The following is a 71,906-nucleotide window of genomic DNA, read 5'->3' on the forward strand; positions in this document are numbered from 1 at the left end:
CCTCTGAGCCACAACCGCCCTATAAAGCATAGATTGGAAGCAGAGGGAAAGCCCAGCTCTTATTGTTGTATCTCTTCAACAAATTGATAATGAAGGACTGTTTCACATGATCACAGTAAAGCATGTGTCCGGTGTTGGATACGCATCCATCAACCTACAGATGCTTTTTCATTTCCCCAGTATCTCCAGGCAAAGGAAACACTCTTGTGCTTTTATTGTGTAGGAAAAACCACCAAAGAGGAAGTGATAATGTGAGTAACTGTTGCAGTCATGACTGAGATCTATTTCAGGATCAAATTACCAGATATTACTGCTGTCTGCCAGTTTTGGCGATGGGCCATAATCACTGAGAGAAGTAACATGTTCCTCTAGCTAATGCTGTAAAATATGCTGTGTGATTGTAATTTCATGTAACGTTATTCTCCAGCGCTGCGTTTTGGCTTTGTTATGTGGACAGAAAAATGTGCCGGTTACGTTCGGGAGACAGCTGATGAATATTATTGGCATTAAAACTGTACAGCATGGAAGCTCAGATCAGACAGATTAACTTCACATTTTCCAGCCCTGGTGGAAAACATTTATTTTTACTGCAAACAGCGTTATGATAAGACACTGGCTTACATTTCCATGTTATCTGTCAGTGGCCAAGATCATGCCTGCACTAGATGTTCTTCATTAACTTATGGATGTTAGTCCAGATGAGCCAACCCTCCCAAGATGTAGGCCTAACAAAATGCATGATTACAGTTCAGTAATATTATATAATACAGGAGTATTCGCCCTTCCAACTGAGCCAATCGCGCCTCAGAGATCAAGATGTATTTAACAACCTTATCTGGCAACCTGTGCTTTAGCTGGCGACGGCTGGACGGATGCACACACTGTTTTAACATAAAAAAAACCCCAACACGTTACTTTTCGTGAAATCACAAATTGCTGTTTTTACACGTCGGTTCATTAAGACAGCTTTGGAGTGTATGCTAAGCTAGGCTAACCACGTTCCTCACATTTCGCACTTAACGCACAGACATGAAATTTATATAAATATTTTCATCTCTCTCTCAGAAAGAAAGCAAAAAAAAAACAAAAAACGCACAAAACGTCTCTAAATGCTGAACTGCTCTTTTAACACAAAGTAAATCATGTTTAACATTAGCTGGAGTCTCTGACATCAGCAGGCTCTTGGTGTCCTCCCCGGTGATGCCCGGTGATGCTTGTTTTGGGGGCTTTTGCTTTCCCTCTGGTCTTCAGCAGATGACACAGATGATTGAGATGTTGTGAGTGAGGCGAGAAACATGCACTGTCCCAAACTCCGGGGAGAATTTAGAGTCACGACAATGAAACAATATCTTCAGTAATATTTTCTGACTGCTCTGTGTTTGAGAGGTTTGACTAATATGCGAGTGAGAAACTGTCCGGGCTGCTGAGCTTCGTGCCTTTTAAAACCTTCAGCTCCCTCTCAGACAAAACGTGTTGCAACTAGCAGGCTAAACCGCCTACAAACACGATTCAAAAACTTGGGGGAGGATTTGAATGCAGCCTCTTTCTCTACTTCAACTTTCAGTTTGAAGCTTTTCTTGCTTTCTTTTTTTTTTTTTAAACATGCTATGTTGCAGAACAGGAATGTCCTTTTCTGTGTGTGTAAAACCACAAATATTTAGTGTTAGATGCCATGCAGTACGTCACTGCTGCCTGCAAACAATGAAGGCACTAACACACACGCAGCATGTTTGACTGACAGCTTCCTTTGAGGTTGTCACTTGAGGTTGTGTGTGTGTGTGTGTGTGTGTGTGTGTGTGTGTGTGTGTGTGTGTGTGTGTGTGTGTGTGTGTGTGTGTGTGTGAGCTATGGTTTATTGCTGTTAATCTCTGCAAACTTTAACTGGCACACTTGAAATCAATGGCTGTGTGCAGACTTTCAGTGGGTGTCTTCACACTGCCGACAGCAGGGGAGTAGTCTCTGGGTGTCAAACCTCAATTCTACTTTTATTTTACTATTATTTGACTCGGGTTCCACCAGCTATTCATAAATCCGTCACTAAGTGTGTGTGTGTGTGTTTGTGTGGTTCTTTGTAACTATTGGTGTTGTGATGGTCCTTCGTCACAATGAGCTAGTTTCAAACTAGTAATGTACAAAATTCGGTTTGACATTTTTGGTTCTGCGCTTAATCGCGTTCTTTCCGAGAGTTAGATGAGAGGATCGACACCAGCCTGCAGCCGGTCAGCTAAGCTTAAGAAACTTCTAGCCTGGCTCTGATAGACTCATCTGAAGTGATACCCAGCGCTCCTCATCTGTGATTCTGGATATTTTGGGCAACCTGATTTATCTTGTGTTGGTGGAGGCAACTCAACATCTAGTTCTGAATCGGGTGTGTGTACTGCCACATGTGGTCTGGTTGAACAGCCATGGTTTCTGTCATGGTATGATGAAATAGGGAGAACCGGTTCCAAGTTGGAACCGTTACCAAATTTCCAAGAACGCTAACATTTCGATTCTGCTTATCAGTTCAAAGCTTTTTTGCATATTTCTGCTGTGAGCATTTTACAGTCTATAACAGAGCTGAAGAAGTCCCTTGGATGAGGGACGAAACGTCTGCCAGTATCTTCAACCAAGTCCAGTTGCTCTTGACTTTAACCTTCGTTGGATACAGTCTATAAACGATGCCTCATTTGTTACGTCAACAAAGCATGAAGAAGATAATCCTTCTGTTTCCAGTCTTGAACCATGGCGGGCCGCAGCAAACGCTCCAAAGTTTGGCTTAGCAAAATGCACCAGCTGCATTAAGGAGGTTTGGTGCGAGGGTGGAAGCAGCTCCAATATGACGAGTTTCCTTCAACACGGCGTGAATCTGAAGGAACGCTTCACCGCGTTCACCGTGTCACGCTCTCCCAGCTACACTGACAGTAGCAACGTCTCAGGTAGAAAACACAGGTGAGCTGACGTTCACCTTTTATACTGAAGGGGAATGAATGATATCTACAGATGATTCAATATAGATTTTTCCTTAGAGACGAGTCCCTAGAGACGCCCCTCTACTACAGAGACTCCTTTCAGCCGTGAAGGGGAAGAGGAGCGAGGAGGAAGAGGGTGAAGATCACCGAGCGCTGACAAGATCTGCGGTGAAGGAACCAGAACCGAGATTCGGTAAGTAGAATCGGAACTGATCGATACCCAACCCTGCTGTGCAGCCAGCAACAGGCTACGGCGAGTCAATCAGAGCCGTTGGCTAACGAGTAGTGATTCTTTCATTAATGGCCCCCCTCAAACAGACACAACCAGCTGGATCCTGCAGAGCAAAAGGAACGTGGATGATCCGGTGGTACTCGAGCACTGGCCTTGATGCGTGTACACTCGTTACACATGGGAAAAAAAGGTAACAATGGAGAAAAGGGAGATCTGGATGGAACTGCCATGTTTTAAAAGGCCATTGTTGTGACTTCTGCATCTGTTTCCCTCGTTGGCTTGGCTCTCATTGGCCGTTTACTCCCACACACTGCAGGACACATGGTGATTGCATCAAACATGGAGGCCGGCTGGTTCTGATCAACCAAGCTCAAAGTTTATTACGTTTTATTTTAAGGATTACCCAAAAATCCCTTTTAATTTAACTTCAGTTATATCTTCTGTAAATTATAAGTGTTTCTTTGCACTGCCTGATAACTATGGGGAATAGTGTGTCCTTAAATTGTAATTTTTTACTTACAAACTTACAGAAGAAACCTCAGTTCTACTTATTATTTGGTTTTGGTTCCACCAGCTATTTGTATATCGTGTGTAATTCTTTGTAACTTCTGTAGTTATGATGTCCTACGTCACAATGAGCTAGTTTCAAACTAGTAATTTACTAAATTGGGTTTGAAATTTTTGATGAGGTGCCTAATCGTGTTCTTTTCGAAAGTCAGATGAGAAGATCAAACTGTGATTCTGGATATTGGGGAACCAACTAACAAACTCACAGAAGCCATATTTTTAAATATTTAGTCTGATGATCTGAAAATGATCTGATCTGCCTTGAAAACCCAGTTTGTGCAAAACATACTGTATACTGTGGTATACTCGCATAATGTAAAATATTACAGCTCTCCTCCAGTGGATGGTTATTTACAGGTGAGTGTCGAGGGCTGGGAAGCCAGTGAGTTGTGGTTTCCCACCAATAGACCTGCTTTTTCTTACAATCCAAAACTAAACTGCACATTTATTATAGGAAACCTTTAAAACGTCATGCAGCTACTGAAACAAAACGGCATGACTGAGATCAGTATAAACTCACCCTGTATGACAGCAAGGCAACACTTATTTTCATTATTGATTAATCTACCAGGTATTTTCCTGACAAAACACCATTTCAGAATAAGAGACACACTTTAAAGTCTATAATATAATATCAACAGGATGGTGAGTGTAAAACAAACATACAAGAGCCCAAACTCTTCAATCAATCACAGGCACCACTACAGATTTCTATGGGGAGATAAGGAGATCTGAAATGCATTAAAGCGTGCAACTCACTACTGAGCAACACAGACACACAATGAAGATGATTGGAAATCTCATTGAATTAACTGTTACCGTGCATTACACTCCTGTCGCCGTTAGCTTTCATTTAGATGTCATCCACGTACACAGCGTCACATCTACACAAGCATAGCATCCATTTAAACGGGCATCGGTGCACGATTCCTCCCTGTGGAGATCAAACTGTTGTCCCAGGCCTAAACACATCGACCGAGCTCCTCTCCCGCCTCCATTAGCCGTCTGATCGACACTTTCAACTTAGTAATTATTATTTTTATAAATGATATGAGGCCGCGTACAGCGCAGTCTGCCGTGTGGCGGCACACGGGCTGTAAACGCTGCGGATTGTGGTTTCGTACTTACACAGTTCGGCTCAGTCCGAGTCCAGTGTGGCAGCTGTCAGGACCCAGCGCAAAGTTACACGCAAGAAGAGCGTTCAACCGCTTCCGGTTCTAGCTTTAAAAATAAAAGCGTTTTCCGATAACGGCGCTACTTCCGTGTGGACTTCGAAGTAAAACACCAACATGTTTCGGATTTGAAAGAAAAATGTTTAACTGCTACACGAGATGAGAAGAAGAAAGTGGTAATATGTCACACCTAAAAAGATAAAAGGATTAAGCTATAGCTAATATGAACATATTTAACACCTAACACAATAAAGGTTGATCATACTAAAAGACAAAAAACAAAGAAACAAAAACAGTGGGTCAGTCTCAACAACAGCACACACACAACACACACACACACACACACACACACACACACACACACACACACACACACACCAAGCCAAACTGTCAGACCATATAACAAACATGGTACAATAGCAACAAGATACATTTTTGGCAGATATGTGCAAAAAACAATATTGCTGGGACAGAAAGAAACAATAGATGTTTAGCTGATCTAAACAATAATGAACCAGTGTCAAAGTTTAAAAAGTGTAAAAATTACAATCTGCCTTTTCACAATCAATTCTGAGCAGCGCTCTGTGGAGACTGCAGGAATTTGATGGTACTGCCTAGAAATAGTCTGGTGCAAAATCATCCACAGATTAAACAAATGGGATATAATGTGTTAACTAGTGATTTTTAGAGGAGCTGGTGAGCTGATTTTGCTGCCTTTTGACAGAGCCTGTCGTTTCCCCCTGTTTCCAGTTTTTATGCTTAGCTAAGCTAACCAGCTGCTGGCTGTAGTTTTATATCTAACAGAGAAAAATGAGAGTAGCGTTGATGTTCTCATCTAATTCTCCACCAGAAAGCAAATCAATGTATTTTACTAAATTAAAGTGTGAAAATCTAAATATTTGACTCACAAATTTTCAGACAATTTTGCTTGTGACCACTTAAAACAAACAATGTCTTCTTCTGACACATCATCGCCAGTTCCATGTTGTTTTTCCATGGGTTAGGGGGCAACGTTTGCCTCAACCGCTTTTATTTTACAAGCAGAATACATGTCCTCACGGCCTTACTGTTTAAAACTCGCAGATTTTTAACCAATCCACTACAAGGCGTTTTTAACCTCTTAATCTCTTTACAAAGGATGATGGTAAATGCAGTCTCTACCTGTGCTTCCTTCCAAAAGGATGTCAGCAGCAGGTCAATTGAAGGGAAAGCGTTCAATTAACTTCAAAATATAACATGACAGGAAATATTCTCACCGACATTGTACTTTTGAGGCCTAGAGTATGTTGATTTTAAAAAACAGTGTGTTGTTGTAAATCTGCATACATGGTGACACTTTTTTCTTATTGGAGGGAACAGTTTATCTAAAAATCTGCAAAGCAAGCATACCCTCAGAGAAGGAAGCAGCATCTGATACCGCATTTCAAAACTAGGGGACTTCCCACGAGCTGTAACTCAACTTATGTGTTTCTGATGAAAGATTTTAAAAAAACCCCAACAAACAGAGCAGAAAAAACTGACTGACAGGTAAAAACAGGTCAGGCTATGTTCACAGGCTGCACCTTGTGATCAGGTTCTGTGAATTCTCAGTCTTTTCTCCTCCAGTTCTGTTCAGGCTGTTCGGTTGAGAGCCTTCTCAGACACACTGTGACAGACATGCTGAGATAAAGTTCTGAATCAATTTTGTTTTGAATTAAAGCTAAACTAACATGTCGATAAGAAAAAACATTTAAAACCCATTTCCCAGGTTCCAACTAAAGAATATTTATATTTATATATTTATCGTGCAGAGGATGAAACCAAGCCCCTTTCAAACCAAGTATTTATTGTTTGAATTCTCAAATCCATGAATCTAAAATGGCATTTACAGTTTGTTGTCCTTCCTTTGTCAAATCTTCGGTACATAGGACACCTCACAGGTGTTTTATACAGGAAAAAGCTGTGTTGATTGCACAAGCTTAAACATTTCACATTTATGTGATAATTTCTCAGCATTATTTTTCTGTTATCGCTGTATACAATGCACACAATAATCAAATGCTCATCTTTAATTCCAACACACATAGACCTTTGTCTGTCTGTGAGTCCTAATATAATGTTTGCATCACTGTACAGGTGTTCTGTCATGTCCACATTTGTGAAATCACTATTTAAGAAAGTCAAACATCCCTTCCTCTAGAATGTAATAACAACAAGTCAAGGGTAAGTGGAAAGGAGGTGAGAAGGGAGGGGGAGAAGAAAAAGTAAACACAACAGAAAAACAGAAGGCAAAGGGAGATGAGAGCTAAAACAAGAAAAAAAGGGAAGACATGAAGGAAGCAGAGATAGTTTATGTGTAAATTCTGACATCTGGTGGTGACAGATAAAAAAAACAGCACAGGAAACCCTAAAACTGTTCTCACTAGAGTCTTCTGCTCACAATATTCTCAATCTAGTTCCCAATAAAGAATAATCAGTATGAAGTCAGATGTAAGGGGACATGCCCGGTGAGTTACGTGGAATGGAAAATGTAAGCAAAGAGCAGAAAATGTAGAAATGTGAATGGTGGGAAAGCTGTTGTCCAACGTTGTTACTGCCTCATTATGGACAATGGAAAGTGCCATCAGACAACAGTGCAGCAGTTCAGGAGATGTTCCAAGAACATTAAAGGTATCCCTGCCTTAGGCCTAGTCCACACGTACACAAGTATGTTTATAAACTGAGTTTTTCCTCCTTTGTTTAAAAATGATTTAACCCTAACCCTAAAGCAATATTGGCCAATCAGAAACCTGAACACAACTTTTTCCGGTAGGCTTCCAGCAATGGTGTATTGAGGAAGGGTGAATGAAATGTGTGGACTGACAGCGAAGTGGAGTTATTCTTCAATATCATACTCGAATATAAAGTTAGGAAAACAAAAACATTAGAACAAGCACTGTTTTGGCCACGTCCGCCAAAATGTCGGCCCATGTAAAAAAAAAAAAAAAAGGAGATAACGACACGTACTGTTGTTTCACATGACACGATAATGAGGTCTGACAAGGGGGAATATTACAGTAGATCAGGGCCCTTACTCAAATTTATGTCTTCATGACTATAGTGGTTTTCCACTAAAGGTACCTTGGAGTCAGTATCTCAGAATTCTGTACATATTGGACAATTTGCTCCTCATAATTTATGTTCAGTGCCAATGTTCAGTGCCATTGCAGATGGATGTAGTGACATGGAAATGTGTAGTGAGTTCAACTTTCATTTAGGACACCAGAGTTCACATTGTGCTACAGACCTGAAACTGTATTCACTATCCGTCCCTAAACTTAATCGAAGTTTCTTAACCTTAACCGGGCGTTCTAGTTGTTTAACCCCAAACATACTTTAACCACAATTTATTTGCCATTGTCACAATCTTGCCCTATAACATAGTTGCCATGTGCAGATATTGAAGGAAGCAAAATATTAATAATTTGGGGTTTTGCAGAATGGTCTTGTTCAGCAGTAGTCTGAAGGCATGATCACGTTAGTCTTCCCTTCAACTATATCAGCCCACACTCAGTTGGAAAAACCTTCCACTTCACTATGTAAAATACATATTACTTCTTACATTGTCACTAAATGTTGAATGTAAATCTGCCTTTAAAGAGACTGGGCTGTTTTTGCAGTAGCCTAGCCCTTATAGACTGTTGCACAATGATTGCCTAATTAACCGCCATGACATCTACATAAAATAGTGTTTAGGTCCATAGGACTGCCCCTCTTGTATTTGTTCTAGTAGTCCTTCCTTCTATATGGGAGAATGCAAATATGCAAATATACACGGTGTCACGACAGCCAGTAACATTCTCAAGGTTCTTTTGTATGCAGATGATGTTATTTTGTTCCTCACCAGCCACATCAAACGATTAAGGAGCCCTGAAGGATCATCTTGTTTTTATTTTGGGTCCCCCCCCCACTCTCTGATCCAAGTGAGTTGATTGGGGTGGTAAGTCTTTTGGCTTCCCTCTTCTCTGTCTTTGCCAGAGTTCATCATACAGCTGCTGTCTGCTGAATGTCAGAGGCCTAATTGTTTTTAAAGAAGGCACTGCCAGCACCAATGCCAGCCCCTGTGCCAGTCTATTCTTCAAAACTGTATGATCCCTGAACACTGCAGGTGCCACCAAGAAGCTCTGCCAGGCTCTCAACAACCAACGCCTGCTCAGGGTGCTTTTGCGTTCTTGCGAAACACTCAGATCTGTTCTTTATTGTCAGAATATTGAACCCTTCGTGTTACAGTAACATCAGTGTATGGGCTGGCGGGAAGGCTGGTGCTGGCACAGGGACCGCAGCATGCCACGCAGGGATTTCAGTCAGGCTCAGAGCTCCGCAGTAACAGGTTTTTGAGGTTTGAAGAAGGAAGGCTTGATGCCAGGATGACCTGACTGCCCTGAAGAAACAGACAACCATCGTGTCAACAAGCACTGGGATCATTTCAGGCCCTGTGGCAAATCATTTCCCCATCTCTCCTCAAAAACAGGGAGATGGAGACAAATTTGTCCACAAAAACAGTAAAAAGTCTTTTTTCGTTTTGTAATGAATGTGTTACAACACAGAGTTGGACAATTTGAGGATCAATACTTTTACGACATGAGAAAACTACTTTGGCTGAAAATGTGTGTTGTGATGTGGCTGTAGATCCTTTCAGTAATTTAATTTTCCTTTGTACTGATGCATCTTAGCTTCATTTTGAACAGTTAGAGCTATTGTGCACACGAAAGAGGGAAATCAGGATGCTGAGGGGTCTGCAGCTAAAAAACTACATAACTTTCTACTTTGTATTTGGGATTTATGTTGTACTAGTGTTTGTGGTAGGAAAGAGGTTTGACTGTTAATATGTTATTAATCTATAATACAGCAACAATGTCATTTTCAGCCCAGATTAAGGCAATGGGAGAAGGGTTGGATCTATCACACGTGAACACTTGAGGGAGTGTCACACTGACTCAAACTTAACCAAAGACGTCAGGCAAACATGGTCAGACAGATCCAGAGAGTTCGATCCAGCCAGCTAGAGTGTACAAGGTACCTGCAATTACTGCCACAGTACAGTGACACATATAGGCCATTAGTATGTTTATGAATAGATCTACTTATCCATCCATCCATCCATCCATCCATTATCTATTATCCCAGTTTACATTTGGCGAGAGGCGGGGTACACCCTAGACAGGTCACCAGTTCATCACAGGGCTGACACATAGAGACAGATGACCATTAATGCTCACATGGGCAATTTAGAGTAACCAACTGACCTATTAACCTGCACGTCTTTGGACTGTGGGAGGCAGCCAGAGTGCACAGACACGCCGACAACATGCAAACTCCACACAGAGAGGTCCCAGCCAGCCTGCGGGTTCGGTTATAGATCTGGATTATTGAGATTAGATGTATAGATTAGATTACGTATCATGTAAATTCCATTTCTACAGTTTCTCAACTTGTAATATAACAGTATGTGAGCATTAAGTATGTGAGATACAAGACTGTGTGTTTCTGGACTGTTCATACTACATAATATGTATAGAAATAGTAGCATGAGAAATTTAAGATGCAAAATCATGCAGAATCTCTTAGTATTCATAGACAGAGAGAGAGAGAGGTCAGAAGTGGATCAATTGATCATGAAGCCAGATGTAACTCTGTATTTAATTCTCAGGTTTTATAGCATTTTGTATGACAGCATGACCCTGAGTTTCTCTCTGCGCTCTGACTGACTTCTGGCTGAATATGCACATTAGTTTTATTTGAATACACCTCAGAGACACAGTGAAATTTGTGTGTTTAGCTTCAGTAATTAAAGTTATGTACAGTAAAATGGAACATGCAAGTAGGTGTATTTATATTTAAATATAATTTAAAATATATTTAAGTTTTACAAGAAGAGACAAGATAGGGCTAATCATACTTATATGCAACCATGTTTCCTGGAAATTATACTTATTTGCAACAACAAACACATTTTGTTAGTCACATAATAATAAAGTTACCTTGTACCTTGTAAAATGTTTCATTTAGCAATACAATATCTGCTTGTAAAGATAACATGGTTGAACTTTGCACTTGGCCGTGGTTAGGGAAAGAGCTTTGGTTAAGTATTTTAAAAAGTCCACAATGTCTTGAGGAATGAGACAGAACCCGTTTACCCTGTTTTTAAGCCAAAACCGCGTGTTTTTTCTAAATTTAACCAAGGTGATGTTGTTACCTCAACCTAACTTTACACAGGACTCAAGATTCACTTTGTTTCCCTCCAAAATGTAACTACCAAAAAACGTATAGTAGACTGTGTGTGCACCTGCAATTCAAAAAGTGTAATGTGAGACAGGTGCTGTGATCCTTAAGAGCTCCACCTTTTGTGTGACTCAAGGCAGACAAACAAGGAAACAGCCCAGGGCTTGTTAAACCTCCTTCCTGACAAGAAAGACAGAAATCCACAACAACATTCCCCTTCGGACCAACATCAGACATCCACCGACAAAGGAGAGCTTCAGGTGGGAGTGCTGGGACTGGAATACTACCACTACTACTACCAGCAGCTGACTCCACACACGGAATAAGAGTTTAAAAAAATCCCAGCTAGAACTGAAAGTAACTTTGAAGGAAGTTTCTCGGAGGAAGGAGTAGCACCATCTCCTGTCTGCCTTTCTGTGTTTTCAGCGTCACTCAGAGGACAATGGCTACTACCTCAGAGGAGGATTTCTGCTGTCCGGCCTGCCATGACATCTTTAAAGATCCTGTCCTCCTGTCATGTAGCCACAGCTTCTGTAAAGCCTGTCTGCAGAGCTGGTGGAGAGGGAAACATATCCAACAGTGTCCAGTTTGTCGGACAGAATCTCAGTGGAGTAATCCACCTCGCAACTTGGCGTTAAAGAATGTGTGCGAGTCGTTTTTGCGACAGAGAGGTCAAGGAGCCTCATTGGGGTCTGTGGCGCTCTGTCGTCTGCACTCTGAGAAACTCAAACTGTTTTGTCTGGACCATCAGCAGCCAGTGTGTGTCGTCTGTCGAGATGCGAAAATACACACTGACCACAGCTTCAGACCCATCGAGGAGGCCGCACAGGATCAAAGAGAGCAGCTCCAGAAATCCCTGAAACCCTTCCAGGACAAGTTAAAGGTGTTTGAAGAAGTTAAAGTGAACTTTAATCAAACAGCAGAACACATCAGGGTCCAGGCCCGACACACAGAGAGGCAGATTAAGGAAGCTTTTCTGAAGCTTCACAAGTTTCTACAAGAGGAAGAGGAGGCCAGGATGGCTGCACTGTGGGAGGAAGAGGAGCAGAAGAGACAGATGATGGAGGAGAAGTTTGAAGCTCTGAGCAGAAATATAGCAGCTCTTTCGGACACAGTCAGAGCCACAGGGAAGGATCTGAAATCTGACGACATATCATTCCTGAAGAACTACAAGGCTGCAGTTAAAAGAGTCCAGCAGTGCCCCCTACTCGATGATCCACAGCTGCCCTCAGGAGCTCTGATAGACGTGGCCAAACACCTGGGCAACCTGACCTTCAACATCTGGAATAAGATGAAGGACGTAGTCTCTTACAGTCCTGTGATTCTGGATCCAAACACTGCCAATCCAGAACTCATTCTGTCTGAAGATCTGACCAGTGTCAAACATGGAAAGAGACAGCAGCTTCCCGAAAACCCAGAGAGGTTTGAGTACTGGGATTCTGTCCTGGGCTCAGGATTTACCTCAGGGACTCACAGCTGGGATGTTGAGGTTGGAGACAACAAAGACTGGGAGCTGGGGGTGTTAACAGAGTCCATTTGTAGGCAGGGATTTGTGGGCTCTACAGTGTGGAGTGTAGACTTCAGTGATGTTGGATACAGAGCGTACTCCCCAACAGATAAATACACTGACCTCCCAGTCAGACAGAAGCTCCAGAGGATCAGAGTTCATCTGGACTGGGACAAAGGAGAGCTGTCCTTTTCTGATCCTGATTCTAACACTCACTTACACACCTTCACACACACTTTTACAGAGAAATTGTGCCCGTACCTTTGCACCAGGAATACATTCCCTCTGAAGATATCGCCGGTAAAGGTCTCTGTAACCGTGGGAAGTTCAGAGATCAGTTAGAGGACAATACGATGATAGCGTCTCACTGTGTCAGTCTGGTGTGTGTTTCTTGTTTCAGTCTGTTTTCCCTGTTAGTTTGTAGTCTACTCTGTGCCTTTAGTGCTGTTCAGTCTGTTTCCTGTTTAGTTTGGTTTTGATCTGTGCCTGCCTTAGTTCCTGTTATGATCCCTGTGTTATAGTCGGTCGGTGTTTGTCTGTTTACATGGGGTTCTGTTTGTATGGGATAGATCCTTGTCTGGTATTTTGTAACATGTGTTCTGTCTGTTCCCCCAGTAATCCCTCTGCATGCCTGACTCTCAGTTTTCCCCTGCTGTCCCTCTGCCTGTCTCGTTAGTCCTGATCCCTGTCACCTGTGTTGCTCCTGCCTGCTCCTTAGTCCCTAGTGTTAAATGTTTGCTGTTTCTGTTCAGTCTCTGTCCGGTCATTGTCCTGTGTAGTGTGATGTATGTTCTGTCTGTTGTTGGAACTACCGGTACAATCATTTTGGATTTACTAGTCTAGGCAACCTCTAAGCTTTATTACTTGTTTTGTTTGGATTAAAATCCCTGAACTTGACGTCGATTATCTAGTGTCTTGTGTTTGGGCTCTCTCCTGTTTGCGCTCATCTGAATCCTGACAGATAGTGACTGCGTATCATTTCATGTTCACTTCTACAGTTTCTTAACTTTTAATTGAACATTATGCATTATGTGTGTGAGGATACATATGAGAAAGAACATTAGAAACAGGATTCCTGGCTGTTCATACTATGTAATATGTATAGAAATGGGTTACATGAGAAATTGAAAATGAAAATCTAGCATGCAACATTCATAGAACATGTGCAGAACATGCAAACTTCACACTGAAAAGTCCCTGCTGGCCGGCAGTAAACACAGACTAACATCTGAAGTCTGGAATAAAATCTCCCCACAGTGCTTTGTGTCTTCTTGTTTCCATTGAAATGAACTGGTCAGGAGACATGTGTATACAATGGACAGGAAAGATGGACTAGCAGCAGCTCACACAGACAAAGTGGAATTCAAACTCAATTGCCCAATTTTTAAGTAGATCCAGCTAAAACATGTTTTTGTTCCTTGATATAACTGAGATGGACAAAATATTAGAAACACTTGTCAGTATTGCCTGTGCCTTAATCTTGTTACAGTACAGGTGCACCATATACTTGGACTGGTTGTTGTTTGATCTCCCTTGTTTGATGTTGTTGCATATTGATAATGTGAAGCCTGATAAAGGTTGGAACATTGATTTTTCAACAACCCTCCCTACCTAACTACCTTCTTTTTTTATCATGTCCATTTTATGGTGTATAAAGTTTTAGATTTTCAGCAAAGAAATAACGCAGAATTTACACTGTAACTCAGTTAAAGGTTTTATTTATTAATTTGTTTAAAAATAACCAAGGCATGTTTGGTTTGTATACAATGCAATGCTTTTTAAAATTAGTCAATTCATGACGATTAAGAACAAAAATCGGGTGTTAGTAAATCTACATCTGTCAATAACTCGTTAAGCCATAATAATCAAGCAATTATACAACATTTCCCTTTTTTGGTCCTGCATTATAACTCTAAATTTAATATCCTAATATTCTAATTTGGGCGCTTGTCCATCCTTTTCATATGATGGATATGCAAAGTCACAGAACAAACAATTGTTTTTATCAGTGTTTTATCTTCGTCTCAGAAACTCATTATCAATAATGAAAAATCAGAAAGAGCTTTATTGCCAAGTAGTATTTTACACTTACGAAGAATTTGCTGAGGTGCTTCATGTAGACAAACATACAATTTACATAAATAAATGTAAAAATATATAGATGCAAGTTATAAAAGAAAAATAGAACTAATTGTAGAGAAACAACAATGTGGCAGATATTTAAATGTGCATTACTCTGGGTTTGTGTTGTGCAAACATATTACAGGTTATTACAAGATATTGAACAATAATAACAATAACGAATATGTGCAGTTACAAGGATAAATGTAATTTATTATTCCAAAGTGAGTTTCTTTAGCTTTCGGTGAGAGTCAGGTCTCCAGTTCTACTAATTCTAAATACAATCTATTTAGGAAAATCAATTAATAATTTCTTTTCTTTCTAATGGAGAGTGTAGAAGTGAGTATGCTCCTTAAAATTTTGTTTGTACATTTATTTCCTTTAAAATCAAGTTTGTCTATATAAACTGAAGGCAAGTGACTAACGTACTGCATATCATTTATGCCGCATTTGCTGTCAGTCATTTGAAATGGAACTTTTTACGAGTTTAATGGGAGCACCTGAACGCGACATTTGTAATGAAAAGATTGATGAAGCCACCAGTGTGAAGCTGGAATTACTATTATAAACACATCCGGTCATGATTTTATAAAACAAAATAAGGCAAAAACATTACAACCTGCCAAAACAGAGCAAAACAATGTATTGACTTTATATATTAGCTCATATGTAGATGAAGGGGTCTGTATCAAACACACATTTGCAAATGCCATTTTATATATAACATGTCAATACTAGTTAAGGCCTTTAGGCTTCAGCTAGAACGCTCTCTCCGTATGTTCAATGTGTGCTTTTACTTTAAAAGGTCGACTACCTGTATCCGGTCACGTTCTGCTCTCTCCGGTTAACTTGACGTAGCGGGGGAGTCCAATGGAAGCCTTCGTCGCAACCCGGAGGAAACAATCGAGTGCGATTTAGCTTGAAAATCGGAGTCGATGTCGTTGTATCAAGCTATAAACTGAATCTTTTCTCAGCCGTGTGTGTCTGCGGTTCTCCACGTTGTGTTTCAACCCCGCTAATTTGCCGTTAACGGCGTCACTTGGGCCTTGTTTATACTGAGCAGCTTGGATCAGGGGAAGCAGGCCCGGTGTCCTGTGCGAGTTCAACGGCCGTTTGCGGGGCTGGAGTGTGTTTTGTGCGGATCTGCCCTTTAGCTCACCAAGTAAGTGGAAATACTGATAACAGACAATGTTGGTTTACCGATATAATCTGGTCTGTATTTGTATTTTTAGGTTGCGGCACGACACGATGTCAGGTTGTAGTTATTGTTAGCCGTTAGCTTCAGGCTAGCAGTTTACTGGAGTGACGGGTCCTCTGTTGATCTTTATGCCAATGCTAACGGCTAAAACTCGAGCTAACGTTAACAGTAACTTGGGTAAACGTGTTATATTTGTACGTAACAGGCATCTCGTAATTAACGATTGTCTAATCCAGTGGGGGGTTTGTTGTGTTCCCATGAATTCTTCTGCTAGCATCATCCCAGTGCTGATAGGAGTAAGTTAGCGCCATTAGCTCGGCTGGAAAGCTAATGTTAGCCTTGTTTGACAAACCAGCTGGCTGAGAAGAACGCAAGCTGTTGACTAGTAATTCGCACACCTAGCTGCGCTTCTTCTATTAAACTGACTTATAAATGAAATGAGATGAAATCAAGGAAAAAAAACAAGCCGAATTTGTTGTTTGTTTGCGAACAGAAACAGGACACTGATCTCCTGTGGAGTTTATTAAGTCCATGATTCTGCAAGTAGTTCATCAATTAAGCAGTGAACTTGACTGACACTGGCTAATGCTGTTCAGTTTGTAATCTTAAATAAAAACCCAATATATAGATCTTGAGGGGGAAATGACTGGGAGTCAAGATGTTCTTATAAACGTGTAAATTGTGTTCGGTTCTTTCTGCTTCTCTTGTTTCAGAGAATATGACCCAGATGCAACAATGACATCCAGATTCGGTAAAACCTACAGCCGCAAGGGAGGAGAGGGCATGTCCAAGTTTGACGAGGTTCTGTCCACTAAGAGAGGCACCCTTAGTACCAAATGGGGTGACACCACCTACAAGGCCAAGGTGGGCTCCAAGCGCATCGGCGCTCCCAAGAACGACTCTATCCTGGAAGTGTACAAGAGGCCCCGTCCATCAGGAGATGGCTTGGAGGATCCGTTTGGATTTGACAGCGATGAGGAATCCAAGCCGGTGTCATCTCGCAGTGGCAGCAAGTCGTCACCCGCCAAGCCAGCCTCAGCAGAGCCTCCCCAAGCTGAAAGGCCGGGCATTTCTCTGGACACGGGGAGCAGGTCCAGCCTCCAGGGAGGATCCCACGCTTTGGCGTCCGCTCGAGGGGCATCATTGCTGGTCAACGACAGGAACCAGCCCAGCGTGATGGAGGACACAGCTCGGTTCTTCAACAGCAGTGCTAGCATAGGTAATACACAGACTTTGAAACCTTTAAGCTTGGGTAGTACATCTGGACCAGGACTTATTTATTTAATCTATTAAATAAAGCTCAGGTAGATGGTGTTGGAGAAACTAGCAAACATGCGGCAAGATTTTGAAAGTGTCCAAATGTAAAAATCTCACCCCCTTCCGTTCAGCTTCACTCGAAAGCTACTTCCCCCAAAACACACTTTCATACCCAGCGAGCGCACAGCCAGGTAGGCTGCCAATTGGTTGATTGGCCCTGCTTATTACAGTCCTGCCAAAGAAACAGGATTTTGTTTTAGATTTTGTGTCAGAGCATTTGATTTATTGATCGCTGATGGCATGTAGAGAGTATTTCAACAAATATAACAAAACTGCCTGAAATAAATTGTCCACCCCAGCTCTAATTTAATTGCTAATCTGTAAAATGTCAAAACAGTGATAGATGCCCAAAAGAGGTTACCAGATTTCTTAGCAGTACTAATAATTTAATACAGACAGTAAAAAAACCCCTCAAAGATACTCAATTTATATAAAACAGTGGAAGACTAAGCAAAGTCAATAGTCCGTTTTAGAACAGCAACTTATCGATTGCTGCTTTAAGCACATAATAACCAGGATATCCTTTAGGAAACAATAACTTTTTATTTATTTATGGCATTAGAGACCGCAATATGAAATATTCTTGTTCGACTGTGTGGTCGCTGAATGGGCTGAAATTTGATTCTTTGAATGTTCCACACTTTGCTTTTGATATAATGGCCGAAGTACAAAGTTCCGTTGAATCTGTTGACTAAATGTCGACTCTGAATGGCTTCTGTCAGTTGTAAAAAAGTTTAGCCTCTCCTAACTTTTTTTCCCAGTCAAAATGGAAACACATCTAGCCAGTCTGAGTCCTGATTTTCCTTAAAAAGGGGTTGGAAACTAGCTTTGTTGGACAGATACCGTGGCTGTTTTTTCTGGCACCCTGAGGCTCATGTTAACCACACAAAGCACAAAGCAAAAATCCTGTTAAACTTGCGATGAAATGAGTTGGCTCACAGATGCTAAACTATATTCTGGTCCTTCAGATGACAAACTCCGTGACCTCTATAAAACTAAATCCTCCGGTGTGACTTTGCATTGGTGCCCTTTTGAGGCCCTTCGAAGCTAAAGGCCTCAAAACGTCTACAGTTTTCACTGAGTGATATTACAGCAGTGGGCAGTCGTCGCAGCACACTCCACAAGTCTGAAGGACTAATGTCCCGTGTTTTGCTTTGTGTACAATTATTTAAGCCTCAAGAAAAACCAAGAGATGCTTGTGGTTTCCAGGACAGTTTTATTGTTTGTTTTTTTTTTTCTCTGGCCTAAAGATCATCGCAGAAATCAGTTTTATTGTTCCTCCTCTCACAGCCGTCCGCTGTCAGTGTCGTCGCGTTCAGCTTGACTTGCCATCAGATTTCCGTGACCGCTGCTGGCCACCTGCCAGAGACGCGATCACTCCAACTGACTCTGAACATCAAGCTGTGCCTCAGTGAGCACTTGGGCTCAGAGTGACGTTTCCACTGTGTCAGGACACTGAGCCATATTGAAGAGAAGCCAGAGCGACACCGAAGTTCAGCTGCCACCAACAGCAGTGTTATCTGCTTACTCTGGCTGGCGATGTTGACTTAGTAAATATGACCTAATCCCTGACCAAATAACTCTAAAATACACCAATATTGTAGAGCTGGCTTCTTTCACATTGGTGTTTGTATTTAAGATTACTGAGTCACTTACCTGTAAATATCAGGAAATAACACATTTAAGCTATTGATGCCGTCCATATTATAATTATATATAACATATTTTAAAGGTGTGCAGTGTGACAGCAGCATATTCATTTAACCTTTATTTAATCAGCCTGGCTAAAGATATACAATATCCCCCTCTGTCAGTCTTTCATCAATCCACAAAATGTACATAGATAACTTAGAGCAATATTTTTATTGAGCAGTGAGTAGGGTCGCTACTGAAACAGCCCAGTATCGAGTAGAATCAAAACGTCTCCAGTCAAACCAGTACTTCATTCGATACTTTAGTTTTGCTTGCAACCAAACACGCAAGCAACACACCGAAAGAAAGAGAAGAGCACACCTTTTTTTTTTCCTGATGTGCCTGCACCATAAACTGTATTTATTAAAAAAAAAAAAAAAAAAAAGCATTTTAATAGCCGCTCACCTTCGGCTGCGTCTGACATGTTCGTCACTGATGCAGTTTATCACCGCAAGCTCGGCTTTCCGTTGGTTTCATCTTCTGGTATCATTTAACACATCTCTGTACATTTTTTTTTTTTTTTTTTATTTGCTGTTCACATCACTTGTTTCCCACGTATTTGGTCACTAAACTATTTCACTCCTCCTCTCTCATTCAAATATAATAAAAATTGCTGCTGTAGTCTTGCCCGTGTAATACTACCCAGGAGGATGACCAATCAGGATGAGGAGGATCTGATACAATTTACCAATACTTTTTATGTAACAGTTATTTGCAACAATAAAATAAAACGGATCACCTTGCTTGTCCATAACAACAATAAAAATAATAATAGGCTACCAATAAACTACTATGGCTTTAACAGGTGGCGTTTAATGCAAGGTATCGAATGAAGTACTCTATTGGTATTTTTTTATCACTTTAAGGGTACTGGTTTTGGTACTGGTATCGGAAAATATTAAACGATACCCAACCCTAACAGTGAGTTTATTTTTCAGGCTTCGTATATAAATCATCGTACATTGAATCCTCGCAGCCTGCGGGCCAATGTGAGTTTTGTTTAGATGCGTCTGAATCTGTGTTGACATTGCCCATGAAGATTTAATCATATTGATTTTGTTCACCGTGTTCTGCATTAATGAATAATGGTTTGCCCCTCGTAATCCAGCTGTAAAAAACACCTCCTTGTCCTCCCTTTAAAGCACTGTAACTAACATGACGCAGTATTGTGAGTGAGAGAGAAATGCAAAATAAACAGAAGCCAGCAGAGACAGGGAGCCATGTGAGCAGAGCCACACTGGGTGAGAACAGTTGCTTTTTCACAGTCTCAGTGAGATTTCTTAGGTGCTGCTCATACTGCTGCTCGTTTAGAAATGCTTTGAACGTCACTGTTGTTCTCCTGATAGATATGAAGAGGGCTGTCCAATTTCTGTCTGACTTTCCAGTAACAGCACTTACAGACTGACCCACATAGGTAACAGACCATTTAATCTGTCATTAAATGGTCTCCTCCTGTATTAAAACCTGCAGTGTGGAACGTTTCTCACCCGTCTTGGCAGTGAGTAACACTGTTGACGTGAACTTACGATGTATGAGGAGGGGGGTGAACCCAAAACAAAGCCAACTCCAAATATTCTATACATACAAACCTGTTCAAGAGCAGGATCACCACATCGAGTTTGCCCTCGGTCCCTTCCCTTCTCTCAGGAAAAGCTGCACCAATGGTTTGTCCTCTCCGTCCATCGCTTTCTTTCTTCCAACTGTAATTCTTCCTCTGAACGCAGAGTTCCTTTTTTATCTGGCGCATAAGAAACTTTTCTTGGACACTTCTTAGGTTTTTCCGCCACAGGCTCTCCCTTCCCTCCTAGCTGCTGCAGCTAACACCCCCGGCTGCTGTAGTTTTTAATGCAGATAAATTCAGCTGTAAAACAAATACAAATTGCTTTACAACTTAGGCCTTGTTTAGGCTAAATATAAAGCTTGCTGAAAAACTGTTTCTATTTAAGTTTAACAGGTTTAACTGTTTGAAACACTACACCCAGTCATTTTGTGACTGTTGCATGATCAGTATTTATTTAGTTGAAGCATGTGGCAGCGTTAAGACTTTGGGCTCAGGTCATTTATCAAAACAACAATCAATCAAATTAAAATAAGTAGGCCGAGTAGCTGATCATGAAAAACCCCTTTGCATAAGCACACTGTGGTTATCGGGTCAGACTACAGTGGTTAGCAGAGCTTGAACATGTTGATGCTCTGATGAGGGAGTTACTGATTTCTCAACCTGATTACTGTACCAATGTTTGGTGCTTGGTAGGTGTTTACCCCTATACTCTCACACTCCTGACACACGCTGACATCATACTGTTTGCAAAGTCAGGCACCCAAAATGCCATCTTTACAGGTACTTAAGGTGAAACCCTAACCCATCCAGGCTCTTATCTATCTGACCATTTAAAGTGAAGGGTGAATTAAGTTTATTGAATTATTTGAATATGATACTGTTGGATTGGATTTTCTAAAAGCTTTAAATCGCTATTTAATGATAATTGTGTCGCTTGGATGAATCTTTTCTAGTTGTCATGAGCAGTGCAGCTAATTTTCCAGCAGACATGCCTTGATGTTAACTTGATAGCCTGCTTTGTGAACAATCTGAAGAAGAACTGAAAGTCTAACCTCTAAATCACCGGCACATTTCGCAATAGTGCCAACGTAGCACATTATTTTAACAGCTTATTGGTTTCTCAAAATACAGAGTTTATCTGTATTTCTCTATGTGCAAATACAACCGGGATAATGGGGAAACTCCAAAAGCCTCTTTCACCTAGAGGCTCATAGTTGGGCTTCACCATCCTTGCAAAATTTCTAACAGCTAATTTTGTAAAAGCTCAGGTGCGCACAAAGCACTTAAAGGTCTCATGCCTTCTCAGCAAATCAAGTCAAATCCTCTTTTCTTTTAAAGACCAGGGCTGTTGCTGATACTTTGGGAATGCCCTCACTCATTCTCTAAATGTTTTATCAGTTGTGTGTTTTTTATTTTTTTGCTCGTCAAAGAGAGTGAAGTAACAAAATGGGTCTCCTTCTTGCGACGCTTTTGCTCCTAAACCACAGCCTTCCATAGAACCACAGCTCTTTTTTTCTTATTTTTTTTTATAGAGCAGATACAGATATTCTTTGATGTTACACTGTGAAGCAATTTCCTGTGTTTGCTCAGAGTACCGAGTCCGGCATTGTCACCCGTTTATTATCGGGGAAGGCAGAAATGGCCACGGGCTGCTAATAACCAGAGCGTGCATGTTCTCATAGCAAGTGGGTCTAGGCCCTTTTGATTTTCTTGAAGAAATAAAACCAATTGGCAAAATGAACATTTGACGTGAAGCTCTGAAGCAGTTCCAGCTGCTTGGTGTGTGTGTGTGTGTGTGTGGGGTGTGGGGTGTGGGGGGGGGTGTGAGAGACCTGTTTTCAGTGTGTAGAGGTACTTTTTGAAATGGTGCAATCATTATGAACACCATTCTTCTACAGAGCAACATGTGAGGTTAGTCAGAAGCTCAAGTGTGGGCACGGCGTTGTTTCATTGTTGTACCAGATGGTATTCTGTAGGTTGCAACTCACAACTGTTTTAGTATAAATACATTTAGATTGTTTAAAAAGTGTGAAAAGATGGGAAAACTTTGTAGGTTAGAAAATTATAGACAGATGTTTGCCTCCCTGGAGGTAAAGCGCTTTAAATTGTCGTTGTGCTATAAAAGTTAAGATGCCTTGCTTAAAGTCTCTGCAAACACACTGTGAAAAAATTAAATAAGTTTGCAACAAATTTTCCAGCACCCATGATAATTGTGCACATTAACCTAATGCCTTTTTCCCCCCTCTAACTTTTTAACTACTAAATTGTCCTTCTGTTTGTTCTAATCAGTTACTATGCCAGTAAGTTCAGAGAACACGGTACTGGAGCACCACTGATTGTTGACATTAGCGCTGAAACAGTTTGATTAATTGGTTAGTCAGTCAACATTCTCTGGTTTTTATATCTTTGTTAACTAATCAACTTTGGGTTGATATACAGATGAATTGATAAGTAAAATAAATTGCTTGTCTTGTGGATTTAAAATACCTGTAAATATAATCTGGATATAGTCTGGTAATGGCTGAGTCTGTAAACCTGTGTATGTAAATCCCTTTTAAAATCCTTAAAATTCCCTTTTTAGAGTTCGTATTGTTGCCGTTTCAGAGGCGAGTTATTAGTTTTTTCTAAATTACTGAACTGTGATGTGATGCTCTAATATGTGAACCGTTTATTGCATAATAATTCATAGGGCTGTACTGAATATTTCGAAGTTTCATTGATTGATTTTTTGTAAATGTTAAAGTGGCGCCTCCAGCAAGAGATGCCCCAGCTACAGATGCCATCAAGGATAAAAACACAATAAAGCCAGACGGCTTATTTCCATTGTGGTCCATTTTAGGAGGGCAAATGGGTAGGCATCATGAAAAGGCAACTAGTAAGTTATTAGCAGTTTCCAAGATTCATAATGTCGACATTTGAATGCTGCACAGAATTTACTGTTAGTAGAATTAGATTCCAGTGGTGGCTGCGAGGGAACATTTCAAATAACCATAGAGTCTTGTTCAGTCCAAAAGTGAAAATGTACAGAAAAAAATAGAGATTTAATCATTTCACACAATTTTATTATCCAAACATTACAGGGGGCCCGCTCCTGTATTAACGGGGCGTTGAAAAGCAATCTAACAGCACCATAAGTTATATTTATATAACCACAAACAAAAAAAAAAAGATTTTGCTCTAGTGGTAGTAGTGACATTGTTCTCTTGGCTACAGGGCCCAACCTTTGCACTACGAGTGAGTGTCGGTCACAGCGAATATCTGCACCAGGCTGTTCAGCTTTTGGGAGATGCCTGCTGCCTACGTGTATTCATGTTTGACAAAACTGAAGAGTTAAATTAATTAAAGTTGATTTTAATTAGGAAAGACTTAAAGAATAACTTTGTTCTAATTGAGGATGTTGTCTCATGGGAGACATTTGGTACAGACCTGCTAATGAACTAGAACTGAGGTTTTAAAAAGTGTAAAGTTTACATAAACCTTGATGCCAGTTTGGATATTTGAAAGTACTGATTCTGAATCTGGTTTGCTTTTTCCACAGCAAAGCCCCAGCAGACTTCCTTGTTGGCAGAGAACCGGCACAGTTACTCGTGGTATCAAAACGCCTCTGAGAGCGATAAGCAGCCTCTGGCGCAGACCACCACCCTGAAGTCCACTTACGACTCTTGGGATACCATCATGGGTCTTCGTCCGCCCTCGCCTAGCCAAGAACCCCGCAACCCCGCACCCACACTGTCTTGGGCTACAGTGGGCGTCACTGTGGACAGCTATGACCTAGGGCGAGTCCGGCATGAGAAGCCCCCCTCTCCTCCACAGCTCCAAAGCCCCAGCGACAGTGAGGACCTCGGGGGTGACTCGGACTTCCTTGTCGAGACGTCCGGCTACTCCCAGACATCCTCCTCCTCGTCGCTTATAAGAAACTCTAACTGTCGGACTTACAGGAGGCCTAACAAACAGGGCTCTGGCAAATCCTCGGACTCCAGCGGCTCTGCCAACGCTGTTTTTGGCGCAGATCTTCCCAAATCTACATCTGACGGCAGTAATAAGACAAGTGGTGGGAGGGGGCGGGGCAGGACGAGGGACTACACGGTGCTGCACCCCTCTTCCGTGTCGATGTGTAACGTCACCATCCAGGACCGAGGAGTGGAGGAGTTTAGTACTGATGCAGCTCCTTCTAGTGGCAGCAGTAGTGCTGGGTCTGGCAGTACGACTGAGCTGGGAGATGCGGGGTGGCAGCGGAAGAAGACGGAGCAACCGATCACAAGGTAGATCAACACAAGGTGGCCTGAAAGGCTTTGGGGAATTAATTTTTTCGTTTAATATTGTCAAATAACAAATAAAAGTATCCGAACTTCTGGATGTGAGACACGTCCATCGGAGGGCAACATCAATCAAACAAAAGTCCTGCTATGCGACCTCATCAGCTGTATCAATAGCCTATAGCTGATGAAGGTTGAGGTTCAAATAAACGCCACTTTTGTTGTCATAAGACCTGTACATAAACTATTCTGAATCTGTACTGAAGATTATGATTGAAAGCTCCAGTACAGCTACTAACCGTTAATGGTTCAGATAACATAAATTTTAGTTTTTTGTTGAGTGAAAGTGATTCACACACGACTCCACAAATCTGTGACCGGACCTTTAATCGGTCTCTAATTTAAATTTGAACTGTGTATTTTATTTTTTTTTTGTATAGTAGGTTCATAAAGGCACAGAACTTCTCCCACTTCTACTAGAGTTTCCAAAAACATCAAATAAATGATGCACAAAACATCCAGAATATTTCTCCTTTACCAAACATCATTACATCTTTCTCTGAGCAAAGGAATCCGATTGATCACACCCGGCTTTTTCAAGTAGGCAAAAGACGTTTAAGGTTCCTTGCTGTCTGATTTCAGAACTTCTCTCCAAATAAATTCTTAGTGGTTTCACTGAGAAACTTGATCTAAAGGGAAAAATTAATAAAGCAAATGGCTTGAACAGGTTTTGTATAAAGGTCCCAGACGGGCACAGTTTATCATTCACACATTTTACATCTTTTACACATTTTCATCTCTCAGGTGAAAGCAGTGTTTCCTTTTGGCTCATTTTAGCTTTCAAATCTCCATGAATGTTCACTTGAGGACAATACATGCACAGCAATTTCATTTGGGGGAAACTGCCAAAGTCGCACATCAAAGTAAGACTATCTCTCTGGATTTTTTGAAACTTGGCTTTTCTTACCTGGGTTGACATGAACAGTTTCCTCAACGCGGAGGAATCTTGTGAATGTGTTAATTAAAATTTGGCAGGTCAAACAGATTGTACCGAAACCTGAAGTTGGAAACTTGGAAATGTACTTTACAAGTGTAAAGGCTCACAGCAGGATGCCACCACAGTGCATCATTTATAAAAATGTATTCTAAGTTTTGAAATTCATAAATCAGGTTCACTGCCATGACTGCAGGATATAAAACCATGTTTTTCCTAATGTGTGCTTGTCCTCGCCTCAGGGTGAGCCAGACCAAGTCAAAGAAGGACAGTAAGCTGGAACTGTTCGGTTTCGACGATGCAGACGCCCATCAAGAGGACGGCGGAGACAACACCGACGGCCAATCCAATTACAAGATCAAATATTTCGGCTTCGATGACATGAGCGACAGCGCAGAAGAAGACGACGATGACGACGACGGCGGCTCTAAAGAGAGGAGGGCCAAGAAGACTGCCGTCAACAAGGGAACCCCGCTGGTTACCGTGGAAGACACGCCGACCGCCGAACCGCCGGATCCCTTCGAGAGGCTGGAGAGTCCGATGAGCCAAACAAGACCGACCGCCAAGGAGAACAAGAAAAACTCTCAGAGGCAGGAAAGCAGGATACGAGCAGGTTAAAACAAACCCACTCCCTTACAATGGAAAATCTTTGTGCTTTGCTGGATAATGTAACTTTTGAACAGGTTTTGTTTGTGTAACAGGGCTACTAGTTTAACTATGCTGCACTTCTAGAGAACGCTGAAGGTCATTGTGTGCTTTAATGTTGATAGAAACACAGCGCACCCACACCATCAATAACATGCTGTACTTTGTTTTTACCAGCATACACCATGAACCCGTCCTCCCACACACACAGGGCATAATGCCGTACAAACATTACAAACCATGTCTCTTCCTTTGTCTTATCTGAGCTCAACCTCAGCAGCCAGTCAGCCGGTAAAAGATTGTGGTGTTTGTCAGCTGAACAAAGTCAAAATATATCTGGACTGAATGTCTGTTACTTGTCATTATTTCCATTTCAAAATAACAATGATATTATCTACATTAAGGATCTAATCACCAGCTAATCTTTAGTTTTTAGTTGCACTAATTGTGCCCACATAGAACTGTTCTTCTAATTTTGTTTAGAGAAATGTGACCAGTAATCTTGACTGACTGTGAAGTTTTAGTGATGGCGACTGTATGTTTTGTCTGCAGACGTCCTGGACTTCTCAGAGGAGGGCCTCAGAGTAGTGGCCAGGGCTCCCAGGCCGCCTCAGGGCAAACTGGCCGAGAAGAACCCAGATTCCTTCCGGAGGATCTTCAGCGCACACAAGAAGGTCAGACACTAACATGTTCCCCCACATCACTGCCGTCACATGAAGGTTCACACTGCATGCATGACTGGTATTTCACGCCACATCCTCTGAGCCTGGGATTGTTTTTAACACTGCTATGAAATACCACTTGTTAGATTATCCTTACTCAGCTGAATATTGTCAAATGTTATCATTAAAATGAAGGATAAGACTGTGTTTAATATTTTTCTTATTATTGATGAATCCCATGAAAAGTTCCTCAAAAATACTCACCAAAGCACCTAATAAATCCACAACTGAAAGTGCGCCTAGACAAAGGTACTATTTCCTCCAGTTTAAGAAACATGCAGTAAAATCCTCTGGGTTTAGTTTATTTAGTGGATGGAAATGAACAAAGTGATACAGCTAAACTGGATTTAAGAAGTGGGTCTTGGGATTCGCATCTAACTGAAGCATCATGAGTCTCAAAATCAGCTGCATTTCACTTGTGACTTTTATACAGTTCAAACAAACAGGAAATGGTATAGAAGCACATCTAGGTCACAATACTGTGTATGTGAAATATTTCAACGGTGTTAAACCCTCCCTCGTTACATTTCAGGAAGAGATTTGCATGTACCTGTGCGGACCAGTCCACCTACGCCCAGTGTGACTCAGCACTGAGTGTGTGTGTGTGGGCAGAGCAGTCGGCTCTGGTTTTTCATGCCAGAGACTGAGTCGTCTTTGAACATCTCTGAACTGCTTCTCTTTTATTTGCCAGCGTGCTAATGGCCCGTCACTCCCGGCTCTCAGACTGGGCTGACTGGATATCAGACTGTTGATTTCATAGGAGCCTTTTTATTGTAGGGGCCTGACCAATGTCATCAATCCAGACCAGAATCCAATCCAGAAATGCAAGTCCTACGTCACTCATATTTACCGTTTATGAATTGCCTGCGTTTCCTTCTTGAGGCTGCATTTCAGTTCTTGCATGAATCTCGCTGCAATTAAAGCTTTACATCAGGTGAAAAACTTGTATTGAACTGATAATGTGATTTGACTCTTGCTATGCTTGGGGAGGGTTGTTAATTAGATCTCAGTGCAGTTTTTTTGTAGTTTCCTCTGCGAGGCTTCCCTTCATCACAGCTGCTTGTTAAATGTGTTCTTTTTAGTTTGCAGCATTTATTAACTTTGTTAGGGAAAAGTTATGCATGATTGTTGTAATTAGCAAGATTCATTTCTTAATTTAAATTAGTTTCATCGATGGAAAACAAGATTAGCTAGTAATTTAGACACGAGTCACTGCCTTTGGCGTCTATATTACATATGCATATTATATTTTTCTTACTCTTTGGTTTAGAGGGTTTTCATAACATCAAGTAACCACCAAATGTAGGGCTTGTATCAGCCAAACATATTATCAAACTTACAATATGAATCTCTAACCTATAATTAGTGTGTTGGTATATTTTGAATTCTTTCAAACAGGCTGTCATTTGTAGCACACATCTTTAATTCACCAAAAGTAAGTAAACCCCCCGAGTCACCATCTGTCAACAGGTGCATGTGTCCTTTGTGTGGGTTCGTTCCTAACGGAGGAAGTGGAGTCATCATTTTTGCATAAAGAGATTCAAGCTGAGTTGCAGGTGCAGATGAAGAAGACCTGGTGCAGAAAAAAAGATGCCGTGTCAGTCGTGTGGGTACGCTCAATAAACACGATACAGGACAAAATAATGCTCAGTGTAGAAACTGTTGGAGAATCGTTCAGGCTTCAAGAGGAAATGTAATAATAAGAATCAGTGTTTCCTCTAGGATGGAGTTGTAGCAGTCGAGGTGAAGTGAAACAGTTTGCTCTATTTCTGAATATAAAACACTAATACATGTCTCTGAAATTCAGCTTCTCGCAGCAGTGCTGTTGTGTCCGTGTGCATGGGCACAGCAGCACTGCTGCTGCATCATTTGAGCCTTTATTACCATATCTGTGAACAAGTAGTTGGATAGCTAGAGCTGCTAAAAAATAAACAACCCCCAAAAAGCTCAACGACTAAACTTGATAAAGAAGTCCACTGGGGAGGAACAGACGCAGCTCTAGGAAAAGTCATTTAGTTAGTTTTTTATTTTACATTCATGGCACAGCACCCAAGCTGTTTTGGGTCACGCATCCTAAGCCTTATAACGGCAGGGAGAACCATGTTAATATGACCTCAGAATCATTATAGATAAGATTATTCATGTTTACTTTTTGTGTCTTAATTTATTCCCTTCTGTACAATTAGCAAGCATTTCATTTGTACATTAAATCCAAAAGAAACATCTCCTCATTAGCTTAAAAGGACTAGTTTGCTTTTCTAACCTCTGCTCCCCCATAGTCACCACCGTCCTTTAATTTCCTAAAAAACAGTTGTCAAACTCAGGATGTACAGTTTGTGCACAAGACCAGTGACATGCAGCTACTAGTTACTTCCTATAATTGTAGATAATAAGTTGTGTAGCAACCAAAAAAAATAGTGTGAGCTTAGTAAATTACATGTGTCCATTTCCTTTTAATGGACACATGTAATATGTTTTATACTTTCTGTGAATCCAGTTAATCTTATTTCCATCCTGTACAGACGCCTTATTTTGAAAACTGGATGTTGTCACATGTGTTTCCTCCTCGCGCTAAATCCATCCAGTCTGACCCAGTTTGATAAATAATGTTGTATGTGGTTCACGTACGGCGTAACATGAAGACTTCACAGCCTCTCTTCATACTAAAGAGACAAACTGACAGGATAAAGTCTCTAACCTGCCTGTCAGCTCGCTCTGGACCGCTTCATTTACCGTAAAGGCTTCACTCCAAATTTTGTTGCGGCTAGCTTAATTGCCTTCTCACAGACGAGTGCGCGCTCCTTTCATCAGCGGAAAGTCACTTGTTTCAGCCAACCTAGAAGTAACACGGAAAGGTGTTTTTAAAAATGCACTAACTACTAAACCAGAACAACAGTATAGATAAGATTTAGTCTTATTTAGCACTACTGTATGTGAACTGTGTTTCATGCTGTCTGGTTGCGTCGTCAGAAGCTTTAGCAGAGGCAGAGATAACTTTTGTTGAGAAGTTCTTTCTCAGCTCCTGCAGGGAAATTCTGAAGTGCGGCATGTAAAGTTAATTTCCTCTGCGTCTGCTCATTGCAGCCCAGCTGTAAGAGTATTAGCAGACACATCGCCCATGGGAGCATAATAATGTACTTAATGTACTCCCTCATTCTCTCTTGTTCTCCAGTTTCATGCTCTGACTCACAATAACTTTCCTCCCGCCTGGTTGAATAATCTGCTCTCCTCTCTGTCTCCATCACATCCTCTTGAACACTTCGTCTATATATTTTCCCTCCTAGAATAATGTTCTCTACCTCGCCCTCCTCCGTCCATGTTCTAATATACTTCCTTTCTCTCTCTCTTTCTACACTGTACGTTCTGGCTCTCTCACTCCATCTTCCGTTAACATAATTGAGAGTGAGAGCCGAGTAGAGCTCATTAGAAAAGCCCTTGGAAGTGACCGGCTTACGGAGAAGTTGTCAAACCTCTGTCTCAATTACACTAAACGGTGTGTTGGCGGCATCAGCATAGCCGTAGTGCTGGTAGGTTATTACGCCAAGGACGCTGGGAGATATTAGATGTTTCCATAATGACAGCTCGTAGACTGACTCATCCACATTTAGGAGATGGTGTCGGGTTTATTTGGGGAATGTTTTTTTATGGGACCAGCAGTTATTACAGCCATAACAGTGTGACCCTCTCTGGTGCTCCAGTGAGGCTCTTTTCACTGATGTACCTAGTGTTTTTTTTTTTTTTTTTTTGAGAACTTTCTGTTCATTGTTCATCTGTCCATCATATTTGTAAATCTAACTCGGGCATCTTTTAACTTTTCAATTCACTGCCAGCTTTTGGAATTTGAACGTTTTCAGTGCGCTGCGTGTTGCTCTGTGTTTTGGATGTTAAGGAGGTTTGATATAACCTGTGTTATCTCTGACAACAAGTGGTGCATGTGAACCACGGATTGATTACAAAGTTTAGCCATCACAGTATGCCGCTGTTACTTTTTAAATGAATAAATACCTAAAGACAGGTGCATGCTCTGTTGAACAGTGATTGGTTTAGTGGCGGAGGACTGATTTTATTATTTTTTTTTAAACCCGTTGCTTTCGCCTCCATTGAGTGAAACCCTGCAGGCTGAGGCGTCGGGCATTTTCAGTGGTGTAACTTGGACACAAAAAAAAGAGGATATGATTGTGATCTTTATTCCCGCTTCAGTAATATCTGCTGCCTTCCCTCCGACACACACCGGTGGCCGGGACATTGAGTGAGACTACAGACAGAGAGAGGCAGCTACATCAGAGCCAAAGTGGTGCATTTTCAAATTAATTTAACCCCAACTCTTTTGCCAATCTGACAATGATCTGCTCAAAACCACAGATCGATCCAGACCGTGTGTTTTGTGATCCATTTCAGCACAACCAGGGGAAATTTGCACCTGTCTGGATCCCACCAGACGGGCAATTTTACAGTTGTGTTGACTTACCCAATAATGACCGAACAAATATTGGCCTATTCAAGATCTCATGTTAATGATTACACAAAATCCAGTCTGTATCACTTTTATGGGCCGATATGTTTTCCTCTCTTTTTTGCACAATGCCCACCAAACTCCACAACCACCAAAATGCTTAGCAAGATGTCTGTGAAGGTCCTCAGTCGTCCAGGTCATGGTTTTCCAAGGGAGGTTAAAATCAACTGGACTTGGGTAAAGATAAAGTCCAGTTGCCGTTGCACCCCCAGTTTGTAATGCAGGCTTTCTGTTATAAAGACCATTGTAGCATCTTCAGAGAGTTTAGAAAACTCGACCACAGCCGCCGAAGACATTACAGAATTATAGATTAAACTCATTTCACTACCCATTCCCAAGTGTGTCGTCGACACACAGAGAAGGCAGTTGTGTTGTTAACGCACACAAAAACAGTATGTCTTTTATTTATTTATTTATTTATTTTTTGGCCATAGCAGGAACACGGCTGCGCTCGCCCATCTTCCTCCTTCACTCTCATCCCTCCCATGCTGCTTAGCGGCAGGTGGGCGGGGCGGGTGGGGTAGGTGTCCGTCTGTGTCATTCAGATTACTATAGGAGGCTTTAATTCGGTGTGTTGGTGTTCCAGCAAAGCAAAGCTCATTTCCAAACTCCTCTTTTGTCTCTGCATATTAACCCTGTGGTGCAAAATCCCCCCTCACCTCCCTCAGTGCTCTGCTCCACAGCCAATTCTCTCTCTTCTCTCTGTCCTGCCCTTCCCTCTTTTGTTTTTCATTATGAATGCCCCGGCAACCACCAACCACAGGTTTGGCAAAAATATATAAAGAGGGCCGGAGACGAGCCAAGGATGGCAGGATGAGGGTGGAAGGTGGCGTGGGGGGGTGTGCGTGTGCATCCTGCTGTTTGATCAGTGCTGGCCGACTCTCACCAGTTGAATCCACATCCATTTATCCTGTTTTCACTTTCCACCCCTCTCTCTTTCTCCTTCACTCCTGTGTTTCATCTCGTTTTTTTTCTCTGCAATTCTGTTTTTATCTGCAACGCCGCCTGTTATTTTTTGTTTTTTCTTTGTTCCCTTTGTTCCCCATTCTAGCCAAGTTCATCAAGAGTTAGTTTTTAGTTTTGAACCTTTATGTGGGGACCACACAAGAGAGTGCAATCAAACAGCTTCAACATCTCAAATGTAAATAATTTCCTTAGTCTTCTATTCAATGTTATAGTTGATTAAATATCATTTGATTTTTTTTTGAATTTGAAATGTAATAATACTTACCATTATGTAACATTATATATTCAGGTTTTATTTAACTTTTCGGGAGATCATTTCATAATTGATCCAAATTGTGTATTGATTCTACATTGAAGGCTTCTCTCAATACAAGTATATTTGACTTCAGATTAAAGAGTAAAAAGGTTAAAGATTAAGAAGCTGCAGTAGAATAAAATACACGTCTGAATAAAACTGAATCAAGTATGCTTCACTGTAGTATGTAAAAAGTGATTAGAAGAGAACTTGAACCTATTGAAAGTCCTTAATAGACTGTGGGGAACCTAGATGTAAAATAAAGCATCGGCTGGTTCTAGCTCAGAGAGGGATCGAGAGTTCAGGACAGAACTTCCTCACTTATGGTTGACAAAATCCCTCCAATCTAACTACGTGTTTTACCTTTTACACTGGTGTTAAATAGTGTTACACACAATTCCTCTTAATGGCTCATTAGTGTAATGGCCTAGATGGCAGAGAACTCAAAGCAGAGAGCCAAAATCTACTTTTCTTAAACTATTTAATGACCTACCAATGTGTTTTTGGCCAATAGAAACATATTGCATATTGTCTTCCTCACTACATTTCTACACTGAAGAAATGTGAAGATGCTGGATGTGGAGGTCCTGGGCTGGTGTGGTTACACGTGGTCTGCGGTTGTGAGGTCGGTTGGATGTACTGTAAGTTCTCTGAAACGCCTTTTGAAGACGGCTTATGGTAGAGAATGAACATTCAATTCACGGGCAACATCTCTGGTGGACATTCCTGCAGTCAGGATGCCAAATACATGCTCCCTCAAAACAACATCTGTGGCATTGTGCTGTGTGATGGAACTACACATTTTGGAGTGGCCTTTTATTGTGGCCAGCCTAAGGCCTTTTATTGTGGCCAGCCTAAGGCACACCTGTGAGGTGGATGGATTATTATGGATATCACAAACACAGATTCTGACAGATTTGTGAACAATATTTGCAAGAAATAGGCCTTTTGTGTACATAGAGAAAGTCTTAGATCTTTGAGTTCAGCTCATGATGAATGGGGGCAAAAACAAAAGTGTTGGGATTATAATTTTGTTCAGGGTATATTTGCGCTTCCAGTCTCAGTGATGATGTATCTGGCTTTTCTGTGTGTTCATGTTACAGTCTCCTACCAAAGCTGTGTACAACGCCAGACACTGGACGTTGGAGAGTGAAGAGGAGCCCCCACCATCTTACTTCTCACGGTCACAGACAGCTCCTGTAAGTGTACATGCCCGCACACACGATAAGGCTCAGCCTAAAGTAATTTAATGATGGCTACAAAAGTAAAAATCACCACGTCCTTTTCACAGTCACCGCTTCAAATCCATCATGATAAAAATTATTTGATAATACAGTTTTCAGAACCCTTTTGTTACGGACAAGTTTGGTCGGTTGCACAAAAATATTTAGGATCCAGGTGTTGTTTCCCCATTTCACATGACATCTCCTCCATCATACCAGGTGCCAGTCTCAGCGGGAGGATCCAGTAAGGAGCCCTCTGATGCTCAGAAGGATGAAGGTGTTTTTAAGGCCCCTCCCCCTCCTCCCAAGGTCACAAAGTGTGTCACCCTCCCTACAGATCTCTACCAGGACACTGTCACCGCACTCAAATGCCGCAAAGAGCACAAGGAGGTACATGGCTATTTTTCATATATCCTAAACCTGAATGAATCAACTATATATAAATGCATATGCAGGAATATATAGTAACTAAAATGTCTTGTTAAAATGTTTTATTTTTTTTTTTTCAACTGCTGCCATTGTGTAAACACTTAGAGGCATGTTGCGCCTGTCTGTCTTTTGATGTCCCAGTCCTGGTGGGCGAGGTCTTAAATTTAGCCTTGCGTGCAGTGTTTTAATTGTTCTTTTATTCATTACTGTGTAAACATCCCTAATCGGAGTTCCTTAAACCTGCCAGCAGGGGGCGACTCCACTGGTTGAAAAAGGAAGTTATTTTACAGAAGTCTGGGACAAAATGTTTCTACTTCTCAGCTGATTTATTCCCTCAGTAAACACTTTCCTGATGAGTTTATGGTCTCAGTCGCTAGTTTCAAGTCTTCTTCAACACAGCATGATGTTCATTTAGTAAATTATGGTCCCATTTAGAGGAAGATAGACCAGAAAGCAGGGGAGTCTTTAGGGCGGGGCTACCTTGTGATTGACAAGTCGCTACCACGGTGATCTGACCTGACAAGCGTAGCAATGCATATCCCTCCCCAGCTCCAAACTCGAGGCTTCAAAACGGTCTGTCTGTAGTTACATGTCATCCCTTCTCCCCCATTCCCTGTCACACTCTACTAGTTAAAGTCAATATAATAAGAAAACAATTACTAATTTATCCCCGCCCCCGTGTTTTCCAGCTGTATACGGTCGTCCAGCATGTGAAGCACTTCAATGACGTGGTGGAGTTTGGAGAGAACCAGGAGTTTACTGATGACTTTGAGTATCTGGCTACTGGTCTGAAGAGTGGACAACCTCTCAACACACGCTGCCTTAGGTAAGAACCCGCTGGCGCGCCTTATGGAGGGAATGAAATGCACCCTCCCCATGCACTGCTGCTGTGCATAAACATATAAATATCTAGCAATTCTTTGCACGATATGCTGATGCCATTTGTTTCTGTGTCTCCAGTGTGATCAGCCTGGCTACACGCTGCGCCATGCCCAGCTTCAGGATGCACCTCCGGGCCAGAGGGAAGGTAGCTCAGGTCTTTAAAACACTCAATGACGCTCCGCAACACCCGGTAAGGATCAGTACAGATGAACCAGTTCACTCAATAAACCTCGACTCAACCTGAAAGCTGCTGAACCTGCTAGGTCTGTTGCGTTGTGTCCTTAAAATAGACCGAATATAATGAAAATAATTGCCGAATGTGCTTTTTACTCAGTGTTTCCCACAGGATTTGGAGAGACTAGCTTAATCGCCTTCTCAGAAACGAGTGACAGAAACACTCAGACTGGTCAGACCGTTTGTTGCCTTTTCTAAGAAGTCAGCCACAGATGGAGTGGATGTGCTGGGAGACAATTCAGCAGAACAGTGCCTGCAAACGGCGATCTTTGCATTTTTCTCAGACACTTTAAAATGCTTCCACACTGGCAACATGTCAACGTGATTGTTCGGTGAAATGTATTCCGTCTTTTGACTGACACCGAAAGTGCTTTATTTGCTATTTTCAGCCAATTAATTTTGGTGGGCGAACATTCGATGCATCCCGACCGGTGATGACAGGAGTTAGAAGGAATTTATAGTGCGTCTGTGTTTTATGGTACAGCATGGGGGTCATGATGGTTGTTTGTTTTCTCCTTTTGAATTCAGAAAAACAATTTAAACAGAGACTGAGACTGAAAAGCCATCTGTACTGATGGCTGAACAACGTGAAAATACAGAGATGGAAAATTGTAACTGTAATTGCTGTAATTTAAATCAGCTTGAGTGGATGTCTGCCATGAGACACAGTGTTAGAAATTCTATCCTTGAAGGTTACAAAGCAGGAGAAATTCAGCATTATCTGCATAATAACATAGCCACAAGACATTTCTGGAATATACACAGTGAAATCTCTGAGAACTGAATTTGGTTTGACTCTCCTTTCTACAGAATCTGGCTATGTGCACGGCATCTCTGATGTACATCCTCAGTAGAGACCGGTTGAACATGGATCTGGACCGATCATGTCTGGACCTGATGATCCGGCTGCTGGAGTTGGACCAGGACCAGGACCATGGGGGAGGAGCTGGGACCGACTCCAGCACTCAGTTCAGTGCCAGGGAAATTGCCAAGATGAAGGAGAAGATCAGGAAGCTCTGCGACACCGTACACAACAAGCACCTGGACCTACAGAACATAACGGTACTGAAGAAGGATCCTACTTTACTTAAAACGGCTGGTTTCCATCACGCTGCATCATTTTAATTCCATGTACTCAGTGTTTTCTGCAGAACTGTCGAGGTGGAAAAACCTTGAAAAGGCATTTAGACCGTTGCACCTCTCCTCTGAACCCTCTGAGTAATGATCTTCTTTCAGCAGCTCTTCAGTCAGGGTGACTCACACATACCCACATGTGTCAAGATATTCCTAGCAGCTCGGAGCTGAATGTATTTTGTGATCTAAAACATCTACAGTAAATAGTAGGGCTGGAACGGTTCTGAGACTGAAGATTCAAGAGGCAGAACTGTGACACACCCGCTCCCTGGACTGTTGAGCTCTCATTAAGACATGAATGAGGTGCAACTGTGGTGGCAGCGGCGGCCTGTGGGGGGGGTGGGCTCGGTCGCTGTGTAGATCGTATTTGTATTAAAAGTAGGTTATTGTAGGTCATTATTTTAGTGTTTATTTAGTACTTGAAGCTGCTCCTCTTCTCTCCCCCCCCCCCCACACACACCTAGCCTGCATCTCTGGTCTCTCACGGCAAACACGTTTCAGATCGAAACCGAAAGTAACGTTAGTGAGTGACATCTGCAGGGGTGCGTTTACTGTCACTCCGTAATGTAAAATTCCTACCGGGTGTATCGTTACACCCCTTGTAAATATCAGGTTTTGGTGTTGGTCTCTTACAATCAAAGAAGGAAGCTGTCTTTATAGAGCTGCTATTGCCATAAAATCCATCTTTGAAAACATCCCAGAATGCACTGCAGCAGTATTATCACAAAATAACTGGAGTTGTAACCTGTTACACTGAGTCTTCAGTGCAGATTTAAGCTGATTGATGTCTTTGTTTTTTTGTCCCTCCTCTCTCCCTGCAGACGGGTCATTTAGCCATGGAGACGTTACTGTCTCTGACTTCAAAGCGAGCGGGAGACTGGTTCAAAGAGGAACTACGGCTACTGGGAGGACTGGACCACATAGTAGATAAAGGTGAAAGATATTATAAAGAATTTGTATTGACTCAAAACAACAGAAAAAGATGATGATGAATCTGGTTTCTGATTCTGTGTCCCTCTGTTTGTTTCCCCTCCACAGTGAAGGAGTGTGTTAATAACTTAAACCAGGAAGACGATAAGGAGAAGCTGGTGTCGTCTCTGTGGGGAGCTGAGAGGTGTTTACGGGTGTTAGAGAGTGTAAGTGTAATTGTTTTGTTTTTACATTTGATACTGATTTCTTTTTATTATTTTTTTAATCAATTAATTAAAAACATTTTTTTTATTTTTTTTTATGCGCGCACACACACACTTACCGTTTTATTTATTTATTTTAATTTTTTATATATATATATATTTTTTTTTTAACACACATGCATACTGTTTTATTCATTTATTTTATTTTTATTATATATATATATATATATTTTTTTTTTTTTTTTTTAACATACACTTTGATTACTCTACGCTTTAATTGTTTAATGAAATGTATGGGGCTGATTGTTCTTATGTTGTGTATATATGATGCTTTGGCAATGTTGTTATTACATTCATGCCAATAAAGCTAATTTGAATTGAATTGAAAGTGCAACACAGATTGAGGGGAGGTTTGGGAAAACGGATAACTAACAAACAGACCCGGACAAGGGGGTAGCATTTAGGTCCAGCACTGTCAGGATCAACTATATCTTTTACAAGTCTGTATTACTGAAAGAGGAGGGTGTTTTTGAATTTAACAGGATCCAAGAACAAATTGTTTCACTTTTTTTATTTGACAACAAAAACCACTTGTATAAAGTAAAATACTTCGGCAAAACCTGTTCAAACTATCGAGGTTTAGTTGAACTCTATCGTTCTACCTTTGCTGGGGGACACGACAACATTTGTTAGTCCTGATACTGTTATAATCTCTTGTGTCCTCTGACCCAGAAGCCAAACATCTTCACACAGAAGGAATTACAGTTATGAGTGTGTGAAACTGTTGAGGTCCAGTTAGGTACTGATTTCCCTTATTTTTTGGTACAGGTCAGTCATTTTTTATATTCAAATGAAGAGGTTCATCTCAGATTTGGGTTTAGCTGGATCGGTCACATGTTTGTGTTCAGGGTAGGTATAAGGTTTTGGGCCACAGATGGATCCACTGCCACAAATGACACAAACCACTCCAGATCTTCTGCATCAACCTGCGTGATACAAAAAAAGTTGTCACCTATTTCCTAAAATGAAATATAAAGGAGTCGGACGGTTTTCAGCTTAATCGGCTGTAACCGGGGCCGATCGTTGTGACACACGTCAGTTCTGTACGTGTGTGTCTGAATGGGAATCAGCCAAGATGCCAATCGGTGCATCTCTAGTGTTTATTGTTCAGGGGGAAAGTAATAATCTTTGTTTGTGTACATACAGGTGACCGTCCACAACCCAGAGAACCAGGGCTACTTGATCGCCTACAAAGACTCATCACTTATCATCTCCTCTGCAAAGTGAGCGCACACACTTACACACTCGGTCTTTGACCTCTGACCTCAGAGGTGTCATTAACGTCTATCCGCCCTGCCTGAGTCTGTCTGACTCTGTTGAACATGAACAAGTGTCCAGCCGCGCTCTGATAGGATTTAGTGTGATTAATTTAAAATTGACAGATCTGATCAACACGACACCACCTGTAATGTTTTTTTGTTTTTTTTTTCAAAGGTGAATTTCTAGTAAGGGAACAAATTGCATCTGATCTTCATCATCATCATCTTATGTCTTTTCACTTGACAAGTTTAGTGTCCCACGATGAGTTTTTTATTCTAGGGGACACACACTGAATACCTTGAATTATTTATTATGAAAATTTGCCAATAAAACAATGTTGAACACTGACAGCAGATTAAAATGTAAAAATATTAACATCCGCCTTCAGAAAGCCAGACTGACTCAGCTGTACGTCTCTACAGTATAGACTGTCTGTATAAATCTGTGTGTGTGCGTCAGCCTGACTCTGTTTGCCTGATGGTTATTATGCATTTCATTATCAGGGTTTTGTTGTTCAATTTCCTGGTCGTGACATCCTGTCAATCATAGCAGCGACCTTACGCCTCTGACCTTGGCCCCCACCACTGGGAGAGCATCAGCAGAGAGAGAGAGAGGAGTCCACTGTGGAAACTTGACCTTGCACTCACTCTTTTTTTGCGTCTTTGCCCTCGAGTGTTTCAGGCACATATTAGTGTTTTTGTGTATGAATCGTATCTGGTAGCTTTATTTTTTATTTATTCATTTTGTCGTTAATTCTTGACCTGCACTGATACATAAGACATTTCTGTGACTTTCCACAAAGCTGTCTTTTTCCTTATTCTGTTTGTCACGGATGGCTACACAAGACGAGACACGAGATTTGGGTTCACAAGATTGAGACGAGATTTTAACAATAATTTTTAGAAATCTTCCAGGCTGAATTAAATGCAACTTTTGAGCTTTAAACAGTTATGCAGTTTCCTGCATTCTGGTGGATTTTTTTTTTTTTTTTTCCTGCGCCAATTTATGGTGGAAATATTTTTATCTATATAAAGGGAAACAAAGTTCAGGCAGCGGGTGACAATTCAAAAATCTACCAATATAACTGAATATAATGCAATATGGCAACTTTTCTGAATCCCTCCCTGCTGAGTCATGGTTTAGTCTTCCCTCCTCCTTGAGTCTTTGTTTGGGGAAGTAACCTCTTTAAATGTGACTGTGGCTCCTTTTCACCTCCAATAAGAAATTAATTCATTTTAATTCACTTAAAAACTCCTGCACTTTAACAGCTCCTGTGTTTCAGCAGCTTTTCTGCTCATGTTCAAAACTTTCTGCATGTTCAGAATCTCTCCCACAGATCTGTGTTCTCTGACATAGGGCTGGACGATACGGCCAAAAATGTGATCGCGATAAAAAGTTTCATATCTTTCGATAAAGATAATTATCACGATAAGTATCAAATCGTTTTAAAGGCTGATTTTTGCTCCTGGGTGAAAGTTGAAGAAACCAAACATAGAACATTCAAAACAATGATGATAAAATCTAATCGAGTAAAATATGGTAAAAGCTTTTTTCTGTCCTTTTTCCTCAACAAAATAAACAGCTTAATAAAAAAAAAGGTCCTAATTTGTGTATGATTCTAGTGAATAAAATCAAACATTTATTGAATATTTATTGTTGAAAAAAATTATATTGCGATAATTATTATTGTCTTATTGTCCAGCCCTACTCTGACAAGTCCAGACAAAAGTCGTAATATTACGAGACGTCATCATTTAATGAGAATTCATAATATTTAAATCTACCTGCCCAACCCTCTGCTGTGCATTGCGTTAATGCTCTGCTGGCATTTTCTCCTTCAGACAGTTTGGAAACCAAAACTACTCCCCACGTTAACATCAGCAGCTCTGGTTGGGCCTCAGTTTTTAGATGTCTACCAGCTACGTTACCACTGAGTCACAACTGCAGGGGCTCACTGCACGACAGTTTTGTTTTACGCTGCTTGAGAAAATTGAGTCTTGAGAGGCTTTTAACCAAAACATTTTTTGTCATATTTTAATCTTGTCACAACCCCAGTAATATTAGAACAATTATTAGAATAACTATACACATAGTACATTCTGTACTAACATAATGTGTATGTTGAAAAAACTAAATATCTCAAATATTAAATCGGCTTAAAGAATCCGGTATCGCTCGAAGGACGTGGTGTGGGCTTATTTACCTTCTTGCTCTTCCTCCTTCACCCTCTGTGTGACCGGACCTTTCGCTCCCTGCAGTGAGGGGGGGGGGTGAAGATGAGGATGAAGGCTAAATGGGTCGACAAAGAGCTGCTGTTTCAGCGGGTGACACAGGCCTCAGTCTGAGCATTCAGCTGTCCGCTGCGGTAACTCGATTAACCCCCAAAACCACAGGGTGAGCGAGAGAGCAAGAGAGCGAGCACCGCCACCTAAACTCTGCGCACACACCGACTCCAGGTCTTTCTCCTCTGTCTTTAACTCTTCTTCCCTGCTCTTATCTTTTCTTCCTACTCATCTGACCTCACTTTTCTCTCTTTGTTACTCTACACGCTTCCCTTATTGTTTCAACCCAAACTCACCCCTCTGTCTCGGAGTTTTTCAGCTGTCTGCAGGACTAATTCAATAATCCACCACACACACAAACAAAAGCCCAATTGCTTAGCGACAATCCTCATCAGCGTTTGAGCGGGATCCAAACTTTTTCCAACTTCAGCTGGCCTTATTTTCATAGTTTTGTCCATTAGTCCTACCGTAGATGCAGAGTAACATGAAGAAAATATTGTTGCTTCATTAACAACCTGTATTTTTCTCATCCGTCCTCCTTTAACTCTCACTTTGTCACATCCTGTCTGACTGTTGCCCTCCGTAGGCCACATTTAATTTAATACCGACGCGACGCCCCTCTTTTCTCTCTCCCTTTTCTTTTTTTCTTCCTTTATTTCCTTCCTCTGACTCCGTCCTGGTGTTCAGACTCTGGTTTCTGCTCTCAGTTCGGTCAGCGCTGTCATTAGATGTAATCAAGTTATTTGCATCAGGCGGCTGACCTGCTTCACCCCTCCTGCTGCTGCAGCCGGCGTGTGTGTGCGTTCCCCTGAATGCTGCTCTGTTTCATGAGGAAAGATGAGAGTCGAGTAGAGATGGATCCAGATGACATCTGCATGAGAATCCAGTTTGTTTGTGTTAGTGAGAAACGAGACACTAAGATTATTATTACTTTTATTCTGATAAGACAAAGTGTCCACAGGAAAAGCCACGAAGAATCGAACTTCTGCACACTGCCTGGCTTAGTGTTGGTTTATGTATTTACAACGTTTCGGCTCATAAACCTGTAAAGGTGTGTGTGTATATATGATGAAGAAATATGATGAAGGTCGACCAAAACGAGGTCTTTGGATCCTCAGTCTTCTTTTCCATGTTGCATCTCTTTGAACACTGGAAACATGTTTGTTCTCTCTCTCTCTGTCTGTCAGGGCGTTGAGGAGGTGTGAGGAGATGATCCAGCGTTACAGCAGGGAGCTGAACTTGGACGGAGCGGTGGTGGGGAAAGCAGTAGAGGACTGTATGAGGGCCATTATAGGAGTCCTGCTCAACCTGACACACGACAACGGTTAGTGCGCACACACACACACAGATTTAGTTTTACTGGAAACTAAAATGTTCATTAATCCAAGTGGATTATTGGCTGATCTGTGCTTGATTACTGTATGTACTTTTGTCTGTGTGTGCTCAGAGTGGGGCAGTACGAAGACAGGAGAACAGGAGGATTTAATAGTGACGGCTCTGAACTGTGTTCTCAAAGTTCCTCAGTATCTTCCACAAGAGCAGAGGTTCGACATCCGAGTGCTGGTGAGTATCTCTCACACATACACACACATACTTTTAGTGTTTATTCCAAAAATTAATTGTGTGTGTGTTGTGTTCAGGGTCTGGGCCTGCTGATCAACCTGGTGGAGTACAGTGCCAGGAACAAGTACTGTCTGATGGAGATGGAGATGGAGGGAGGTCAGGGTCCCTGCAACTCCACAGTCTTGCTGAACCCTCAGCACCAGGACATCACCAGCACCGGCCCACTGAGCGCCATTGCAGCCCTTGTACAGGTGCGTGAATACATTGTTATATCAGATTTATTTTAGTGCGGGCGGATTTAACAGAATAAAAGACATATATTTTTGTTTTTGGGTTCACCTTGTTATGGATGTTTTCTGACTTGCCTCTAGTTTTATGTAGTTAGTTTTTTTTTTTTTTTCTGCCTCGACCCCAAAATAATGAAGTTTGTGGTGCTCACAGCGGTGAACAGCGTCCTGCAGTATCTCTCTTTCCTCTGCACACAGTTTGAGCAGCACAAGCAGCACCAGAGTAATTAATGCAGCAGGTGCTGAATGAGAAATATTTCAAGCTGATCACATTTACATGTTAGACTGTAAATTAATATTCATATTATCCTGGTCTCAGTTCATCTCGTCTGCGTGTTCTGGACTGCTGTGGCAGCTCAGTTTCCCATGAGGACCATAAATTATTTAAATCAAATCATCCCACATAATCAGATTTGCCTCATGCGCTTATCCAGACTGACTTCCAGTGAGGTCAACTGTAGAATCAGCAGCGGCAGCCTGATGACATGCAGAGACTAACGAGAACGAAGAAATACAGGGCGTCTTAAAAGTATTTTTAAAAAGTCTTAAAATTTATTCTAAACATATTTTTGAATGTGACATTACATTGTCCTTTGCTTGCTGTGACTGTAGGATGTTATACGGCAGCACCGGTAACGTTACTGGACGAGGTCCGTGTCTGGGTTTCAGCGTTGCTCCACTGTTGTAGTAACGCGTATTCAGCTACATCACCCCGATGTCTCCTTACGTTAAAGCAGCACGGGATGAATAATCACTGAAGCAACTGGCATTTACGTTACATATCTTATCTAGCCAAGGTGTAACTTATTGCAGCAACTCATATTGCACTAGATTAATTTTTTTATTTTCTATTTAGTTTGGGTTTTTTTTTTTTGTTTCAAAACTTAATGTGACAAATATTTTATTCATTTTATGTTATCAAAGTACAATCACACCACAAAGCTGTTGTGTATAATTGTGTTTTATTAAATTCAGGTAACTTATTCTTTTCTCAGGCTTAAAATTCCATCTGATTTTACATTGTATGACCGAGAAGTTGGCATCAAATTTAATCCTAGGTGGTATTAAAAAGGTCTTAAATCTTAAATTTAACTTGGAGAATCCTGAGGGTACCCTGAAAATAAAAGAGGAGGGGGGTGCAAATGATTTATTTAGGGTAAAAAAGTCCGGCAAGATGTGACTTTAGTAATGTGTGTTAGTAATATGGAGTGCTTCATGAAACTGGGATTAATAAAAGATCTAATACTTGTCCTGACTTCAGAATTCGAGACACATTTAACACATAATCTGTTTTTTTAGATGACGGTTGAATTTAAGGTTAAACATAATCAGCATGGCTTGGGAAAGTTTAAATCTGTTTTGAAAACACGACAGCTTTAAATATTTCACTGAGTGGAGTTACAGTAGATGTAAAGGTATTTGTGTAGCACCTTTTAAATTAAATACAAATAAACAAAAGAAATGCATGCCCGACTGTCACATTTCTACAGTTGTTACCACGTTAAGTTTAAAGCTCTCATATGTAGGATTTTAACCTTTCTGACTTTGGCGCCCCCCGGTGGCAGTAACATCAGAATCCGTTTTATTGCCAGGTACATTTTCACATACGAGGAATTTGTCTTGGTATAAATTGGTGCTTACCGTACACATGAACTTAAATAGAAATCTAAATATATAAAAAGTACAGAGATCAAAAGATGTACTTAAGATGCACTGGCTCCCTGTTTGTCCTTCTCAGCTGTTCCTCCAGCGGGAGCGGGCCGCCATCCAGGCTGAGGCGCAGACAGATGACCTCATCAAGGAAGCTCCGAAACCTGCGTTGGACCAGAGCGGAGAGTGGCAGGAGACCGGCGGGGAGATCCAGTGGGTCGCCAACGACAACAACAACGACTCGGATAAACAGGAAGAAGCCAAGGAGAAGGAAGAGGAGGACGAGGAGCTGGACCTCAACAAAGGTACAACCGTGTTGGGGTTTGTTTGTTTTTTAAGATGTTACCAGCTTACGTGTGTTGATTTGAGAACATTATAACTGAAAATGTTTCTTCCTCCATGTCGTCATCTTCCTCCTCTCAGCTCTGCAACATGCAGGGAAGCACATGGAGGACAGCATCGTGGCCTCCTACACAGCACTGCTGCTGGGCTGCCTGTGTCAGGGGAGCTCGGTGAGTCGCACACACGTACAAAACAAGACCGATGCCAGATGTAGAAGTGAAGCATCGATACTCTCCCAACCCTGTGTTTGACCAGTTGTCGGCTTTCTATTTTTACTCTGTCCTGTAAAGCCAATGAGCTGAAAAATGACCGTGAGAAACGGCTGCTGGTGCTGATCAGCAGCCAGTAAAACACTGAAGCTCTGTTCAAAGTCCAAAACAAAAATCTGACTCAACAAGCAGGTGCATTGGTTTCCCATCATTATTGCTTCACACCTTAAATAACTTGGAGTTTCCACCTCGTGAGGATTTTTAACCGTTTGAATATGTGAAAGTAACAACAGAATAAACCACAGTGAGCTTTTGTGTAATGATACTTCATTATTTCGTTGTATGCTTCTCTAAAAGGTTCCATTGGTTGTTCAATATCAGCATCCTCTTTTTCAAATTCCTGGTTCTGATTCTTTATTTTGTGTGTATAATATTTTTTTGTCTCTCCACCAGTTGAATGTGACTACTGTGAGGGAGAACCTGCCTAAAGGGGATTTCTCCATCATGACAGAAATGCTGAAAAAGTTCCTCAATTTCATGAACCTCACTGTGAGTCATTGCTGTTTTAATACCTTGTCATATTAGGAATGTCCTTAATGATCTTGAAGAAAAACAAATCATAGATCTGTTTACGAACACAAGGATAAGTCAGGTACAGTTAAGGAAATATAAAGTACAAAGTCTAATATCCTACAAAACATCCAGAAGTAAATGTTTAATTTGAAAACTTCAGTAAATGCTAATGTTACGCAACACATGGCCAGTGTAGTAGCAGGTTACTTAAGTGAAATAATCCCTTTATTAATCACAATGTCAATGAATTAATTACCTGAATAATTAGCATGATGTATGCATGTGTTATGAGTGGATGAATTTAAGTGATGAGCTAAATACTCTACAGTTTGAATTAAAAGCAAAGCCCTAATAAAAACTTCAACTAGTCAAATAAACACTAAATCTCTGTTTTATGGAAGTTATTTGCATATATAAAACTTCTTAAAGGTTCAGTAAGTAACTCTGATAAAAATAAAATCTTAGCATACTTGCTGAAACTGCTTCCTGATTAGTACATGAGACAGAAAAAAAATAAATCCTACTGCTTGTTGACTGTCAGAACAACCAATCAGAGACCAGTGTGTAATGCAGTCAATGCTCGTGCACAGTCGCAGCCCTCCTCCCCATGCCTGCTCTCAATCAGTCGAGATCAATATCTTCAGCGCGGCTTCAGAGGTTTTGCAAACACAACGTCTGATAAACAGCCAGCAGCAATGAAAGAAGTGCCCAGCCCTCGTTGCCAACAACAGCGTACAGTACAAAACACGTGCGTGAACACGTCCCGGCTCCACATGGAGTTTGGGCCCCACTATGTTTGATGTCATGGAGCTCGTATCGACAAGTGGCAAAGAGACGTGATGACAAACAGTGGGGAATAACTTTTGAGGGGGGAGCAGTGGTGTACTGGCCTCTCATCCTGCTGTTAGATGTTGTTGCAGCTGCCTCTGAAGCCTGGGGCGCTCTGCCCTGGGCCGCGAAGCGCTGGAGGGGCGTCTTTGAGAAGACGAGATGAAGCGAGAGGGACCAGGGTCTTGGCGAGACTCTCGCCCTCTCTCACTCTCAAAAGGAAAGCGAAGCGAAAGGCCCGTCCCAGATATAGACAGGATGAGTTGTTGAACAATGAGATGGTCAGTGAATATCACAACCTCGCGTCCTCAACACGGGGGTGTGTGTGTGTGTGTGTGTGTGTGTGTGTGTGGTAACTGACCTCTACTCTCTCTCTGCAGTGTGACGTCGGCACCACAGGACAGAAGTCCATCTCCCGGATCATTGACTATCTGGAGCACTGCTAGAGAGAAGCCCGTCTCTCTCTCTCTCTCTCTCACACAAACACACTTTGACACCCACAACCATCTCCTTCATCTTCATCATCACCTCAGATTAAGTTCACTGCTGGAAACACACAAACTACAAACACACATCTTCCTCTCCGTGTCGTGACCAGACCTCGTCCTCCTCGTCCTCCAGTTAAAGCAACTGTTTATGGTTTCAGAAGTGGGAACATGGTAACTGAACGAAAAGGGTGTTTTCCTGAAATTCCTCAGATGAATTTAACTTTTATGACGTAATGAGGTGTGGCACCCCCTCCCGAGCTGTGATCAGATTTTATTTAACTCTTATTGAAGATTCAATCCGAGTCAGTATTTTTTATTTTTTTGGTTCTCTTCCTCTATTTATAAAAGTTCAGCTCAGAACGCTGAGTTTTCTTTCAGCTTTTGCTTTTGATTCGTTTCCTTTCAAAGTTTCCTCACAGTTCAGCTCTTCCCTCACCTGCTCCCCCCCTCCTCCCCCCTTCGTATTGATCGCTGACAGATTGGAGGGGAGCTGCCATTTTCCCCAGTCTGTCATCAAAGCCTTGCGCCCCTCAGCTCTGCCTCTGGAGCTGATAATCGCCAAAACAACTCAAGTGGTTTTAAAAAAAAAAACAAAAAAACAACTGCTGACCAGAATAATAGCTTTACACGCTGTGATCTTCTTCTTCTCTTTTTGCTGCTTTGACCTCTCGACTCTGTCGGAAGGAGGTGGTTTGAGGCAGAGAAATCTAAAGTATTGATCGTTTCTGGCTGAAGAGTACAGACATGACCAGTCCAGACCCCGAATTGCAGGCTTTTGTGAGTTTGAGGTGGTATTTTAAGGTGGAGCTGCCTGTAAATGTTTGTGTGAGGTCTGTTTCTAGGTGTAGCAGCCATTTTCTCTTTGGCTGTAAGAGCGTTTGTTCCCTCTTAAACCTCCGTAGCAAACTAGCTGATTTTAAATAGCTTGTTCTTCTCGTGCTGTTATCGTAACAGGGGCTTCTCCCAGCATGCCAAGCCCACTCAGTCAGTCAAAACCCAACAAACACACCTGAGACTAAAAACAGAAGGACTGTCAAGGTTGTTAAAATGCTCTGGAAACTTTGAACGCCCCCCCCCCAGCCCCCAAAAGTAGAAACTTTTTCCTTTCAAAGAATCGATCGCCTTCTCACTCAACATCAAAGCTTTGTGTCTTGGCAGGACCCGAGCCCTCCGGACCAGAACCTGTCCTCCTTCAGGTCCTTTCAATTACCGCCCTCATGTGTTCTCGCCGCTCTGAGAAAAGCCTTCAATTACAAAGGCAGCCGAGGCGCCCCGGTCTGAGAGGTGAAGGCGAGCAGCTTTTCTTTGGTTTGAAGCGAACCACCAGCGGAGAGGCTTTCAGACATCGAGTTGATACTTTGTTTTCTTCATCTTCGATTGTATTTTGACAAAGGCTGTAGCTGTTAAATCCCAAAGTTCGCTTTGTAGTTTAAACTTCACGGACACCGTCAGATCTGATCTGTTCTACACGTTGCAGGATGGAGTTTTTTCGGTGAAGTGCTGTATTTCACATTTCCCTTAGCCTGCGTTGTTGTTCCCAGAATGCATTTCAGCAGCACCAAGTGGAGAGTGCAAATTCTGATTGCTTCCGTTGTCCCTGCATGATCGCCGATCACTCCAAAATTGTAACTCAAAGGAATTCAAAGCCTAAACTCTTCTTCTTCTCCTCCTCCAGCATTAGACGTGTACACACTTATAAATGCTAAACAGTTATCAATAAAGGCTGTAAAACCAGATGAAAAGACAAAGTAAAAGTTGGTTTTATTAAAGGGGAAACGCCAAAAACACTGGATCCTACGTGTCCCATAATACAACTGGAATAGCGCCGTTCATTGGTCGCAGTGGCACTTCAATGATTCACTTCCCAAACAGAATGAAAATGATCTCTCTTGACTAAATTAAATGTAATGCAGTGTTACTTTTTTTTATCGTCACCTGACACCTTTTGTCTGAGCAAAGTCACATTTTAACGCTTTTAATTATTTGTTCCTCAACTTCTCCATAGAGTACAAACAAACGCGTGTGTCTCTGTGTTCCCTCTCAAACCCTGTAGTTTGTATTTTCAGGGTGGGACAGAGGTGTCAGTTTCTGTTTGATTTGGTGTGTAGGCTTTAAATTTAACATATAATTGAATATGTTTTAATTTCATCAGTTGTTGAAGTTTGAAGCACGCGTCATCAAGCACGTTCATCCCGTTAATTGTCTGTTCCTCTGGGATCATTACCACACACACACACACACACACACACACACACACACACACACAGTTTAACCCTCACACTCCTTTTTTTAAGTTTACAAGAGCTTTATTCACAGACGTCTGGAAGAATGAATGAAAGAGCTTTTTGTACATAGTTCTTGTACATAGATTAATTTCCTCATGTAGGAGGAGAGGCTGATGGGTAATAGGGGGAGGCTGGGGATTGTGGGTGGGGTGGATTAAATTTAAATTTAGACTGGTAGACTCTACTTTTCTGAATCTGACTCTATTTTTCATTTTCTAAAGCCTTTTCTGTGATGTTGTTTTGGACAGACAAACAGAGCTTCTTAACAAGCCAACTGCAGGAAAACTTGATCTTTGTACCAATTTGCAGACTGATGTCTTTGGTTACCTGTAAATAATTTTAAAATAATAAAAATTGCTACTTTCAGTATTTCCTGCTCTGTCTTTCTTTTCTCTGGTGATGATTTTTCAAAGAATCATTTGGCCAGATAAACTTTAATAAAGTGAATTTCAGTTTTTCTCTTATCTGAACCCCCCCCAATTCTTGGAAAACAATTTTGCTGCTTTTTTTCAAAGACATAAACTTGGCTACAACCTGCTTGGTCATAAGGGGAAAAAGATATGTTGCATAATAAATATCACAAATTCATTCTTTGTGCTGTTGGCAAGAAAAATATATTTTAACTCAAGGAATAGACAGAGACCAGGACCTGTCAATCATCTCAAAAACGCCATTCTTTTGGAAGTAAATTGAAGATCATGAAAAGTTGCATTGAAGACAGACGTATTGGAGCTTAATGTCTTTTCTTGCTTCAGGGCAAATAATTAGTTTTGTAGGAAAATAGAAAAAAAAAGTCTAATTTAAAAAAGAAAAACTGATTTAAGTTTTTAAATGTCACTTGCTTCCGCTCTTTCTCTCCCACATGTCCTCATCATAACTCCTCTGCTCCTCCTCTGTGCGCAACGGGCCTCCGCTGCTTTTACCGGTTTGAAAGTCCCTGACCGGCCCCGACGGCTCACTTGCCAGTCCCTGTGAGGGCGTAGCGGGCCCCGGGGGCCGCGGTGCGCGGGTCGTTGCTGACGCTCCGCATGCGCCCTCCTGGAGCAGCTCGCTGAGGGTGGCGATGTAAATCTGCGCCATTTGGAGCGTCTCAGATTTGGAGAGCTTCTTGTCGCTCTCCAGGTTGGGGATGACGCTCCGGAGCCGGTCGAAGGCGACATTGAGGCCCAGCATCCTCCTCCTCTCTCGGGCGTTGGCAGCAAGGCGTCGCCGTCTCTGCGCCCGCTCCAGAGCGTACTTGTCCGGCTGGAGGTAGTGCACTGCGCCTCCGGCGGGGCCCAGCCGGAGCTCCACGATGGCGCATGGAGGGTCTTTGTGGTCGCATCCGCGTCTCGTGCGCTCTGCTCCCCTGCTCCGCTGCAGCAGAGCGTGGATGTCGGCGTGGAGAGCCACCGGGGCTGCAGGTCCGACTCCTCCCTCCGGATCCACAGAGATGAAAGGCGCAAAGAGGCTTTTACTCGGCGGCATTCCTCTTCTTCCTCAGAACAAAACGTGCACCAAAGACCAAACAAGGCCAGTTCAACGAGAACTTCAACAACTTTCTTCACTTTGATGGGTGAATTTATGGACATGGGATGCGCGGGGATGCGCGGGGACGCGCAGTGCGTGCTCCGGGGGCGTGGAGAGGGTCGTGTGCTGCCTAATGAACAGAGCCAAAGTCCGCTGCAGGAGGTCTATTAACAGAGTTCATCAAAAGAGGATTAGAAGCGTCTCAGTGCGCTGCTGTGGGCCGACACACGGAGGTGGCCAAGCAGAAGAGCATCAGAGTCAAGGAGGGGAGGAAGGATGAGTGAGGTGGTGTGAGTTATAACCTCCACCCGGATTTTTTAGAGAAACAAAGTACAGTAGCTTGTGACTACAAACCAAGCAACTCCTTAATAGTCCATTTGCATCTTACCCAGGTGGGTAGCCTTGGGTTGTTTTGGGCGTCAAAAAGTATTAAAAATAAATTGTATGAAAAAGTGCAACAGAAAAACTTTAATTTACAAAAATAATCTGTGGGTACAAATAATTTATGAAATCACATGTTTAATGAATAATGAAACTCCACCTGTTAAAGAATAAAAGTTAAGTTCAGCTAATACAAAGGTTATTTGAAACATGTGGCACAGCAGTGATTTTAAGTTTTTTTTTATTTATTTATTTTTTATGGTAATATCCCTATTAAAATTATTTCAATTTAAAAATGAGATGGTGTGGGAGTTGTCCCGAATATTAAGTTATAGTTCAGATTTGTGTTTCTCAAGGTGAACTGTAGTAATTTAAAATATAATTTTTGTTTTTAACTTTATTTAGTTTCCTTTCCTCCAGGGCTGCATAACTTAATTTTCCTCAACTCTAGCTTTTGTAACAATAAAAATTCTAATTGGTTGGAGTTTTTTTTGTTGTTGTTGTTAGGGGGGGCTTATGATTTTAATATTTTGAAAATCCTGGCTGCCACCCACATGTTCTGAAGCTTTCATTGTTCTCTTCGTTCAGTCCTGCTGTGTTGGATCTCAGTGCCTCTAACCTAAAGCACTAAAGTTTAAAGCGCCACATAAAGGAAGTTACATTTCAGGCCTGTAGTAGATCTGTGCCCTCTACAGGTGGTTGTGATATTTGTTTCATATATTAAAGCTCATCAGCTTGTCACTGTGAGTCTTGTTTTTAATGTTAATTAAAAGCGTTGCGGCTCCCTGAGGGAAAAGCCTGATGATGACTGACAGTAACTGGCAGCCTCGTATCCTCTGGACAGACTCTAATGGGATTTAGCAGCGTGTCCTGACCGCTGTGTGCCAGCACTCTGCCAGACCAGGCCTTTACAAACGCCACAGCGTGGCACTGAGCCGGCGCAAAGATGGCTGCGTGACACACAGGAACATAATAGACTCCTTATGGCCAGGAGGACTCACGCTGTCTGAGGCTGCTGCTTCGTTTCTTTTTACTCTCCAATCTGGAGCACGTGGGGAGGTTTGGCTTCACGGCTCAGATGACAGTTGTTGGCATTCTCCGCTTTATTAAACCCAATGAAATGGCTCATTGCAGCCAGCGGACGGACACGGGCCGCAGATCAAACCCTCACACCGCCATGACGGGCCCATCCAGATGACACCTACAGAACTGTTTAGTCTTCTGACCATATCAGACCTTCTGTTCTTCTCCATCAAACTGACCACAGAGCAAGTCAGGTTAATTTTTGAGTGTGGTTTTTTTTTTTTTTATTATTTCCATAGAAATAAAGTTTAGCTTGGAAACTTTTTGTTAGACATCACGTCTGCTTTTATTTCTGTCACTCAGATTGTTGTAGCACTGCTGCGCTATGACGACAATAATGTGAGTTTGACAACTTGACCACCAGCAATATTTATTACATTTTGGCTCTGTTTTAAAGAAGAAGGCTGGCATTTTCCTGTATTTTTATAATGTCATAAAAGACACCAAATCAACAAAGTGTTATTAGTCGTAATACTTTCTTTCTACTTGGTCGAGGCAGATGGCCGCCCACCCTGAGCCATGGTTCTGCTCGAGGTTTCTGCCTCTTAAAAGGAAGTTTTTCCTTGCCTCTGTCGCCTAGTGCTGCTCTTGGTGGGAATTGTTGGGCTTCTGTAAATAACATCATAGAGTATGGTCTAGACCTGCTCTTTTATGAAAAGTGCTGTGAGATAACTGTTGTTGTGATTTGGCGCTGTATAAATAAAACTGAATTGAATACTTTCTGACTTCCCTACGCTGTCTGTGGCTCTCGGCTCAAAGGCTCATTGGTTCCTACTGAAGACGTACATCTTTAAAAACACCTCACAAATAAAGAGCTTAACTGTCGTTTTTAGCAAATGTCGCTCAAACAGTCGGAAAGTTGTGTGTTTGTTGGCGACTATTTTCAGCGGCGGATGAATCCACATGTGGTGTTCTAGTGAGTATTCGGGACAGCAGGACAGTGAATGTGGGTCAGAATAAACTACAGTCAGGAAGAACATTAATCAGGCTTTAATACACACATTAGACTTGTTAGATTCATACTTTCATAGTTGGTTTTGGTCTTTTCATAGTATTTAATGATGAAAAGCATCTAACATCACCAGAGTTATCCTTTAAGGGTAAATGTTTGTTCATTAAAAATCAACACACAACAAAAAACAGGCCTATAGGTTTTTATTGATCTGTAATTCACTGAGAAACCAACTAAAGGCAGATTTCTGCTTAGGAAATAAAAATACAATTGACTAGCGAGCAGTTGGGTTTGGCTTCAGTTGTTAACACTCTCTGCTTTATTAAACCCAATGAAATGGCTCATTGCAGCCAGCAAATGGACACAGGCTGCAGATCAAACCCCTGTCTTTTGCCACTTTCATCCACTGAGTCAGTGAGGCAACGGAGCGATGAGTTTTCAACCCTCATCCAGAGACGTGGTTGTTTTGCACATTTCAGGCATTTTGTCTCTCACATCAAAACAATAACAAAAGGTGTAGTTTGATGACATCGTGAAGTAACGTGGGATCATGTCTTCATTGTTAAACCAACCTCCATGGCTGATGAAAAATCTCACTTGAGAAGGTAATGTATCACCGTTTATTCACATTAGGTTTAGTCACATTCGCACACTTCCTTCCTCACTCTCTGAGTTTAATTCTTGCTGGCATACAACAACAAGGTGTTGAAACATTCCTCAGAGACTTTGGTCCATATTGACATGATAGCACCAAGCTGCTATAGATTTGTCGGCTGCAGATCCATGATGTGAATCTCCCGTTCCACCACATCCCAAAGGTGCTCTGTTGGATTGAGATCTGGTGACTGTGGAGGCCATTGGAGTTCAGTGAACTCATTGTCATGTTCAAGAAACCAGTTTGAGATGATTTGAGCTTTGTGACTTCGTGCTTTATCCTGGTGGAAGCAGCCATCAGAAGATGGGGACACTGCGGTCATAAAGGGATGGACGTGGTCAGCGACAATACTCAGGTAGGCAGTCACGTTTAAACGATGCTCAGTTGGTACTAAGGGGCCCAAAGTGTGCCAAGAAAATATCCCCACCGTTACACCACCAGGAACAGCAGCCTGAACCTTTGATACAAGGCAGGATGGATCCATGCTTTCATGTTGCCAAATCCTGACCCTACCATCTGAATGTTGCAGCTGAAATCAAGACTCATCAGACCATTTTTCCAATCTTCCATTGTCCAATTATGGTGAGCCTGCGGCAAGTTGTCTTGACCACGTCTACATGCCTAAATGTATTGAGTTGCTGCCATGTGATTGGTTGATTAGCTATTTGTATTGATAAACAATTGACCAGGTGTATCTCATAAAGGTGAGTGTATAACATAGGTCTAGTTGTTTTGTTTTTTATGACATTTTCATGGAGAAATGTTACATATTAACCCTTTAAAACAAATCCAAATCATACGGACACTTTGTACATTGATTTTTCTCCCCTCCAGTTCACTGGTTTCAGTTCATTTGGGTTTTCTATTCAAACAAATATCAGCAGTAAGAACATAAAAGCTTAAAATGAAAGATTCTCAGTGTTGTTAATGTCAGGCAGGTTAGATGTCAGTATGAAATGTTTAATATTTCTGATTCATTTCAGTGTCTTGCATCATAGACCACGAAGCTGATAAATGCTTAAAATGTTTTTTTTTATCTGCGAAAATAAATTTGCCGTCTGCTCGAAAATCCATCAACCAATATTTCATGTCTTCTAACAAAGTTTTTCAGAAGGAAAGGTCATTTGTTTTAAAAGTTATCACTGTATATTATAATAACAAAAACAATGATAGAAGTAATTCATATTAGTGACTTTTCTTTCTCTTGATATTATCCAGGCTGCATTGGCAAAACTTAAATTTAAGAGCAGAGCAGAACCTCATTTATGATTCATTAAAACCCAGCTAGCAGTTAAGTTACGGTTCTCATCTCGTTCCTATTTTGGTCACATGCTGTTAGTGTTGTGTTTGGCTGGTTTTGCCTTCTGATGATGAAATATTATCTCTCTCTTTGCCCACAGCAAGTAACACGGTCGTGGGTCAACAGGGAGCTGGTCTTTTGCAAACTTGATGTAGACATGTAAAAGTGCAGGTTAAAACTTCTAGAGACCAGGTCCAGTCTGCAGAAATCTTCTGACCTCCTCTTTCTGTCGCTCTAATGCAGTGGTTCTCAAGCTGGGGGGGGCCGAACTTTTTGGGCTTCTAAAGGAGGGCAAAAAAAAAAGTCACAGTCAGAGTAGATTGTCATTGTCAGATTAGGCGATCAAAGAATTATAAATTCTTGTCGAAGTGGCAGACTTCATGCTGGATCCTGATCAATCATAGCTTGCCATCTTTCAAAACTTGTGTGATGTAAAGATGTAATCGGTATGGCCCCAGGGACTGATTGTGCTTGCCAGCATGTAACGTTTTGCTTGTGGAAAAAGAATAAAACCACCTTTTCACCAGTCTGAACAGCCATTCAGAGGGCTCTCACTGATTCGACATGCTGAATCAGCCACCTGGACGCCCTGGAAAGGTGACGGCTGACCGTCGGCTCGGTGAGTTTGGACTCCAAAGTGACAGAAACTCTTTGATGTTGTGATGTAGCAGGAATGACGCACACACACAGAGAACATACAGATCAATGGCCATACACTCAAATGGCCGCACTCAAGAATGAACACAAAAACACACACACAAAGCCCCCGACACACTCATTTGTCTCATTTCACACCAGTGAGCCTTCCTTCCTCCCTCATTGTGTCTCTCTTCAGGCACAAACACGCACACTCGTTTGTTTGACCATACATCACAGGACCCTCCTGCTCTCTCCCCGCAGGTCCAATTACTAATCATTGATTAGGCTGTGTGGGTGTGGGTGGGTGCATGTGTGTGTGGCCATGAGGAGTTTAATCAGGCGTGTTGCCTCACTAATGAAAGATCGGCCTCCTCTATCGGCCCCTCAGGACCTTCACTGTGTGTTTGTTATAATGAGTAAATGTGTGTTTGATGTTATGTTTCTCCGCTGTGCTCTGAGGCGTTTCTCTCCTGTAACACATTTGAACTGTTTGTCACTGTTCGCCTCTACTTTCTAAAAATGACCTCATTCTTTCATTTTGGAAAGTGGGGAGCACTTTTAAAAATATCATCACATTCAGAAAATGTCCTCACTAAAAAAAGAAAATCCTCATTAGAAAAAATGTCCTCACTTTCCAAAAAAGGTCCTCACTTTCCAAAATGTCCTCACTTTCCACAAAACCTTCTCACTTTCCAAAAAAGGTCCTCACTTTCCAAAATGTCCTCACTTTCCACAAAACCTTCTCACTTTCCAAAATGTCCTCACTTTCCAAAATACGTCCTCACTTTCCACAAAACTTTCTCACTTTCCAAAATGTCCTCACTTTCCAAAATACGTCCTCACTTTCCAAACTGTCCTCACTTTCCAAAAAACTTTTTCACTTTCCAAAATTTCCTCACTTTCCAAAATACGTCCTCACTTTCCACAAAACTTTCTCACTTTCCAAAATGTCCTCACTTTCCGAAATACGTCCTCACTTTCCACAAAACTTTCTCACTTTCCAAAATGTCCTCACTTTCCACAAAACTTTCTCACTTTCCAAAATGTCCTCACTTTCCGAAATATGTCCTCACTTTCCAAAATACGTCGTCACTTTCCAAAATGTCCTCACTTTCCGAAATACGCCCTCACTTTCCAAAATGTCCTCACTTTCCACAAAACTTTCTCACTTTCCAAAATGTCCTCACTTTCCAAAATACGTCCTCACTTTCCACAAAACTTTCTCACTTTCCAAAATGTTCTCACTTTCCAAAATACGTCCTCATTTTCCAAAATGTCCTCACTTTCCAAAAAACTTTTTCACTTTCCAAAATGTCCTCACTTTCCGAAATACGTCCTCACTTTCCACAAAACTTTCTCACTTTCCAAAATGTCCTCACTTTCCGAAATACGTCCTCACTTTCCACAAAACTTTCTCACTTTCTAAAATGTCCTCACTTTCCACAAAACTTTCTCACTTTCCACAAAACTTTTTCACTTTCCAAAATGTCCTCACTTTCCAAAATACGTCGTCACTTTCCACAAAACTTTCTCACTTTCCAAAATGTCCTCACTTTCCAAAATACGTCCTCACTTTCCAAACTGTCCTCACTTTCCAAAAAACTTTTTCACTTTCCAAAATGTCCTCACTTTCCAAAATACGTCCTCACTTTCCAAACTGTCCTCACTTTCCAAAAAACTTTTTCACTTTCCAAAATGTCCTCACTTTCCGAAATACGTCCTCACTTTCCACAAAACTTTCTCACTTTCCAAAATGTCCTCACTTTCCGAAATACGTCCTCACTTTCCACAAAACTTTCTAACTTTCCAAAATGTCCTCACTTTCCGAAATACGTCCTCACTTTCCAAAATACGTCCTCACTTTCCAAAATGTCCTCACTTTCCGAAATACGTCCTCACTTTCAAAAATGTCCTCACTTTCCGAAATACGTCCTCACTTTCCAAAATATGTCCCCACTCTCCAATTTCACGTCCTCACTTTCCAAAAAACTTCCTCACTTTCCAAAATTTCCTCACTTTCCAAAATACGTCCCCACTTTCCAAAATACATCCTCACTTTACAAAATGTCCTCACTTTACCAAATGTCCTCACTTTACAAAAATGCCCTCCAGTTGTGGTTCTTTGCCTTATTGTATTTGTTCAACATTAATTTCCTGATGGCCATGATGGAAGAGTCTTGTGGCTCAAAATAATAAATTGCATTTACTTCATAAACTACACTTGTGCTTTATTATGTTTAATGAACAGTCCAAACTTTACTGGGTTCTTTAAAAGCTTCACATCAGAAACTGGAAATGTGATTTATTAGTTTCAGCTCTTCTGGACTGAATCTGCCCACTGAGCACCACGAGACTCTTCCATCAAGGCCGTCGGGAAATTAATCTTCTCTGCAATGTTTAGTGTAGCTGCAGTGTGTATTTGTGTGTGCGTGTGTGTGCGTGTTTACAGTGAAATAGCCAGTTTCTCAATAAACGGTCATTTTCTTTCTTTCTTTGCCTCCTATTTCTTTTGATCTTTCATTTTCAGTTTCTCGAGCCCACTGTCTGCCTATCTATCTATCTGTCTATAGATTTGTTTACCTTGATCAGAAGTCATTATTGACTCTGCTTGTTGTGTGTGTGTGTGTGTGTGTGTGTGTTGTGTTTCTCTCCCGTATACTGAACACGTGTCACTGCACAAACACACAGCGATCAATAGGTCAAGTAAATTTTATTTATATATATATAGCCCAATATCACAAACACAATTTGCCTCAAGGGTCTTTACTATCTATACAGCACACATCTCTGTCCTCAGACCCTCGATGCCCTTTCAACAGGGATAAAAAGGCAGAAGCATCGAGAAGAGCAACACAACAATAACATTATTAAACAATATCTGCCCACAGGTGAAGAAACTGCAGTGTGCGTTTACATGAAAATTGAGCAAACTCAAAATATAACAATGAGATGTGATTGAAAGCTAGTTAGTTGACCCTGGGTCAAGATTAAGATCATGAAAACTTTGCCTGCCAAGTATTTATATTCCTAACTAATGTTGCAGCTCACATCACATCTTTTCATGTGTTAAAATCACGGCCTAACTGCTGTATCTGATTTCGTTTCTTACAGTTTTCTTTGGTTTCAGACCTCCTCCCTGCTGCTCTGCACCTTGTGTCTCTCCTGGTTTTCTCAGCTGTCTGCGGCTTTGACAGACGATCCATTCGGGCATGTTTTTCTCACTGTGATAACTTGGCCCTCCGACCTCTACCTGTTTCTGCTCCTGTAACCCCCACAGACTGATGATTAATTATAGATGCACGAGGCAGGAGGGGAGAGGAGATGTCAGAGACGTCGGGTCGGATTATGAATACTGCCTGGGAGGAGAGAGAGGAAGACACGCCAGAGGATGAGCATAGATTACAACTTACTACACACACCTTTCTATTTATGTTTCTTTATGAGTTTCTGCTTAAGAGGTGAGGTGTTGTGATAAACAAATGGAGGATGGAGAGTGAGACAGAATTCTTACATCAAGGTAAATTTATGTAAGTCACGTCCAATCTGTATTTGGGCATGTTACATTTTATTCAGTCTGCATTGCCTTAAATTAAAACAAAAAACTCATATCTCCATTGTACTTGCCTTAACATTTTTATCTGCATCTGGATCCAGATCTGCAATAAAGTGAGGAGAAATTTTGGAAAGTGAGAAAATATTTTGGAAAGTGAGAAAATATTTTGGAAATTGAGAAAATATTTTGGAAAGTGAAGACATTTTGACTAGTCCATGCTGTCATTGTTTGGGTGTTAGAACAAGGTTTTAGGTTTTAGGATGAAGTTTTGATAGACGTGAGACCAAGAGTTGGGCTTTAAGACCCCTACTGAATTAATGCATATTTCAGTAGGGGTCCTCATAAGAATAAAAGTACAGACACGTGCTTAGTGCTGCACATCAGTGATCCTATGGATGGAGCTGTGGCTCTGAGAAAATGAAAACAGGAGAGTCTGGAGTAAAAGAGAGAGAGAGACAGATAATCCAACAAAGAAGACACTGATTCATAAAAATGTATTTCCTATTTTTTGTCAAATCTATATTAACCTTGTCTGTGTGAGCCTGGACCATTTTTGAAACTGTAAGTGTAGAAGGTCGGCTGCTGAAAAAGTCACAAACAGTGACGTCTAAGCGACAATAAGAAAACAAAAGAAGGGATTTGTCAAAGAGAATTTGAGCATTTCTTGCAGTATAAAGGTCAAAGACAAATCTCAAATTGTGAGCATCAAAAGGTCCTTGAATGCACCAACATGGACAGTTTTCAGTAACCTCTGGCTGCCTGGAACTAAAGAAATCAATCTACAAACTGATTTGGCAGTGATGTACAGCATAATCTCCTTCACCTCACAGTTTTTTTAAACGATGATACTGTGCTGAACTTGAGCTCATAATGACCCCTGTGTGTAGTAGAGGAACATCCATCCTCTTTAATCTGTATGTGTCTGTGTCCCGGCAGGTCAATATAACACTTTTTCAATTCAATTAATTTTATTTATATATCACCAATTCATACCAGAAGTTATCTTACTGCACTTTTCATACAGAGCAGGTGTAGATCATACTCTTTGTTATAGTAGGAGTTTTACAGTTTCTGTTAATTTGTTTGAGATTTTTTTTTATCACATTAGAAGATTATTTACTGTTTTCTTACATCTCAGTTGTTATTTTTTTAATGGAACTTTGGGTTAGCCTTCAAGGATGGTCAACCTTTTTTGGTAACAACTTCCCATCATGTTTTTCAATGGCTGTGTTTCCCCTGGTTGCCTAGCAACAGTAGCTGAATCAGGTTGCTGGTGTCAGGCGGGTCCTGCAGAGTATCAAGTACACACTGTTGTGTTTTCCTATTAAATATGCAGGGATTTGCTGCTGAAGAAAACAAAAACATTTACAACAGACTTGAAGCATATTTGGGTTCAAGACAAAAGATTTTCTCTGATTACCAGATGAGGAAGATAGAAAAGACAAAAGATAATGTCCAATTTGACATTTTGTCTTATTTCAAAAGGTATGGCTGCTGTTGCTAATATTTCTCTTAGTGTCAACAAATCCCATGAAAAGACCAAAACCAAGACTGTGCTAGTCCGGCTCTCTAAGAAAGTGGAAAGTGAGAAAATATGAAAATGAAAAGTGAGGTCATTTTTGAAACATTTCGACCAGTCTGTGTTTGAGCGTTAGAAATATGGTTTTAGAATGAGGTTTAGATTGATGTGAGGTTAAGAGTTTGGCTTAAGGAGCCCTACTGAATTAATGCATATTTTAGTAGAGGCCCTCATAAAAGTACAGATACACGCGCTGCTTGTTGCTGCACATCAATGATCCAATGGATGGAGCTGTGGCTCTGAGAAACTGAAAACAGGAGAGTCTGGAGAAAAAAGAGAGAAAGAGGGACAGATAATCCAATAAAGTAGACACTGATTTTGTCAAATTCACATTAACATTGTCTTTGTGAGCCTGGACCATTTTTAAAACTCTAAGATTGAAGGGTCAGCTGCTGAAAAAAAAAGTGCCATGTTTACGAGCTGTGATGTCTAACAATAGTAGCTGAATCAGGTTGCTGGTATCCTGTTCATGCTTTCTGATGTACCCACCCACCCCGTGGTTCTCAATCCCAAAGCCCAATGGTTCCTACTGAAGGTGTACATCTTTAAATACACACAAATGTCATCTCTTTAAATAATAAATCAAAAAAGGAACTGAATCAATCAATGAATGAACGAACAGTTAAATATTTACCACTCAAATGTTTTCTTCTAGATATGGAAACCAAATATGTAATGACTCTAATCCACACACACACACACACACACACATTTATGCACATACACGTAGAAGCAATAAAATCTTAAATGCACGCAAACAGGTATTTGCTGTATATTAACCTGAAACCGCTGTTCATTGACTTTCATGCTGATAAAGCACTGAGTTGAATTAAACTAAAATGTAAGAGGCAAAAAGAGAGAGTGTGTGTGTGTGTGTGTGTGTGTGTGTGTGTGTGTCCAACACAAACACACACACACACACACACATTATTGGTTATTGGTCAATAGAGGGCACTGTTTCCTCAGAGTTAATGCGTGAGACACTTGTGAGCCCCCTCTGACTGTTGGGCTGAGCATATGAGGATTAGTGATGCTGATATTTGGCAACCTTTCCTTGGGCGACTGTCAGTGAGTTATGATCGATGGATTCCAATAAAGCGTTTATGGGGATGCAGTTATTCTTAATCAAAATCAAGTTCAAGAAAAATTTATTTTTTATCCGATGTGTGTGTGTGTCCATATTAAATAATCATGTCTCATTATGTAATTGTGTGTATTTGTGTAATTCCGCTGGTAGAGCTGGATGTTGTCTTAGTAAAGAACAAAAGTTGATGATGAAATGCAGGTTGTTTTTATATTTATTATAATTGATATACAACGATTAAAAACCTAAGATGCCTTCACTGACTGTCAGAGCTGCAGTCCTCGTTTCAGATGCAGGTTTGAGTCTAGACTCAGTGGATGTGACGCCATACGTGCCTAAAACATTTGCGATTTCAGTGTGTTTGGGATCAATGAGATTTCGACCTTGGTGACTCCGACATGACCACAGCAACTCTTAAGTGACTGACTAGACCTCCATGACTCAGAGCTGACGTTTGTGCATCAAGTACAACCTTGGTGAAGTTTGTGTTAATTGAGATTTGTCAACCTTTGTGACTCCACATTGTCCTTGTTGGCAGGATCTCAGTGCCTCAGAGCTGATGTTAGTGTCTAAAACATGACCTTGGTGATATGAATGATGACTTGCTATCTCAGGGCCGCTTCACACCTCATTACCTTGGTGACATGAAAATGACTTTGATGAGTGGAGGTAGATCCTGGTGACCTCTGTGTCTCACGCTGTTGACACAGTAATTCATATGTGAGTTTAGAGAACTGGATTTGGTGTCTTGGAGTTGACGTCAGTCTCACAGGCAGGTCGGGGTTAATTGAACATCTTGCTTTAATTTCACACTGTTAAATCCGCAGCTGCAGCAGAGAAGAAGCTGCTGCTGTCCGTTTGTCTGTCTGCTCACCTGTCTGTCTGTCTGAAGCTGCTGGTGTGTCTGTGGCTGCAGAGAGCTTCAGGGGGATGCATGCAGTCTCACCAGGGCAGGGCCTTTGGGGCAGTTTGTGAACAGCAGCTACAACTAAAATTAAGGAAGACGTAATATTGGGTATTTTTTATTGTCCCTTGGCATAGTAAAAAAAAAAGGTTGCATCTACCTTAATTAATCACTGATTTAATGCACCACAGGGTGACCACGTTAAATGACACTAAAATCAAACGCACCCAAGTTGTTGCGTGATGAACAGGTGCATGCTGATTTGCAATATTGCTGAGGATCTTCTACCTTCAGTGAGCTGTGTCAGGCCTTTCTGCGCTTTCTGTGACTGTGGAGCCTCCATCAGCCTACATGTTAGGAAACTCTGAGGGGCGCAGTGGGACAGAGAGCTGGACTGGTCATACTGGGACACAGAGGCTGAGCAGACTGGTTATTGTGGACTAAGAAAGATCAAGCTTATAAGTTGAACCAAGAGCAGATTTGTGGACTTTGGGGCGCACGAGACTCACATAATGATGCTCAGACAGGTGAGTACAACTACTGCGTTACCAACGTAGCATTGTGTGTGTGTGTGTGTGGGCTTTACGGTGTGTAAAAACTGTGCAGCTCTCTCTGCTTTGGTATGCGTGCGTGGAGATTATATTATTTTTAAATGTCTGCTTGTTTTAATTCAGCTGTTAAAGTAGCAATTATTTCATTCCTGTAGGTTTATAACAATTGTTGCACCCGCTGCTGTGTCCATAACTCTTGATATATTGTCGGTCATTTGTGTTTAATTGTCTCTTTTTCTTGTTAATTGTAGTGAGACTATGCAGAGGAAGGCTGCTGTGTATTTATAATTCATAATCAGTGGTTTGCACAGGCTTCAAAATCTGTCCATATACAAATGGAATTTGTTGTTAGTTTGAACATTAGGGCTCAGACCTTTCAAGTCTAAACCTTCAGTGATCTGTAAAACACTCCACTGAATCTTCTGTTTTCATCACAGAAAATAACACTGCTGCACTCAATACAAATTTAGATTTGTTAGATTGTCCTCTCAAAAAACAAAATGTCGCCTCAGTACTCCTGAAGATTTTCCTGCTTCACTTTTCCTCAGAATACACACTTACATACACAGAGGTAGTTTTGTCAGGCAATGAGCATCTCATTCACAGCTGGAGTCTGGCAGCAGGTAACACACACACAGCTTCTGGCTCACTGCTTTCAGCCACCCTGCTGGCTTTAACTAACCTTCAGCAGGAATGCAGAATATTGGGAACCAAGTACGCACACTCACACACTCAGATGTGTCAAAAACAGGCATAACACCAATTACACTGTGTTTGTTATACTCTCATTTATGGGAGACAGTGGGATCAAACTCACAACCGCGGTAGTGTTGGGGCCTTGCTCGACCATTTGAGCCACACAGGACAAAAGAGGGAGAGAGACAAATAGGAGATGTAATTGCACAACCTCCCATTAAGTCCAGAAATCCCTTAATAGGCACAGTGTTTGCTGAGTCATTTTTTTTATGACACACACATCACAGGCAGAGTAGTGGACCATACAAGCCTCTGGGTGCCTATTCCACACAGCCACACACACACACATCCATAGGTCTAATGAGAGTGTTAGCTGTTGAATTATGGTGATTAATTAGCAGAGTGGCTCACCAAGCCGCATGGTTGGAGTGATCACTTGGCTGGGGTCAACAACAATCCTCTGTTTGTGTGTGTGTGTCTGTGTGCGTGTGTGCAGCGGCAATTCGAGAAACCATTTTAGCAAAAACAGCATTCAAAATTTTAATTTTAAAAACCAACCAACTTACATTTTTCACAATCTAATGTGGAGGTTGTGATGGGTAAATTATTTGTTTTGAAAACCTCCGTTAACAAACCTCAGTGTGTCACCAATCCAATTCACAAACATGAAATACAAATCACCACGGCCATGTCCAAGCGTGAGTTAAGCAAAGTAATACCCAAGTCACCAAGGTCAAAGACACTGAGGTCAGCTCTGAAGTTCTGAAGTCAAGTCCAAGTCTCCAAAGAAGCAGGAGTAACATCAGTCAAAGCAGAGTAACTGTGTCAGGTCTGAATTAAGGTCAAAGACATCCAGGTCCATGTCAAAAGGTTAACTTGAATAAGTTCAAGTTCAAATCCAATCAGCAAACTGTAAAATAAAGTCATGAATATCATGTCAAAGTATCAGATACTGAGTAAACACCACTCCAAGTCCACGTCACAGAGAGTCGCCAAGGTCAAGTTAGAATCACAAAGTCCATGTCCAAGTCTGATTTACCAGTTCACTTAATACATACTGTACTTTTCATCTCTCCCTCTCTGAACCCCACCACTCAACCTTTAACTGGGGGTGACTGAATTATCAGAAACTGGAAAACAAGTTAGATAAATTGAAATACTCTGTTTGCATTGGAAATAAAAACTATTTTCACTAAAGATATATAGAAACACATCAGTTAAAGGGGAATATTTTAAAATTCCAATGGGCTACAATTGCATATTGCCATTATTTGACAGATATTATGATTCATGATTAGTGGGAATGATCAGTTTTGCATTATAATTTTCATTTTCAATAAAACAACTATTAAAATCATGGTGATGTGACGTTTATTTAAAAATGCAGCTTCTGTGATTTGGATATTGCAGATTGCAATTTTGAAAATATTTACATTAATTGTGCAGCCATAGGTGACCCTGCACACATATATTCCACACTAACAGGTGTTTTGGATCTTTTTAACCAAACTGCAACTGAAAATTGAGTCTAAAAATTCAAGTATTCAAGTCTCAACAATTTGACTTTAAAAACAACAAATATATTTCTTGTTGTCCAACTGCAGATGTGCATCAAACTCAGCAAGCCAAGAATATTTTGAAGCGGCTCCCCGTTTGTGCCATTGCAGAATCACAGTGTAGGGAAGAGCCGGGATGATTGAAACACTTTTCAGATATACGTCATTTTAAAATATAACGTTACAGACAGAAATCATTTGGTTTTGTCATCAACAACTGTGTGTGTTCTATCAATACCAGGTGCTACCTTGTTAAAATGTGGAACGACTTCAGTATAATTTCACTTTGAACGAAAGGTGCGCATTGTTTCATTCGTCCCTACTGTGCGGGATGGAAGAAACACGATATACATTTAAATAGTTTGTGTTATTCTTGTTTTTATTTAGAAAGCTTGACACTGCCCTTCTTCTCATAATGTCCTTTTTCTTAATAAAGAATAGTATAAATATAACTTAGCTAGCTAACTTGAACATCCAACAGCTAACGCACATTTGGATCAGATATCGGCTGCCCTTTTTATGCACATCTGCAGCCTGTTTTCCTGGTCTACTGTGAAGATCCTGTTATTTGGCTTTGAGTATCCTGGTGGTCCAGCCTGCAGCCTACTGGACTCTGCCCCCCTCGCGCCATATCTAAATAAGGTAGAATGGCTGCGTGTCGGAACAACAGGTGTTTCAATCGTCCCGACAGTGACTCCTGACGTTTAAACTTCACTAGTTTCTAAACTGTAAAACTTTGACATTTAAAACTTCAGGATGTGTTAAAGTACTAACTAATCTTTCATGTGATCATGACCACGACTCATGGAACAATAAACACAACTCATCATTCCAAAAAAATGATCGCTTGATTGAATTTACTTTCCGTGACTGAAAACAGCTTCTTTCGTATGACTCTGTCAACGTGTGACGTATCCGTCTGATTTTTCACAGTTCTGTCAAGTACTGTGGACTGTATGTGCTGACGTAGTTTGGCATATCAGATGTTTCATTCGTCCCGCATTTCAATCATCCTAGCTCTCCCCTACTAAATCAAGTGCATGAGTTCAAAACTCTAGGATTAGCATCTAGGCACGAGCTTCTCACAGCGGTGCGTGCAGGTGCAGACTGTGGGTAATTGGTCTTTTTCACAGCAGCCCTTTTTCACTTGTCATAGTAGGAAAAGTGCAGGTGTTACTAATAACAGTAACGATGACTCAGTTTTATTCAAGTGTCTCAGCAAACCGCTACTGTGTGACAGAAAGCCAGCATGTCAGGGAGTGTGCGTGACGCAGCTTAGAGTCAAGGTTTTAGCAGTTTTCACAGTAAAAATATAAAACAATGCAATAAAATTAGGGATAAATCTTAGTGAGACAAACCAAACACACACTTGATGTAATTCCATGGCCAACAGGTGACTGCAGAGTCTGGTTGAGCAGCTCATGGTGGATCTTCCAGCAGCTGAACCAAAGAATGAACCAGCAGAGATCTTATTTGACAGACTGCGGAGGACTTTGTTGAACGCATGACTTGCAGAATGTAAGTACAACAACAAACTACAGTACTACAGTGGTTCTTTCCTGTCGCTGATTGGTTGCAACTCATATCAACAGTTTGTTTGCATGATGTGCTGTGCAGGCTCTTCTTGTCTTTATGTGTGTTTGTGGGCTGCAGCTGCTGTGGTGTTTTTATTGCTGATACAACTTTACGATGCTTCATTTGGCAGCAATGAACTCGCGGCCTGAGCATCAATCCAGCTGGTGAGAGAGATAGGAGATATTTGATTTTACATTATTTGTATTGACTTTAATGGAAGAGCCCTCTCTTTTGGGTTTTTGAGTGGGTCCCCATTTTGTTTGTCCACATGCGCAGTACACATTTCTTCCTATGGTTTCACACTTTTTCAGCAATCAACAGATGGCGGTAACTCCAAGATATGCAGTAATGTGTCAGTAAAGTAGTGGTAGAAAAAGCATTAATACTACAGTGTAAAATAATTCTCTTCTCTGTACTGAACTCAAACTTTTACTCATGTAAAAGAACAAATGTATTAGCATAATATATACCTAAAGTACTGAAAGTTCTCTTCATGCAGAATGGCCCATTTCAGAATAATATACTGTGTATGAAATTACAGAATTACAATTAGTGATGTATTTTGGTGCATATCTTTAATGCTGCAGCTGGTAAAGGCAGGGATCATTTTACTTTGTATACACACAGAGACGATGATGTCTGCTAAATTATACAACACCTACTCATTAAGTGTGCTGTGGCTCTGCACTGGCAGCTTGTGTGTGTGTGCACAGGGTTGAATAGCCTTGGCGGTCATTGTGTGTTTGCTTCTGTGCACGTGTGATTTGTGTGATAGGCTGTCTGTCGACATTTGTGTGTGTCTTGCGGCAAGTTGACAAGCAAAAAGGCTTAATGAGATGTGATTGGCTCCCACCCACTAGCAAAAGGCCAATGGCTGCTTGGTGACCAATCAGACTTTGGCTTGTAGCGTATCCACGTCCAGAGTGTGGGGACTGAACACTAGTTTCAGGTGTGGTATATTCTGTCACAATTCTGCCTGTCTGCTCCGTTACTTTATTTCTCCACCTGTTTTTTAGTTATTTGGTCATCTGTTATTAAGTCCGTTGTGTTTTGGGTTTCAGTTTTCAGTTTCAGTCCCGTCCATCTGTTGTCTTGTGTTCAGTCTGTGCATTGTTAGTTTATTGACCTCTGCCTGTTTGATGTCAGTCTGTTCTGTGTTTCTTGTCTCAGTCTGACGTGGGATAGGGTTTTGGCTCTGTATTAGTTCTGTGTTTCCAGTTAGGTTTCATTCATCCCGATCTGTGCCTGTCTTAGTTCTTGTTTAATTCTGTTATTGTCTTCTGTTTATTAGTTTCCCTAATAGTTTGCTTGGTTTCTGTCTGCTAGGTGTTAATTTGTGATCTATGCCTGATTTGTTATTGATTTGATTATTATTGATCATTCTGTATTAGTCTGTTCTGTTTCAGTTATCTTACATTTACTCATTTTGACACTTTTATCCAAAGCGACTTACATTTGAGGAACAACATACAAGCATCAACAGAGCATCAAATACAGATCTACAACTGACAATAAATACTAGTAAGAGCTCATAGTTCATATGACATCAATGGGGTAAATACCTAGGAAAGGAAGTAAGTTAACAAAGTGCAATTAATACAAGATAATTGTAAGGGGATAGAAGAAGAGCACAAGTGCTTGTTAAAGGTTACGAGTTAGAGATGTTATAAGAGGAAGTGTTCTCAGAAGAGATGAGTTTTCAAGAGCTTCTTGAAGTTAGAGAGGGACGTCCCGTGTGGTAGCTCGTTCCAACATCATGGTGTCACAGATGAGAACTGTGATTGTTTTGTGTGAAGGGATGGCAGAGCCATCGTTTGTTGGAGGAGCGTAGTGTCCGAGAAGGCACATAAGTTTGTATTATGGAGTTTAGGTAACAGGTGCAGACCCAGTAGTCACTCTGTATGCAAGCATTAGTGACTTGAATCTGATTCTGGAGGCCACGGGGAGCCAGTGGAGGTCACTGAGTAATGGAATGGCATGAGTCCTTTTGGGCTGATCAAAAACCAGACGCGCTGCTGTGTTCTGAACCATTTGTAAGGGTTTCACCGCACAAGCTGGAAGACCTACTAGGAGGGTATTGCAATAGTTGAGGTGAGAGATAACCATGGCCTGTACCAGAAGCTGGGTGGCATACTGAGTGATTTTCCTTATGTTATGTGGAGCAAAGCGGCACGACCGAGAGACAGCAGCAACATGGTCTGAAAAGGACCACTGGTCATCAATCATGACACCCAAGTTTCTCACCACCCTGGCCAGAAATCTTGGTGTGCCAGAAATCTTGGTGTAGTCGTGGACTCAGACCTAAATTTGAGGAGCCACATTAAGACAATTACAAAGTCAGCCTACTATCACCTGAAGAATATATTGAGGATTTAAGGACTTATGTCTCAGCAAGACCTGGAAAAACTTATCCATGCATCTATCTTCAGTTGACTCAACTACTGTAAGAGTGTCCTTACAGGGCTCCCTAAGAAATCATCAGACAGCTGCAGCTGATTCAGAACGCTGCTGCTCGAGTCCTCACTAAGACCAAAAAGTGGATCACATCACTCCAGTTCTGAGGTCTTTACATCGGCTTCCTGTATGTCAAAGAATTGATTTCAAAATCCTGATGTTAGTTTATAAAGCACTAAATGGTTTAGGACCAAAATACATTTCTGATCTTCTGCTTCGTTATGAACCATCCAGACCTCTCAGGTCATCTGGGACAGGTTTGCTTTCTGTCCCCAGAGTCAAAGCAGCGTTTAGTTATTATGCTCCGTATATCTGGTACAAACTCCCAAATAACTGCAGGTCTGCTGAAACTGTCAGGTTGGAGTGATGGTTGAGGAGTCAATTTGTAGTTTGCTGTTATGGTGGATAGACTGCTTGGCTGGAATGACCAAGACTTCAGTCTTAGAGAGGTTTAGTTGAAGGTGGCAAGCCTTCATCCATGCAGATATGTCCGAGAGACAGTCCGTGATCCGCGCCAAGACGGTGGGGTCGTCTGGCGGGAAGGATAGGTAGAGTTGCGTATCATCTGCATAGCAGTGGTAAGAGAAGCTGTGCGAGCAAATGATCGGCCCCAGTGAGGTGGTGTAAATTCAGAAGAGAAGGGGCCCTAGCACTGAGCCTTGGGTACCCCTGTAGAGAGGCAGTGGGAGGAGGATAATTGTCCTTGCCACAAAATATTGTAGGAATGCTGCGAGAGGTTGTATTCGAACCACAGGAGTGCTTTACTCAAGATACACATTGCTGAGGATCCTGTGGTTGACTGTGTCAAAGGCAGCTGATAGGTCAAGCAGGATAAGAACCAAGGATTAGGCTGAAGCTTTAGCTAACCTTAGGGCTTCTGTTACAGACAGAAGAGCCGTTTCAGTAGAGTGGCCACTCTTAAAACCAGACTGATATGGATCTAGGAGGTCATTCCGTGAGAGGAATTCTGAGACCTGTTTCAAGATTGCCCGTTCGATAGTTTTGGATAAAAATGGTAGAAGAGAAACTGACCAATAGTTCTCAACTTGAGTTGGGTCGAGTGAGGACTTTTTGAGCAAGGGTGTAACCCGAGCCCTTTTGAAAGTGGTCGGGAAGGTTCCTGAAGCCAGAGAAGTATTTATCAAATGAGTGATTGCGGGGACCAAGGTAGAAGATATGGCTTGGAGGAGAATTGTAGGAATCAGGTCTAGTGGCATGTAGTTGGACGGCTATGGGTCAGGAGTTCTGATACTTCGCTCTCTGTGAGAGGAGTAAACGAGGAGAGTGAAGAACCACTGACCTGGGAGGGCAGAGGAAAATATGTAGTAGGACTGCTACAATGGTTGAGTTTGAATGTTTCAGAGAATTGGCTAGTTATAGCCTCCACTTTGCCTGTGAAGAAGGCAGTAAAGGTATCAGCAGACAAGTTTGTGGAGAAGGATTTAGTAGTGCTTTAAAAATGGAAAATAATTTCCTTGAGTCAGTGTCACTGCTAATTCTGTTTCGGCAGCACTGATGCTTGTTGAGAAGGAGGATAGGAGCAATTGGTAGCCCTTAAGTTCGGAAGGGTCTTTGGTTTTTTGCCATTTTCTTTCAATCTTGGTCTGTTCTGTCTTGTTGTGGC

The 71,906-nt window shown here is 41.4% G+C and overlaps 4 protein-coding genes across 10 annotated transcripts in view; 2 read left to right on the forward strand and 2 right to left on the reverse strand.

Annotated features, from left to right (window-relative positions):
• Positions 1-4,943, reverse strand: part of plekha1b (pleckstrin homology domain containing, family A (phosphoinositide binding specific) member 1b) — a 29,056-nt gene extending 24,113 nt beyond the window's left edge. For 3 of the 7 annotated variants that reach the window (XM_046069290.1, XM_046069291.1, XM_046069289.1), the window contains exon 1: positions 4,570-4,852. The gene's annotated coding sequence lies outside the window, so the exon portion shown is untranslated. Of the gene's footprint in view, positions 1-4,569; positions 4,853-4,878 lie in introns of those variants that run through there. The other 4 variants (XR_006828144.1, XM_046069288.1, XM_046069287.1 and 1 more) reach the window with 3 other exon arrangements.
• A 6,625-nt stretch (positions 4,944-11,568) lies between these two features.
• LOC123983415 (E3 ubiquitin-protein ligase TRIM35-like) lies at positions 11,569-13,239 on the forward strand. The gene has a single exon (XM_046069669.1). It carries the CDS (start codon positions 11,605-11,607, stop codon positions 13,009-13,011), a length of 1,407 nt encoding a protein of 468 aa, XP_045925625.1. The 5' UTR covers positions 11,569-11,604; the 3' UTR covers positions 13,012-13,239.
• A 2,396-nt stretch (positions 13,240-15,635) lies between these two features.
• waplb (WAPL cohesin release factor b) lies at positions 15,636-50,180 on the forward strand. Its single transcript, XM_046068208.1, has 20 exons — positions 15,636-15,952; positions 16,702-17,207; positions 24,097-24,820; positions 26,051-26,421; positions 27,006-27,127; positions 34,053-34,148; positions 34,392-34,562; positions 35,291-35,427; positions 35,562-35,673; positions 36,528-36,779; positions 37,673-37,784; positions 37,890-37,987; positions 39,191-39,267; positions 42,774-42,910; positions 43,034-43,149; positions 43,227-43,400; positions 45,175-45,391; positions 45,510-45,598; positions 46,091-46,186; positions 47,419-50,180. Exons 2-20 carry the CDS (start codon positions 16,724-16,726, stop codon positions 47,482-47,484), a joined length of 3,651 nt encoding a protein of 1,216 aa, XP_045924164.1. The 5' UTR covers positions 15,636-15,952; positions 16,702-16,723; the 3' UTR covers positions 47,485-50,180.
• On the reverse strand, positions 49,964-51,356 carry atoh1c (atonal bHLH transcription factor 1c). Its single transcript, XM_046068209.1, has one exon. The coding sequence runs from the start codon at positions 51,276-51,278 to the stop codon at positions 50,646-50,648; it is 633 nt and encodes a 210-aa protein (XP_045924165.1). The 5' UTR covers positions 51,279-51,356; the 3' UTR covers positions 49,964-50,645.
• Between the last annotated feature and the right edge of the window lie 20,550 nt (positions 51,357-71,906).

This window comes from Micropterus dolomieu, linkage group LG14 (assembly GCF_021292245.1).
Source record: "Micropterus dolomieu isolate WLL.071019.BEF.003 ecotype Adirondacks linkage group LG14, ASM2129224v1, whole genome shotgun sequence".
Classification (NCBI taxonomy): domain Eukaryota; kingdom Metazoa; phylum Chordata; class Actinopteri; order Centrarchiformes; family Centrarchidae; genus Micropterus; species Micropterus dolomieu.

Excerpts from the sequence above, each read along its gene's own strand:
- atoh1c (XM_046068209.1), bottom strand. The coding sequence starts at position 51,278 with ATGCCGCCGAGTAAAAGCCTCTTTGCGCCTTTCATCTCTGTGGATCCG.
- LOC123983415 (XM_046069669.1), top strand. The coding sequence starts at position 11,605 with ATGGCTACTACCTCAGAGGAGGATTTCTGCTGTCCGGCCTGCCATGAC.
- waplb (XM_046068208.1), top strand. The coding sequence starts at position 16,724 with ATGACATCCAGATTCGGTAAAACCTACAGCCGCAAGGGAGGAGAGGGC. Across the intron at positions 42,911-43,033 it reads CAACCTGACACACGACAACG|AGTGGGGCAGTACGAAGACA; the intron begins GTTAGTGCGCAC and ends GTGTGTGCTCAG. Across the intron at positions 45,599-46,090 it reads GCCTGTGTCAGGGGAGCTCG|TTGAATGTGACTACTGTGAG; the intron begins GTGAGTCGCACA and ends TCTCTCCACCAG.